Raw genomic sequence first — 72,089 nt, forward strand, 5'->3', positions numbered from 1 at the left:
AAAGGAAATGTCCTGCACGAGTAACAACAAGGGCGCCGAAACAATGTTTGACTGGGGGGGGGGGGGCAGGATTATGAAAAAGGGCACTTTTGTTGCTGAAAGGCCAATTTTTTTTAAACTTTTAAGATAAGATTTAGCGATAATGCTCATCTATCTGCTCACTATCGAGTAGTGATACAAGTGTCCGGTATACAAAGAAGGACATCATGCTATGTTATGATGATGTAACCAACTGTGTTGCAGAATTTGTGCTGTGAATATTATTTTGAGCTTTTGATTGAAAGCTTTTGATTAACGATTTCAAAAATATTTTCATTGTCGAATATCTCGAAAACTAGAGCTAATTCGAAAAAAGTAACTGCATTTTCGGAATTTGGGGCCTTGAAATGCTTTAAAATGACTCTCACCTTTATTTGTGCCAAAAAATTTTTGTTGGCTTGTGTTATAATTGGTTGGCTTGTGTTAGCGCTGGGAAGAAATGCATTTGTTGGAATGAATAGCATTTGGAAGAGCAAGGATATAAAATTAGAAACAAAAAAGAAGCTGATCAAAACTATAATATTCCCAATTGCAACTTACGGATGCGAAACATGGACAATGAACAAAACAGACAGAAGAAAGATTGACGCATTTGAATTGTGGTGTTGGAGAAGGTTACTGCGTGTTCCTTGGACAGCCAAAGTAACAAACGAGAAAATTCTTGAACAAATTAAACCGGACATATCCCTAGAAGCTAGAATCGTCAGGCAGAAACTTTCATATTTTGGCCACATAATGAGAAGCAAATCAATGGAAAAAGACATCATTCTTGGTTTGGTGAGCGGAGGAAGAGGAAGGGGGCGCCCGAAAACAAGATGGCTTGACACGATTGTAAATGACAGTGGCATGGGAGTGCATGAATTGAAGGAGGCTGCGTGGGATCGAGAGATGTGGAGAAAGATGACGTATAGAGTGACCGAGAGTCGTAAACGACTGAACGGATGATGATGATGTGTTATAATTAGGCTAAAAGCGAATAGCAGAAATTGTTATATTGCAAAATGTGCAGAGCTTACATGACTTTAAAAGGGCACCATTGCCCCCTGTCTCTCCATGATGCCCCCTGTCCCTCCATGATGCCCCCTGCCCCCCGCTCTCGGCGCCCTTGAGTAACAAGTGGAAAATAGTTCACAAACAATTGACCTATCAACTGTTTAAGAACAATTCACTGTACGAACAATTGATGTACCGTATACGAAGAAATGATTTACGAACAATTGTTTTACGAGCAACTGTTTACGAACAATTCACCTATAACTGTGATCTTGTTATGTTAGTTTTTCACTGTTATCATGCACCGCATACATTATATTTGGGCAATTTCTATAAAAGCGTGCCAATTTGGGCAAATTTACGTTCTGCCCCCCCCAAATGGTTTGGTTTCGTACGGCTATGCTTGGATCATCGGTATCGCATTGTATTAATCAGTCCGTGTTGTGCTTGGAGTGTTAAAGCAGTGCACTTGTAGCCTAATCAAGCCATGTGCCTGCTTTTCTAGGGTATTTTTTTAATTATGTCTTGTGCAGTCGATCATCTAATAGTTGATATTTATTTTTGTTTAATTAGGCCTACCAGACGGTTCTATTCCTAGTTTTTCTCAATTGCAGAGTAGTCGACCTTTTGTATTTCGTATTCACCCAGACAACTAGGCGTACTTTATTTTGTCCAGACCTTTCGTAGTGCGGTAGGCTACCGATAGGCAAGGCCTATGAGATGGGGGTATGGAGGGTACGGCGTACCCTTGAGGGCCCAAGCCTGTGTTTGTTGGGGGGCCCAAAATTGTGGTTTTATAGTTTACGCGCAAAAATGATTGGTTAAAACCATCCTAAACGACTGATTTCAAGCATAAAAGTTGTTATTCTTTAGTCCTGGGGGGCCGTAATCTAGCAAAAGGGCCCAGAAAGGCAATCGAGTGCTTTGCGAGCAAATTAGGGGCCCAAAGTGGTGATTTAATGCTTTACGTGCAAAAATGTTCTGTTAAAAGCACCCTAAATTAAATCATGAAAGTTAGTTATTCTCCTGTCCGGGGGGGCATAGTGTAGCAAAAGCTAGTTTGAGAAAAACCCGGGCAAAAAAGCCCGGGTGTTTTTTTTTGGTGTTTTTTAAAAACTATTTGACAAAGGTAGTTGCACCCTTATTTCACTTCAAAATGAACTTCGGAGTTAGAGCAGGAGCCAGAGAATAGTTTCGGAGCAGGACAGGAATAAAAAAAGTGACTTCTCTCGTTTACCTCTGCTAGTGCTGGGCATGTGGTGAACGCAAAAGTTAATTAAGAAAGGTTAGGATTGGTCAGATAATTAACTTGATTATGTTTTAACAAGATGTTATGTTTGAGCCTTGGTAGAGAGCTTGGCTTGTACCAGATACATAAAACACTCAGTAACGTTGACGGATTTAACATTAAATACACACAAAAAAACATGAAAAAACTACTAAATCCAACGTTTTCGACACCGCATAGAGTCCTCTTCAGAAATAATTATAAGCTACATCTAGGAGAAATAAAAAAATGAATTTAAAAATTTTACATTAAAGCTGTAGCCTACAAGCGACACCTCTCAACAGCACCATCAACAACTGACACACGAATTCAATGCAGGATACACAAATTGGCGAGGGACAGATCACATGATATGTACAACGCAAAACAATAGTTTTACTGCAGCCTGATACTGTTATTGCGCACAGATTTCCAATTCTGCAGTAAAATGTTGTGTGGTGTGCAATACGCCTTAGCAAACATCACACTTTTTGCCCAAGACAAAGGAGGCCCGGAGTGAGAGGGGGCCCGAAATAACTCTTTGTACCCCTAGTAAAATTTCTCTGAGGCCCTGCCGATAGGGAAATGTAGTTAAATAGGGATAAGTTTATATCATACATGGTAACATAGAGCTGTGTGGTAAATCTCTGTCTGACTGATTGAGTAGGTTGATTTACGTGGTCTTATCTGACTCCATATAATTCTTATACTATACATAGGCTGTATTGTTAAATTTGTTCATAATCAATCAAATTAATTTGATCGACGAACATCGAATGATCACGTTTTACAGTTCGTCTGATTCTCAACGCAGACAAGATGTTCACTCAGTAGAACTTATTATGTGGCCTCCACGTGGTGAACGAACATGCCCAATTTATACGAAAGCAGATTTCTGGAAGAAAATGCACAAAATAGTCATCAACTTGTTCTCCACGTGGCTACAAAATTACATTCTTTTAACCTACTTGTACAGGATTGGCTTATTAGGTATCGTCCGCCCCGTTAACTCAGTTGGTTAACGCGTGTCTTCGTGAAAGAAGGAGCTTCAACATCAAGCGGCGCTTATTCGATTCTCATGGTATCCGCTTGAGCAACGCATACTAAGGACTGCTCTCCATTCAGCGGCATCTAATAGGTGGAATGATGATCAGGCCTGCGTCAGTGGTTCAAAGCCTCCACAAGTAGCATATGCCATACTGCCAGGATTAAGTTCCCAAAGAAGCTTTCCCAGTCCGAGGATGAAAATTCAATCAATGGACTGTCTGGGCAAATTCTTTTGATCTAAGTTCGTTTTCATTACAGCGGTGCTATGCTTTACTTTCCTACTTGAAGTTGTACCATTCAAATAAACTCCTGTGTGAAAATCTGACGACCTCGTGCTCCGATCACCCTTCGCCACCATTGTACCCAGGGGTGTCGTCGTCGTCATACAGCTAGCATATGAGCGGGTGGTTTGGGCAAGAACACACCATAGCCTACCACTAAAACACACCACGCCCAAACCCATTTCTGGTAACCCCAACGTGATCTTTCGTTTGCTCTATGTAGAATATGGAAACTGAATAAGTGGACAGGTTGATTAGATAACTTGCCGACTCTAGCGGACGACCCAAGCATCTACACTGCGCCGTATCGTTGCATCTGTTGGGCTGCTGCCGTTCTCCCGAGCTGTAAGACTGCTGCTCTCACTCAAGTTAAATATTATAATTTGTTTGTTTGTGTTTGTCATATCTTTATCCTGCATTGCGGGAAAGCGGACTTGAGCGCTATGCATCGGTGTACGCCTTCCGACGTACACCTGACCCACGCTGCAGCCGACGGCAATGTCTGTTTCCGGTTGTCTACTCTACTTATGACTCAAATTTGGTACTACCCATTACTCGAGATCGGTCACTGGATAGAGGCAATTATCGTAAAGTTTCTTGGCCAGAGAAACAACAGCAAGTGCGGGTGGCTGGAATCGAACATGCAGGCTCTCGACTGCGAGCCCAACGCGCTAACCACTCGGCCACGGCTGCCGACTTGTAGCCTACTTGTAGTTGTAGGTAGCCTACCATGTTAGACTACTTTTGCATTTTTTGCTTGTGGCCCCTGTGCAAGACCATTGTGGCTGTTCTAGATATCGTTCTATTGTAGGTTTTACTTGCATATTTACTGATATAAGCCGGCATTTAACTTGCATTTTTTAGTAACAGTGCCAGAAATGTATTCTTAAACCATGAGTTGTAAATTCAGATCAAAAAGATCAGGCTGTCACTCCATAACAATGCAAAGAGAAGAGCTATTGAGTTTAACTATAAAAAACTAAAAGATCTAGCCTACATTTGTTACGAGCAAGACAAAAACTTTCCTGGTAAACAAACTTTACACTTCGAGTCTACAACAAAACGTTAAACACATGCACCATTATTGAGTTTTCATTTCAACGATCAGTCGATTGCGCAGATCTCTGTGTACCCCTGCAGACTCTCCATAAGTCATTTTTACGTTCCTTATACGGCACTCTCTTTAATTACCGCCATTTTGAGAACTTGAAATACTATCGCGTGATTAATCACATCCGTGTCATCGGGACAACAGTATCCATACTAGTCCGGCAGCCCGTGACGTATTTATAACATCATAAGGTACAAAAGGTTTGAGTGTTTTATCAACCTTGCCCCACTGTGGGATGTTCAGAAACCCACATCCGAGGGTTCACTGCTGGGGCGTTTGGGGGCTACGGCCCGGTGAAAAACCCATTTTGGGGGTCAAAAAAACACCATAAGGTACAAGAACAAAACCTATGCCAGATTTTATGCCTTCACTTGTAGACTTTGGAACAAGTCGATCTGGGTGCCCCAGGTGGGGCATTCCTGAATAATGGGCCCCCAAAGTTGGGGCAAAATACGTAAAAATAACATCATAAGGTACAAAGATGGAACTTCTTTCATCAGTTGGGGCATGTTCCACTGAGTACGAAACAACTTTTCTTATGGCCTCAAGATGGGGCTTAACCTCATTTTGGGGGTACTAACCCTAAAATTCACAAAATTAACATCATAAACATCATAAGGTACATGGATGAAACCAAGTGTAGGTGATAGTACCTCACTTACGGACTTTAGAACATTAAAATTTGTTCGCCCCAGGTGGGGCATTCCTCTTGAGAGGCATTTCTCTTGAAGATGAAAAGAGAATTCAAACGCACAAGGCTTTGCAAAACTTTCCTACGATTGATTCATTGTGGATGGTGTCCCTTGCCTTGGGTATTCCAAGGACACCTATGTGGGTCGGATGGGATGCAAAAGTATTCGAAGATAACTAGCCAAGACAGAAGATCTCGTACCTTCCGCAGATCAACCAGTCTCCCACTAGTCTGCAAGTGGTTGCTGAAACAATGAGACGATCTTTGCAGATAGCAGATGAATGCCAGCAAGAGTAGGGGAAGTGTGGGACCTATGGAACACTTTTTTTGAAATGGTCATAACTTTTGTATTTTAACTTCAAACTACCTAAATTTTGGATTATATTATGCTGGTGGGTGGTTTTAACTTATGATAAAGCGAAATAAAAATATGTTGCTTGGTTAGCTTGTTACGAGAAAAAACAAAAATTTTGCGAAATTTTCCATAGGTCCCACCCCTATGGGACCAATGGAACACCCGATGGGACCTATGAAACGCTAATGCATTAGAGCTAAAAGCACTGCTCATTGTCAAGCAAAATCTAGATTTTTAACAAAGCACCACGGAAAACATTCAACACCAATCGAAAAAAACGAATACACAGAAAAATAACAAAAAATGAAACCCACAAAATAAAGTCACGTGGTAAAGTTGATAGGCTACTAAAAATATTAAAAACCTAAAAACTCTATCCCTCCAAATTTAAACTTTCTTACTGAAGTGCAGGCGTTTCCAAGATATCACCTTTCAAAGTGAATTCCTTATTCCTTAAGTTTTCAGTAAAAACATTATGCAACGAACATTATATATTGAACAGTGTTGCCACTAACAAATTTTGGGTAATAGGGTTCACATTGAACAGTAACATTTCGGCAACGACTGCATGCAGAGCTTATTTAAAACCGCAATGTCTCTTTCTTCGGTTTTTACCATTTAAATGACAAATCCAGCCAGAATAATGATAGCGCCCCTTACCTATGTGAAACAGTGTTCCATATAGGTCCCACATAGCCATGATGTTTAGATAACTGGTTGTAAGTTTGAAATGATGCACTTCACTGTGCTGCATTCTTGTCTATATACTGTTTAAATAAATGGTTTCATCGGAGATTCTGCGCTAAGAGTCCTGCTTGCCCTAAACTCCTGAAGAATTCTTACAAAGTTAGACCTCAAAGGTACATTTTCAAGCTCAAAAACATAAAAAAGCGTTTGCGTCTTTCAAAACAGCCTTTTCCAGAATTTTCGAAGTTGATTTCTGCTTACATGTCAAAACGGTGTTTCCAAATATAAATATTTTTTTAAATCCACTTTTGGTTTGGGAGCAAATCTGGTGTTCCATAGGTCCCGGCGTTCCATAGGTCCCACACTTTCCCTACATGTGTGTATACGATCTGGCCATTGCAAAACATGCCCTCACCATTCAGGAGCAAGAAAGTCCAAAATATGACCGTTTGTTCATATTACTGGGTGGTTTCCACATTGGCATGGCGTTTTTTAAAGCTATGGGTAAGTACTTGGATGGTTCAGCTGGTCCATACATCCTAACAGAAGCTGGTATTCTTGCCGAAGGATCCCTTAACGGGTTTCTGCGTGGTAGGCCTACTCATTACAATAGGTGCAAACGAATACACGTTCTTTTCGGAGCAGCATTAGAAATCTTGCATTTTAATCAATTCTTGTTACAATGCTCCTGCTCCTGGAAATCTGGACGAAGAACTACGTCGTTTATGTATTCGTCCATCCCAGTCAACGATTGGCTTTTTGGATGACGATGTTAAAGACTTTTTGAGTTCCTACCAAGAATTTTCAAGGAAAACCGAAACAGGAGAAAATGGCAAGACTGGCCAGTACTGGTATGGATACTTAAAACTTGTCAAGACGTACCTCCTCTTTGCTCGGAGTATTCATTCTGCAAATCATCAGTTGTTTGTGCACTGCATAGGAGAGATGTCAAGCGTGTTCTTCATTTTTAACCAGCCTAATTATGTACTTTAGAGGTTAACTGTTATTTTTTTATTTACTAAATTATGCAAGATGGATTTTGCGACTGCAGGATAACATGCTAAAAATGGAAGCAACTCACCCTGGAAAAAGTGATCTGTTTGAACAAGCATCTTGTCCGTAAAAATAACTGAAAAAAACTTCTGTGGATGTGCTGTAGATCAAACTTTGGAGCAAACAATCAATGCAGAATCCGCCAATCGACTCACTGGAATTACGTCTTTCACCAATTCAATTGGTGCCAGACAGAGATGGGCACTTACCCACTTTATGCACCGATCGATCCTTCACCACTTCTATGAAGATCTGGGGATGACATCAGCAGAGGAAGCATCATTTGACTTTCGTCCTTCAAGCATCGATAGATATCGCAGACATTTGGATAAACTAATGCAAAAAATAAGCAGTAGCCTACAGTTAATCCATTTAGTGCAAGCTTCGATGTATCCTTTTTATTCAATATTAGCACAGGAAAAGCAGTCGCTCCTGCCACTTCAAATTTTCTTTTGAATGTTTTTCAAAAAGGAACTGAGGATAGAAACAAATTTATAAGTCAATGCCACCAGGACGCTAGCACCTTCAACAAGCCCATACGTAGAAACAAAATCTGCAACTTTGCTTCTGAAGCTGCCGTTGTGAAAAGCATAATCCGCGAAGGCAAATTTTCTCAGTTGAGAATGGAACGCAATTTGATGGGAAGGCTTCTATGTTTAGCAGTAGATCACAAGGTAGACATGGAAATGATGCTGTCTTACCTCCTCACACCAGTATCACTGTCTTTGTGCCATATGGATGCAACGATGAAATCAACCCAAAAGTCAATGCTTTTGAAGGCTCTTGAAAAGAAAATTGAAAGTACAGATCCACCTTTTTGTTGACTGTACGTTGATGGATGGTATGTTTCTTCTTCACACTCTTGGAGATTTGCCGATGACGTTCGGAGGTGTTGCAAAGACGACTTTGAAGAAATTGTGCAGACACAGTGGGAACACAATACACGTTGTTTTCGATAGAACTGTATCGCCGTCCATCAAAGATGCCGAGCGAGATCGCCGAGCAATTCATGGCTTCCGCGATCAGCAATACGTCATCGAAGGAGGGGCCATGAAACGACCTGTTAATTTTGCAGCCGCAATGAGGAATGACAACTTCAAGCAAGGATTGGTGCATTTTCTTGTTAATTCTTGGAAATCAGATAAGTATTCCAGCTTCCTCGACTTAAAGGTTCTTTATGCTACACTTGATGAAAAATGTTATGTTAATCGAAAAGATGGCGAAAAAATGTTGTGTGGTGAAGAGGAGTCCTTGTTATGCCACCACGAAGAACCAGATACGCGCCTAATGTACCACATCGTCACAGCATGCCAAGATGTGAGAAATGTGGTAGTCCGCTCTAATGACACGGATGTTCTGATTATACTGTTGGGAAATTTGTCGTTCGTACAAAAAGACGTAAACATATGGATGGAAGTTGGTGTACAGGCAAACAACACTCTGAGATATATTGATGTATCAAAGCTTGGCAGTAGGCTACTTTATCTCCAGACATGCTTCGGTCGCTTCCCGGTTTTCATTGCTTTACAAGGTTGTGATTATACAGCTGCTTTTTCGGGTAAAGAGAAGGCGCAACCCCTCAACATATTAGAGAAAAATGTGCATGCTCAACATGCCTTTGCTGCTTTGGGATATTCAAAATATCTTGATGAAAACATTGAAAAAGGCATTGCAAAATTTGTGTGCCAGATGTATGGATGTAAAAGTGGTCATTGCGTTAATGAATTACGATTTAAAAAATTCACTGAGACATACAAACCGAAAGGTTCCAATCCATTGTGACGACTGAAAGATTCAGATGGAAGCAACTTTTCCCGTGCAAAACTGTGCTCCATCAGAAAATACTCAGAGCGAATTACATTTGTGGAATTTGGAATCATGCTGCCGAAAAAGGCAGCTTTTTGCAGACACCAGTTGAAAGCGGCTGGCGTTTGGAAGATGGTAAACTCACTCCAGTTTGGTTTCATGGAGATCCAGTTCCGTCCACGCTGGACAACGTTCTGCAAAGTGAGAAGGGTTTGGACCAAGACGGAGCAGAATCAGATGATGAAACAACAGAAACGGATAAATGTGACTTTTCTGACGACGAACCTGCAGACCTTCAATGAATAGATGTTTTTGCCTTTCTCCACTTCAAACATAAATAAACTGTAGGCTATAGCTTACATAAGCAACTTTTTACCTTTATTCTTGTAAACATGGGGATAGAGTATGATTTGAACTTGTATTAATTTTACGGTTTACACCAGAACTCACGAAACCACATGGAACGAAGTGTTAGGATTGATCTTTTCACATGGCTGCAAACCGGGGCCAATGGTGCATAGCCTACTCAAGAGAGATTAAGCAGGAGGTATGCTTTTTCAAGAATCCTTTTGACTTGATGAACAGGGCATATGTTTTCAAATAGTTCAATGTGCATCTTTTCGTTCTAGTGTATAGTTTAACGTTTCTTTCGCACGCCGTTCCAAGTTTCGTTATTTTGTAGCGAGCAATTTTTCCATTCCTTTCAGCACAAATCACATGTTATTCGAGAAGTCCTCTCAGTTGTTTAAATGAGACCACATAGTGTGATTTGTTTCTGTTCAGTGTTTAGTCTGAGAGAAACTTAAGTGTAGGTATGCCTATGTACAATCAGGGGCGGATTAGCAAACTGAATTAGCCCGGGAATTTAAAAATAATAACGGTCCACTTCTATCAAAGTAGATTTAGCATAAAAATGCTCGTTTCACAAACAATTTATTTCATTTCAGAAAAAGTCTTTCACCGGTAATACGATGTAGGCTATAAAATTAGACGTTGTATGTATTTGTATAGCAAGCTTCGATTTGTAACTTGAATCATTGTCAGTGTTATTCCAACAAAGAATAAGGATATAGCGCTAAGACTATTATATTTCAAATAAAATTTTCATTTGTACATACAACAGGACGGTGACCCTCTGACCGGCCAACCGGGAACGTTCTCGAATTCCCAGTAAGCTAATGACTAGCCGCCAATCCACCCCTGCGTACAATAATCATTTTCATAGTGATAAATTTTAACCTAATAAGCAAAATGTTATGCTGTGTAGACATTATATCTTACATTCTTCGTTGATTTTCCAAAATATTTGCAGACGTTTTGAAATATATAGGCTACGAGAGACACTTGGTTTTATACCTTATGATGTTAATTTTGTAAATTTTAGTGGTTATACCCCCAAAATGAGGTTAAGCCCCACCTTGGAGCCATAAGAAAAGTTGTTTCAAACTCAGTGGAACATGCCCCAACTGATGAAAGAAATTCCATCTTTGCACCTTATGATGTTATTTTTACTGGTACGTATTTTGATCCAACTTTAGGGGCTCATTATTCGGGAATGCCCCACCTGGGGCGACCAAGTTTGATGTTCTGAAATCCGTAAGTGAGGTACTATCACCTACACTTGGTTTCATCCATGTACCTTATGATGTTAATTTTGTGAATTTTAGGGTTAGTACCCCCAAAATGAGGTTAAGCCCCACCTTGGGACCATAAGAAAAGTTGTTTCGAACTCAGTGGAACATACCCCAACTGATGAAAGAAGTTCCATCTTTGTACCTTATGATGTTATTTTTACGTATTTTGCCTTAACTTTGGGGGCTCATTATTCAGGAATGCCCCACCTGGGGCACCCAGATCGACTTGTTCCAAAGTCTACAAGTGAAGGCATAAAATCTGGCGTAGGTTTTGTTCTTGTACCTTATGATGTTTTTTTGACCCCCAAAATGGGTTTTTCACCGGGCCGTAGCCCCCAAACGCCCCAGCAGTGAACCCTCGGATGTGGGTTTCTGAACATCCCTCAGTGGGGCAAGGTTGATAAAACACTCAAACCTTTTGTACCTTATGATGTTACAAATACGTCACGAGCTGCCGGACTATACGTAGTTTTGCATCTCGATTGCGTCGCGCATCCGCTAGGCCACATACCCCACTGCAATAGATATATTGTGAGTAGAATGCTCTGAGCGGTACATCTATAGGCCTACTCAAAAATAGGGTTCTTTTACGCCGATGTAGGCTAACCAGGATTTAAGAGGGTAGTATGTTTTAGCAGTCTTGGTATTATTAATATTGCTATCAGTGCAAGTAGCCTATATGGTTCTGGATGTTGGTATTATTTTCTGCAGCCTTGCTCTGCGTTCTGTTGGAAATAATTGATGGCTTAATTTGGTGTTGGACCGGTCGACCTTCTCTTAGTTTACAATATTCTGGTAGTGGTGATAGTTATATGGTTTTGTCATTCTGGTTGAAGTCGTGTTACATTTGCTTGGATCTGCAATAAACTGGTATATCAAGAAACACAGGCCTCGTTCACAGATCATCTCCACCACTAACGTGCTCAGGGTGTTGCTGTCATGTTAACAGCTATATGAGCGGATTGCTACTCAACGCGCGACTACACACCCATCAGAAGTGAGATTTTCTTGGACTGTGAACTTAAAGTTGGAAATAAGTAGCCTATCGTGCGTAAATCAAATTTCATTTTCTACTTTTAAGGAGTTTCTCCTTACATTTGACAAGTATTGTAAAAGTTATGTTTTCTGTCTTTCTAAAGGAGACAGAAAACATTTGTTTTGAAAAGAATTTAAAAATATTAGCTTCGTTGTGCAAATAATATTACAATAGAAATCATCATTCGTTCAGTCGATATTGACCTGTGATGGCTTTATAGATCTTCTCCCTCCACAGCTCTCGCTTTCTCACATCCTCCACCAGCTCTTCTATGCCCATCCCGGTCATTTGTCACTGTGTCCACCCATCTCGTTTTGAGACGACCCTCTGCTTACCAAACCAAGCGTGACATCTGTTTTCAATGATCTGCTGCTCATGAGGTGGCCATGATTACAACAGAAAGGGATGATCAAAATCTCATACTTTCATAAACATGATTATTGAATATGCCCTACAGTGCTTTCATCTTCTCCATCAAGCAGACACTTTTCTTCTGCGGCAAGTTTCAGTAGGTTGCTGTTAACAGGGCCGTTTTCAGAGGATAATTTGGGTCTGGTACAAATGAAAAAGACTGTATTCAAACTTGCAGTTGTATCACACTTGAGATACAAAACCTACAAACAGGGCAAAGAATGATTGCAGTGTTTGTCTATAAAAAAATTAAGACGCTGGGGTGGATGCAAAATACGTCAATATAACAAGGTAGCTCAAACAAACCTGGCATTGTAGAGTTTCCTTCTGAATTTAAGCTTCCCTCCCCTCCCGCTAAAAAGTTTTTGAATTAATGAAGTCATTTCGAATGCAAAAGTACACCCTGGAAGGTCCCTGTCAACTCTACTGGCTGCCAATATTGACCATCTTTGACGTTTCACGAGCAATTAAGCATTTAATGATGGACAAGCCTTAGTGACTTAGTCCATCAGCCGTTGAAAGACATTTTACAAGAAAGCCAAAGGATAGTATTATTTTTTCTATAAACTCTAACAAAATAGCATAGACATACTGGTTTTACTGATTTAAAATAGTCATTCAAAATGATGACCTACAATAAAAAAAAAAAAATTTGGTGCAGCCCAAAAGAAAAAAAAGGAAAACCAAAAGTGAGATGGAGGGACGACATTGACAAACAATGCAATACAACCAATTGGTACCAACTAGCACATAATCATGTAAATTGGCATGAAAAGGGGAAGGCTTACGCTCTGCAGTGGGCTCTCACAGGCTGAAAATGATGATGATGAACTAATGAAATACCGAATCTGACCTCAGATTTATTCTATCACGTCAGGTTTGTGAAATATGATAACACCAAATTGTTACTTTTGTCAAAAGTGGAAGATTTGACGTTACGTTTATTACACATAAACATTGTGCTATTCAGGCCATCCAGAAATCCAGGCCATGAGGTGCATAAATACCGTAGCTGAAGTACACCCACAAAGTACAATTTTGATACCGATTTATTTTCGAAGCAACATTATTAACAAAGCAGTATCAACAAGTTAAAAGGCAATTAAGTTGAAAGTATAATTGACCCCTCTGTCAATGTTTTGCATGAAATCACAAAGATTGAAGCAGGCCTATGGCAATGCTTGTCCAGTAACCTTATTTAAGCTATTTTGGCCTGTCTATCACTAACCTTTAGCTGTAGCACTGCATATATTAAATATTTTTGTTAACACATTTCAAAAATCTGATGTGATAGTAAAAAGCTGAGTTCAGATTTGGATTCAGCCCTCCAAAATGACCTTAAATCAATTTTCAAAGTCCAAACAGCAGAAAAAAATTCTGTTTTTGTAGACCAGTGTTGTTATTAGTAGTAGGCTAGTATTTTTCCTAGCTACAATATAACCAAGCACAAAGCAAGTTTGAAAACTAAAGCAAAGCAACCGCATGGTTTCAGGTGAGACGTTTCTACAATTTCATACTTTACGCTACAGTTTATAGTAGGCTACTGTATTCGAAACATAAAAACATTATTCAATAATATGACTACCTGCCTAATAGCATGGCAAAACTCAGAACCATGTTGCTGTAAACCAACCAAACAACAACATGGTCCTGTGTTTTGTCATGCTAGACTGGTATAGTCATTATATGACTTAGCTCCCTGAAGATGTCAGTCGTGTCTGATTGACAAAACGTCAGAATAAAACAAATTATCACCTTATACATCTTGCACCAGTAGAACGCATCTTGTTATTTAACTAAATGACTGGAGAAGCCTCATTCAACTTTTAGCAAGGAAAAACAATTTAGAAAAAATATGCAAACCTTATGTGAAACGTCATAATAGACACTCAAACATTAACAGTTTTTAATGTCCTTGACCCTCCTCTCCAACTTTGCGTACTCCACTGATTGCCAATAAAGCGCATGATGCTGTATACAAGACATTTAATCTGAAATGTATTGTTTAGCTCAGACTACATCACAGGTCGAAAACGGCCATGACACAATATTTATTAATAGAATCCATGAGTTTAGGTGGAGCTAATAATTTGTCGAGAAATTATGAAACTTAGCTGGTATATCTTTTGTAAGTTATTGTACAGAAGAATTTTCGTTCACTTGAAAGCACTTGACGCTGTCTACATGTTGTCTAGTGTTAACGTAAATTGTTATAGCCTACACCAGTGGTTCTCAACGGGGGCGGTACCGCCCCCCGGGGGGCGTTTTGGTTTTTCAAGGGGGCAGTATGATTACTTCGGATTAAGGGGGGCGTTTTGATTATTAGGGTGCATTCTGGTTTAACCCATCTACCACCCAGCGTAACGATTTCGTCAAAGAGCTCGTATCGCCGTGGTAGCATTTCCTACCTCACACCTGGTGGAAAAGGGATTCAGCTGTGTTTTTTTGCTACATACCAACCCACTTGACATATCCATAAGAGGTGATGTTCCAATGTTTCTCACTGGCTTTACACCGGATGTGGAGAAACTGGCACTTTCTCACCAAACCCAAGGTTCACACTGACTACCAGTAGGCCTATAGTCCTACTGTTTTCATGCTCGTAAATATATATTTGCTTTTTATCAAATATAGTTACTAGTCTCTAAAACCCTTACAGCCTGTTTCACCCTAAAAGGGAATCATCAAAAGACCCTTATTCTAATAAAAATAGAATTTTATATGAATAAGGACCTTCTGATGGTCCCCTTTTTAGGGTAAAACAGGCTGTAAGGGTTTTAGAGACTGGTCACTAGCCTATATTTGATGTAATTAGCTCTGCTTGGCTTTTTGCTTGGCATAGAGCACTTTTTGTAGTATTAATAGCATTTTTTGTTTTATATTCGCTTTTCATAATTAATCGTTTTTGTTGGGGGGGGCGGTAAAATTTTGCCAATTCATGAAGGGGGCGTTGGACCAAAAAAGGTTGAGAAACACTGGCCTACACCATCGAACTTTCGTGACATCGACGACACCAGTGAAACGTTAAGAATGAAACAGAAATATTTGACGATGAATTTGATTCGTCGATACAATAACTCAATAGTGACTGAGTTGTGTTGGTTTGGAATATCGCTTTGTTAAGCACATAGGCTCCTGTGATGCTCAGATACAGCCAACTTTACAATTCGATCATTTTATTGCAATTTAGAGTTGACCGTATTTATTGTAGTTGTTGTACGATTAGTTGTCGATCAAGAACACATCAGGTCGGGTTGAAATGCATAACTTGGCATCCAGATAGTGACGCATGTATTTTTGATCTCGTTTCTCCATATTTAACGCCTGGAGCGATGCGGAGAAGTTTTATGCACTCAGCCGTTGATGGAATATTTTTTACGTTTCTGAACATGTCGCTTAAACAAATGAAGAAAGTGAGCAGATAATTTGTTGATAAGTGAGCGAAGGTGAAGTGTTGGCTTGTGGCGTCCCATGTTAGCAAGTTTCATGTCAGTGCGGAAACATAGAGAACAATATAGAAAGTTTCCAGCTGATCTAAGAGGAACGATCTTTTCGATAACTTGGTGAAGATTTATAATTTAAAATCTTATAATTTTTGAAACAGTTAGATTCGGTACAAATCAAATGGGAAGGAATCTGAAATAGTTTATTATCATAAAATAACGTTTTTTTGGTGATGAACTAAAATCATTATACATCATAAAACAAGTATATGAAGAAAATGTTTCTCTCATAAAAACATGAAGTTATCTTTAATATCAAGCGTCGTTGTTTACTCCACAAACAATTTTGTTTTTGTTTGGAGCGCGCATGGTCTTTTCTGCTCCATCTCTTTGCTTTAAAGTACAAAGTAGGGATGGTCAGAATCATTACGATGAGAAATTGAAGTAACTAATTCGCGAAAAGGGGGAAAAGGAGGTTTGGAGGTTATGTTCACCCCGATAGTTCAGTTGGTTAACGCGTGACTTCGGGAACAAAAAAGCTTCAAGATAAAGCGGCGCTGGTTCGACTCTCGGGATGTGTGCTTGAGCAACGCACGTTAAGGACAGGTAGTGTGCATACACTAGTAATAATAAAACAATGAAAACTATTAATACTACAAAAAGTGCTCAATGCTAAGCAAAAAAGCAAAGCAGAGCGAATTAAATCAAATATAGTTATTACTTATTACTATCTGAATTCTTAACAGCCTGTTTCACCTACACGGATCATGAGAAGGTTCTTATTCAAATAAAATCTTTTAATTAATTAATTTTAAATAATAATAAAAAAATAAAATTCTATTTGAATAAGAACCTTCTGATGATCCGTGTAGGTGAAACAGGCTGTTAAAGATTCAGATGGTAAATAGTATTAATATATTTTACTCTACTCTACTAATACAGTTGGAGGATGATGATGCTACTCTACTATATTTTACTCTACTAATACAGTTGGATGCTAAAAAGCGTCATATAAAGAATATAATGGTCACTGTCACTGTCAAGGGGTGATTCAGGACAAATTCAATTAACAAACTTTATTGATTTCAGAGAAACACCAATTAATTATTATTTTGGGTTCAATTTGTAATTGTAAATCGAAAATTTGTTCCACATTTACTTTTGCTGTCCTCACATATTGCAAGTAGTGACGACACAATAGGAGGCATGTTAGTGGCGGGAAAGGTGTTTATCATCTTCGCTTTGGTTTTCATCAGCGATGCTTGCATCATTCCAGGGAAGTATTTGAAGTTCGACGGTTTGGCCAAAAGGTAAAAAAAGCAGTAATTAACAACGAGAATTATGAAACAAACTACCTTAATTACCGTAAATACTGTAAAGTGTGTTCACTTCTCTTATAGTAGTAAACAACTTACGTTGTAAATACGTCTTATCGTCTTACGTCTTATTCAGGCCTGCGTGTGCTAGTTGAAGGTTTAAATTAAGTGGACGGGAAGGAAAGGAAGCCAATCTTCGTGTCCACCTTCTGGCACGTCCTTTGGTATTTTGCCAAATACGGTATTTTACCAAAGTTTCATACACATGCTCCTGAGCAGTGCCGAACTGGCGCCCTTTCGAGTGTCAAACGTAGGCTCACACCACACGGCTACGTAGCCGACATCTTGTGAATGGGATGACAGAGCGTGAAGTTGCTTTTATTTGCAGAAAATGGTGAAGGTACCACTCATTCATCGGCCCGAACATTCCAATGCAGATATTATGATAAAGTGCAATGCGATACCAAGCCTTAGTGAATGTGTTATAATGGTACGGCCAATGTGTGGTGGTTCAAAACAAGAGGGGAAGAGTTTTCTGCTGATATTTTCATTAATTGCACTTTCAGGCTATTCAAAGTGGAAATTTGCCATCAAGGCTTGAGTTTCAATAAGTTTCTGTCGCCATTTTGGGAAGCAAACCGAATAATATTAAACTAACAACCTTCATTGTAAATAGAAGCAACAAATCTGGGGAAGATGAATCGGTTTTGTTTGAACAGTTTGGAAAATGACATATGGTGCACGTTTTCATTTGTTAGTTTGCATTTACTGCAAATATATTGGGGAACTGTAGGAATTATTTTGTTGAACCTACAGTAGATCATCATCATCATTAAGTTCCTTTCTCTCGTCGAGGGTTGGAGGCAATGAGGCGCCAAGGTTCTGTGTTGTAAAATTTTTCTACTGCAGTTTTGTAAGTAAGTCCTGACCAGTCTTCAATATCATTAGTCCAAATTCTTGGTAGTCTGCCCCTATTTCGTTTGCCGTTCATTTTTCCTTTTAGTAGTTGTCTTTGAATAGAATTATTGCGAATCATGTGGCCAAAATATTTCAATTTATTTTCTTGATTTAATTGTTTGTAGTATTTCCATGTTTCCATGCAATTTCGATGTAATTCATATAATTTCCATGTAACTTCCATGTTGGTTTGTATTCTAGATAGTAGGCTACATCTTTGTTTGTGATTTTATCCTTCCATGAAATTTTAAGCATTCTTCTATAAATTCACATTTCAAATATCAAATTGTTTAACCATGTGTGATGATAGTGTCCACGTTTCTGCATTGTAAAGTAATGTAGTCCATATATAGCATTTCATAATTCATTTTCGAGTGTTAATGTTAATTTTGCGTGCGTGTTGTACAGTAGATAAGTTGGTTTAAATGCAATATCTGCTCACTGAGCAGATATTAAGCTTTCGGTCCTTGAAAGAGGTTTGGATATCACAATCGCGCTATACCTTACATGTGGTGTTCAATCTTGCTATAAATTTAGCAATTCTGTTTAATGAAAACTATTTGTAATTATGCAATTGCCTGCTACTTCAGGGGATAATGTAATGTTTTATTATTTTCTTCACGTTAGGATATTTTTACAACCGATGCTAAAGTTACATTTTTAGAAGATAAAATTTACGTAACAATGAAACACTGGAGCGAAATGGTTGGAACACCTGGTCAATCTAATCAACAAATAAAGAATCCAAAAGTTGTTGATGCTAAACTCATGATTAGCAAATGTTTCGAAAACTAAACTTCTTTATCTTCTGTTTAAAAAACACTCTTAATGGACCGGGGATTTTTTCGCAATACAACACACACACGAAGACTTATGATAATCTAGTAATTTGTTATTCTCAATGCTTTTTAAAAGATGATGATCGATGTTGTTCAAAGACCATTCTGGGCCAAGCTAGAAGCTTTTTTTTATCATTCATTTATTCGATTCCGACTGACTAGAATGTTTCACCATGTTTCAAACTTTGTTTTGGCTGTAACGTGTTTTTAATTTTTATTTTGGAAACCCTTCTGATTTTATTCAACAGTTTATTTATTGAGTAATGAAATGATTAAGCAGTTCCTGTTTGGATGCCTTTTCTCATTGCAATAAACAACAGATTCAAAAATTTCACGCTTTAGGGAACGAAAATACAAAACAACAATGAAACATCCTATAGCTTGGTTGTGTTGGCAACCTCAGGTGTTGCTTCAGTAAATAATCGTGCAGCTTAGTTTCAAAATCTGCGCTCGGTTTAGTGGTAAGATTAATGACGTGTTTCAGGTTTACCACGAGGAAACTTCTCGCGCATATAAGCCGCTAATTCTAGTTTTGGTTGGCCGAGGCATTGTATTGACATGTTTTTGGAGACTTTTTTATTTTGCACTTGAATTTGCTTAAAAAACCTGGCACAGCATTTATTGGAGCAGCATGATGCATCCCTGCTGCACTCCGCACTTATTCGAGTGTCATCATGTTATTTTAGGTTATCAGCTTTTTGAATGTTTGATCAATGTCGTCTGCCGGTAGAGGCAGCTGGTTACATGTCACGTCATACCAGAGTGATTTTTAAAATATCCCCCTTTTCTTTGACTGTTTGTTGAAATCAGTACCTTGCATCCGTTCAGTAACAAGATTCGTTTTTCTGGTATAAACAAAGCTAAACTATCATAAGATGTGTAAAGATCTCAACAGCAAAATTTCTTGCATTCGTCTTTTTCAATTTCATTTCTATAAACTTTTCCAAGAAGAAAATTGCGACACAAATTGCCACAGGCACTACATGACATCACATCCGACTATGTCGTCTCGAACGTGCTTTGTGTCCGAATGAGAGAAAAGCTACCATTAAACTTTGTACTTACTTTTGAAAGCTTTGAACAAATTCAAGTGTGAAAAAGAAAACATTTGAGTTTGCATAAATACATTTTTTCAAAAAATCCACATTAAATGTTAAAAAACTACCTGAAACGAAATAAAGCCTATAACGTCGTCGTATCGTGATTGTCCAAAGACAAAACTTATTGACCGGTGTTGCGTTTGGATCGGATTTGCTCTTACTCATATCAATGTCGTTGGCAAAGCCCAATAATTTTAATTTCAATTTTACTGCAAAATATAGAAAACAGTTTTATGTGTAAGCTTTGATACATCGTTGGAAACGTGTAACAGGGTTAGTCATATAACGAAAACAAGTCTTGTTTTATTCTGAAAAGAATCTCAAGTTTTATCAATAAAGAACTTATTGTGATGTCATTAAATTTTCAAGAATCGATCATGAAAAACAAGTTTAGTGTCGATTGAGTCAACAACTAAACTATTTCACACCTGCGCAATCTAATCACTTGAAGAGAGCCTTTGACGTCATCACGTTGGTAGACCAAATTATGAGCAATTGAAAACGTGGACTGATCTACCTCTAAAATTAATGTTTTCATTTTGATGAGCCATTTGCAATGATTTGTCAAAGGGCGCGCTTACAACGATAGAACACATGTGAAGTTTGCGGCATGAAGAATTGCGCCGTGCATTGGAGATGATGAATTTGCTTTCATTGTATGTAAAACATATCAAGTTTAAGTCATTCTGCCCAAGTTGCTGTGATTGAAGCTTCTACGTTAACGATGAATATGTTGATTGGCGGCTTTTTGAAATCTTTCATCCAAAAATATAAATAAGTTGCATACTCAACCATCGTTCTTGTGACTTCAATCGTCAAACCTTTGTGGTTTTGCGGGTTGTTGTTCAAGCGATCTATTATTTCTGACTATCTTGTCAAACGTGATTGGTATCACATTACCTCACCTTTTTCATGTGGCCACATTTTTTAACAAACCACTTCAAGTTGCATACGTGGCATAAAAATATGTTAATCACAACTTTTTAAATGTTTAGTTGTTTGTCTGGATTGTTAAATTTTAGCAGCAGTTTCAGTGCTCATCCGATGAATGAAACATTGAAAACAGAAACACATTTATGATTCAAACAATTTTCTTATTTCTTCCTTTTACTTTTCATTCCATCCGGCGGACGCTGCAAGTCAATGCAGGAATGCAGAGCTCGATGTCTTGGGTTCAAGATGGTAACCTGATCTACGGTGGATATTCCACGCAGTAGTATTTTTATTGCGGAGCGGCAAATATATCTTAAATTGTACCATACTATTGTTATTATTATTATTGTAATATTGCTAACTCGGTCTGCATTTACTCCATTAGATCAGAAATTGTACTGCAAGTGACAGCAACCTCAGTTGGCGCTGCAGGTGCAGACAAGAGATACAAGGCCAGGCTCCAAGTCATTGGAACCTTCTCAGACAAGTTTGGCCAGTTCAAAGTCAATGACTTCTTACGGTAAGTTAACTCGGTATTATCGCGCACGCTTCCATTCGATTGGCTGGAAGGTTTCTGAATGAATTACCTTGTTAACTGTAAAGGAGCGTAAAATAAAAGTTATCAAGTACAAAATTTTTTTTTTTTCTTCAGTCTTGGCCCGTTCGGGGATTCTCCTCCCTGTGCTTCCATAGAAGTTGGCAATCGCTACATAGTTTTCCTGAAGCGAAAATCTTCAGTAAGAAAAACAGCCCCTTACAAGTTCCAGTTCTCAATGAAATTCAATCCAGTTCTCCTTACTGACAATAACTTAGCCTTTTTCAGTGGAATCATTTCAGGTTTGATTTGCAAATAACTTACAATATTAAACTAATAAAACCTAACAACCAGACCGCATTTAACATAATAACATGAAAATAAACTAAAAATTACAAACGTTTCCGGCCATACTCATGTTAGCCCGTTTCAAGTAACCAACTGACTGATGTTCTGCATAAATTGAAATTAAAAAACTGATTGACATGCACAAAAATTGTAATTTTTATTTTATTTTTCATGTTATTAGGCCATGTGATTGTTAGATTTTATTTGGCTATTGTTAAAAAAATTATCTCTCTACCAAGATTGTAAATGCTATCAATGCTACAAAAAGTGCTCAATGTCAAGCAAAAAAGCCAAGCAGAGCAAATTACATAAAATGTATAGTTATTTACTTTCTGAAACCTCTACAGCCTGTTTCACCCTAAAACAGGGATCATCAGGAGGTCCTTATTCAAATAGAATCTATTTGATTTTATATTTGAATCTATTTAAGTTTTATGTGAATAGGCACCTTCTGAAAATCTTTCTTTTAGGATAAAACAGGCTGTAGAGATTTTAGAAAGTAATAACTTACAATATTAGTTTTTGTGAAGGTTGCGATGCTTGAAATATTCTTGCAATGGTCTTCCTTTTCTTTTTCAATTGCCCTGCTCATGAACCAGGTATCGACGACCTACCGTAGGATTTGGTTTGTTTTTGAATGCTTATCCTCGGACTGACAAAGCCTTGATTGGTTATTCCTGGTAGTTTCGCATACTTGTAGAGGCTCTTGACGCAGGGCCGGTTACCGAGATTGACAGAGTGAAGTTTTCCGATTATTGAAGTCTTTTTACCGGGGAATTATTCCGCGTTGAGCTCGCAGTCGAGAGCCTGCATGTTCGACTCCAGCCACCCGCACTTGCTGTTGTTTCTCTGGGCAAGAAACTTTACGATAATTGCCTCTACCCAGTGATCGATTTCGAGTAATGGGTAGTACCAAATTTAAGTCATGAGTAGAGTAGACAGCCGGAAACAGACATTGCCGTCGGCTGCAGCGTGGGTCAGGTGTACGTCGGAAAGCGTACACCGATGCATGGCGCTCAAGTCCGCTTTCCCGCAATGCAGGATAAAGATAATAAAACAAAAAAAACAAAAAAAACAAAAAATTCACTAGGTGCCTCTGAATGGAAAGCAGTCCTGAAATGCGTTGCTCAAGCGCACACCCTGAGAGCCGAACCAGCTCCGCGTGATCTTGATGCGGGCGCATATCCAATGGGCTAACAGAGCTAACGGGCCTATTTAATACAAACATATCTATAATATGATCTATACACAACTGTTTCTGCCTTGTCCTTAAATTCTTACAGATAAGTTATTTTTTTATGCCACCTGTCCGACTTTCAATTTTGCCAGTTAAGATGCTTCAGTTTTTGCTTTCTGGTGCTGTCAATGTGCTTTGGATTGTGTTAAATGATTTTATTCGAAGTTTTGCAAATGACAACTTCGATTTTCTAATAATTATATGACTTAATGTTTAGGAAAGATTAATGACGTCACAACAAAACGTTTGCTTTCATCCGGGTGCCCGAAAGTACGAAAACCATCGAACGGAACAGTAAAGTGCAGCCAGGATTGGAAGTCATGTACTATCAAATGTCGAGACGGCTTTGAATTGTCATGCGCCGACAAAGTCTTAACACGTGCTCAAAGAACCTGTAGTCCTACCACTGGATCATGGGAGCCGCTAGAAGAATGCAAATGCAGTAAACTACATGGTAGCAATATTAAAACTGGAAAGGACTCACCACAAAGCAGTGCTTCAATAAATAAAGTAAACTCAAAAGAAAAAAATGAAATAAAAACAACTAGAAAACCATGGAAACAAAGAAACACACCAAAATCAACCAGAAAACCATGGAAACAGAGAAACACACCCAAAACAACCAGAAAACCATGGAAACAAAGAAACACACCAAAATCAACCAGAAAACCATGGAAACAAAGAAACACACCCAAAACAACCAGAAAACCATGGAATCAGAGAAACACACCTAAATCAACCAGAAAACCATGGAATCAGAGAAACACACTTAAATCAACCAGAATACCATGGAAACAAAGAAGAAATTTAAAAACAAAACCCAAATCCGACACGGTGCCAACAAAGCGGCCCAAGACAAACAGGGATGGGAAAAGAACTGCAAAGACCTCAAAAGAAGTCAAACCCACCTGGATACCGTTGTGGAAGCGAAACTCTGGCAAAACAAGTGGTGGCAACAACGGTGGTGCTTCTGGAGAAAAAGTACCAAGATGGAAACGAAATAGAGCAAATAATCTGCCGAGACAAGCGTCCCCTGTAAGGAGAAGGAAAAAGTCAACCACAATTCAACCACCAACAACAACCAAAAGACCACTAACAAAAGAAGAGTGGGCAAAAAGACGTGCCGCTCGTATAAGAAGACGACAAAGACGACAAAGACGTCTTCAAGCTGCAAAATCCGGTGCAGAATCGACAGGGACACCAACCACTCCAAAGACAATACCAGAAACAACTACTATAAAGCGGGTCTTTGTCACTAGGACACCACCAATAAGTAGAATACCACGAATCACAACTCTTAGACCAATTAGACTAGGACGTCGACAACCGGGCTTCTCCGCTCTTCGCCCAACAACGGCAGAAAAAGTAACTCCCAGGTCAAATTCTAAGTCTTTTGAAAAGAAACCTTTAATGGCATTTGGAGATTCCGTGGTTGGTTGTCCAACAATCTATGGCAACTTGGAGATAGGCAAGATCTGGAAAGGAGGCTTTAATGGAATGGTTCTTTTTGAAAACTTACCCCAGCCTGTCCGAGATGGCTGGGTTTTGAGGATCTCTTTCAACATTCCGTTGCATTCACTGACTACAGTCACAGTGGATCCACTCCCTTGTGACAAGACAATGAGGTCTTATTGCTTAGTTCCAAAAGAGTACGATGAAAACATCAATGCCGGCTCGGTAAGTACGCGTTAACTACAAAGCCGACAGTGCCCGCGCTATCGAGTCATTTAAATTCGTTTAAATACTGAATGCTCAAGTTAGTAAAATTTCGTGTCATGTTTTAACATCTGGTTTAACCAGTCAGGTTGTCAAGTTTACGTCAACTTATGAAAGCATAACTGTTTTTTCAAAATTGTACTGCCTGTCTCGTGTTTGAGACCCCGCTGAGACCTAATACGCACAACAGATGCAGTCCACTGAGCATTGTAGTTAAAGCGAATTGCTTTGTTATTGGAAGTTATCGAAGCAATACTTCAATGCCAGTTTTGTTTTATTTAAGAATTTGAATGTTTCCTTTACCGGAGACATGACTGGCATCACTGTCGCAGTGATTCGAGGGGCGGTTCAACTCATGGGGGCTTGTCAAACAGATCGTAGCAAAAACAGACGATTCCGAGACCTTATACCAGCCATTTCCACTATTGGAAACATAAACGAGACACACGCTCAAAACAGGTTAGTATCACGTAGAAACTCATTAATTCTGTATGTTACTTCCCTCTGATACTTTTCTTCTTTACTTTGAGATCTCACCGTTAACTGTTATTCGAGGACCATTATCTTCGAATATTAGGAATAGCTAGCACTTCTCAATAAATTAAAAAAATGAAAACATCAGCTCAAATTGCTTGTAATCACATCAGTTCTACGTTTTCATGTCTTTATGCGGAAACTAATCGAAAAGACACAAAAACCGTTAAATGTTGCTAATATTTAGGTGTTGACTATTTGTCTGCAAAAACTGTTTAATAGTGAGCTCAGTGAGTTTGGAATAAAACGTGATTTTAATGCAGAAAAGATATTACTGAACTGCTCGAACCAATTCGTCCCACTCCTAACCCAACAGTAGCAGCCATTGAAACGCCACTGGCAACCCCGGATCGATGCGCTCCAAACGCCGATAACGGACACACGGTTAAGGATCATGAAAAGGTGGCTCCACATTGGAAAACGATGAGCAACTCGGGTAAGATGAATGTTTTTTGTTTTCTTCTGTAGAAAAATGTCCGGAAGTGTTCTGGACCTTTGTTACAGAGATTTGTAACTATTTGAACGAATAAGGAAAAAGCAGATACCTTCCGATGGAGTTCTGACTTCTTGAGTTGATAGCACCAACAAAATGGGCGACGAGTAACACTCGTCCGAATTGTAGAAAGTGTTTGTTAATCCAGCTGTCACTTTCGATCCAAACAATCATTCCCAGCCAACCTGCAAGTAATAATTTGCAAAATACGAAAAGACAATACAAAAACCAATCAAAGTTAATGCTGCTGTTTGTACTTTAGCTCTCAGTCACAGTGGTTTATTCAATCTTCGGGTGAGATTTGACCAACCACTTCAATACAAGCCTTCGATTCAGCGGCATCTAGTGGTGCACATCAAGCTGTCGATGCTGAAGTTTGTAACATTCATTGAGTTTCCACAAGCGCGCGAGCATATTCCATTGTCATTTCAGAGATAGATTATCACGAAATCCTCCACAAGTCAATCATGTTCTACGAGGCTCAGAGATCGGGAAGACTGCCGGATAACAACAGAGTGTCATGGAGAGGGGATGCTGATATGAAGGATGGATGTTCAATTAATCGTGATCTTTCCGGAGGATGGTACAATTGTGAGTGCAAAAAGTCCATGATGACTCTTCTTAGTCCCCACATACAGTAAATTAAAAACCTCAATGTAGCTCCAGCTTGATTTAGAGTGTGGGTTTTAATAATTAAATTATGGATTAAAAAAGTGGTGTGTGGTTTCGTGTTCCGAAGCATGGTAGTAAACTTTGAAGAAACTCACAGTTGCCATGAAACAAAAATAGAAAATCATTCGAACCAATTGCGTACAGCTGGTGGTAACGTTAAGACAACGTTGCTGATCGCCTATTCGACGACGATGCTGGCGTGGGGAGCGATTGATTATAAAGATGCATACCAGGAATCTGGAGAGTATGAACACGTGTTGGATCAGATACATTGGGCCGCTGACTACCTGATTAAATGTCGACCTTCACCCCATGAATTTGTTGTTCAGGTAATTGGTGTTTTGCTCTTGCTGACAAACTCAACGACCATACATAACTGCCATATGTCAGTTTATGAGCGACAAAACTTACTTAAAAGACCATGCTGTCAGCTTATCACACAGCAGCACTGCCTGTTGTTTTTTTTTTGGTAACAAAACATTGGTGAGCTTCCATACTTTCCTTTGTTATTCATCAAATGTAAGATCACATAAAAATTTGTAAATTACATGTGACAATAGCAGCGATTCTATAGTTAGGTTTTATCACTTAATGAACCGTTTTGCAGATCAGCGATTATACTCCAGCATCCGGTAGTTGGAAGAGACCTGAAGAATCAAGTCAAACTTATAGAAGAGTTTATGTTGCCCACAAAATGAAGCCGGCTGGGGATGTTGCTGCAGAAACAGCAGCTGCTTTGGCTGCTGTTTCTGTATTGTTTGCAGAATCCGGTAAGTTAACTCGATGAGGTTTTACGATGCATAGCTGCAAAATTGGAATGAAAAGTTTGGTAAAGTTTGGCTTTATATATCTTCTAGAATGTTCTGTTAAACCACCTTGCATAAAAAAATGCAGCCACAAGCAATAATTTAACAGTTGCTTCTCGTATAACGCGGCACGAAGTTCGACTTTTTCTCGTACTTTTGTTTTCTTTATCATTTCCACTTACAAATTGGTTGATTGGTTGGTTTATTTTGTTGCAAGTAAAGCAACACAGAGCTTAGAAAAAGACGGTACATATGAAAAAAAAGCCACATTTTTAAAGCAAAATCAAATAAAACGGACTGCCTTGTAAAATATGTGTATACTGCAACGGGGGCTGCGAAGTGACCTGGGACTCCTGGGAGGTCTTCGAGTCAAGTAGCCACCTTAGCTATGTTGATGAAAAACAACAAAGACATAGGTAGTGCCTCACTTGCTCAGGAGCAATCAGCTCAAGTTCATAACTATTTGTAGCTTAAGAGAAAAATTTATAATTAATGAACATTATTCATACTGATACAACTTCCCAAACAGTCACTTTATCTGGTCCAGATACTTACCAGGTCAGGTACGGATCTGACCAGATCTGAACCAGGTAAAGTGGCTGTTTGGGTTGTTACATGTGGTCACAGCGGTAAACCATAATCTCTTCGTGGGAAAATTGTAACATAAGATTCCCGAATCCGTTCGTCTGCATGTAATGACCGAAAAAGAAACACTCCTTCGAAACGTCTATTCAAACTTGTATTTCTGTAAAATTAGCCACCTGGCTGTCGAAACTGGAATGCAACGCCGTACACCACTAAACCTTGTCACTACAGAACAGATTACTTGGATAAAAGACGGAAATTTTATCCAGCTGGCAAGCACTAAGCAAACAGTTAAATATGCCTCCAACTTTAAAGCAACAACCTTTTACGAATGACTAGAATAATTTGCGATATCTCATACTCACGTACGCAGTACTGTGACGCAATAGTGAAAAGCATTGTCACGCAATTCAAACCGGTGTTCAAAGGTAGTGATGCAATATTTCATCAGGCCTTACGAACGATGGTGCAATATTTGGACATTTTCTAGCAATTTCCATGACGTAAGATGCCAGCTAGGTTAAGTAGACCATAACGGTTTTATATGACGTTTGATTTGGTGAAAATTGTCGGGAACAACATGACGAAGCCTGCTTTCAGCCGTAAGTTTCTGCGCTTTTATCAATCTCTAATCAGCTCATCCAATCGCTTCTTTTGCAATCAAGCTGCATTGCAACAGTTTCAGGATTACTTAAATAAAAGTTTTTCTTTCGTGTGTTTTCTAACAAAGTTTGTTGGAGAGATGCATTTATAAACAACTAATGTAAAAAGTAACAAATAGTAGTCTTTGGCAGTATCGTAAAATAATGATATTTCTATACGAACTCATGATACCAACAAGTAAAAAAAACAAAACAATAAAAGCAAGATAAGTATGGATATCTGCATTGAATCATTTATCATATCTGATTTTGATCTTAAACTTTGAGCTAAAAAAAAACAAAAAACAGACCACACTACCTTCGAGAAAGTGCAAACGCTGTTCGCAGTAAAAGCATAAAATTCGATATTTTTTATTGTAAGCTCATTCGCTTTAAGAAAGGCTATCAAGCAAATCATCAGATAGAATTGTTCGGTATTTTACAAAATTTTCTTGGAAGTTTCGCCACCAAGCTAATTTCGTGGTTTAAATGTTATGAAAATATCAAAAGGAATCGGTAAATATCGCCAACGCTCAAAACCAGGTGATTGTTATCGCAAATGAATCTAGTCGGCTATCGAGGGATTAATCTGGATCGGCATATACCGAAGTAAACACAAAACTTTTGGACTGTATTGACAATTATGACTACAACAAAGATTGGATTTGGTGTGCCATGTAAAAAAATTAAGTTACAAAAATTACCGTGATTTGATGACTGAATGGAAAAGGTTAAACTTAAATTAGTCCACCTCACAAGCATCCCGCATGACGAAGGTTTGGCGCACCTTCGAATTATTTTGCGATTTTGATGTCGTCACGCATGCGGGAGAAAGGTTATTTCGCAGCATCGGCCGTGCTCAAACAAACACAAGGTATGCGACATAGCAGTTTAAAACCATAAACCAGATAAACCTCTGGTCACATTGTCGTGGGTGTATGCTAACTTTTGATTGACTTTAATGAAAAGAAAATTGTCCAGAAATAAAAACAGCCGTTGACATCGCAACCAACTCCAGAAACGTCACTGAGGTGCACATTTTTGAGGAGAGTCAAAATCCTTTCTTGGTGGCTTGAACAGCGAGCTGCTATGATAGTTATCACTGTGGCATATTCATCCTGACGATTTCACGATGTACCACAAATAATTGTATGTCGAATTTCTAAGACAACAGAAAATGCAAATACGTTTTGTATAAACGGCAAATGAAAATACCTCATCAAGGTGTGGAACTAAATGATCGCCGTTTCTTAATGTTAGGTCTGCTTTGTTACTATATAACTTACAGTTATTTAGTAAATTTGAATCAACACTTGATTCAAGTTCTAGGTAAAGTTTTGATTTTTTGCATTTTAGTGTGAAAACGCTTTGAACAATTCCACGAAAATTTGAAACCACATAAAACAAAAGCTGTTTTCGATTCTTTATCTTCACAAAAACGGAAAAATCTGCATTTTAATCTTGCAAATTAATTTTATTCCTGGCGTGCTACGTCAGCCTAAGAATGTTAAGAAATAAACTGATCTCATATTGATGCAGAACCAGCCTTCGCCGAAAGGTGCCTCAAGTACGCTAAAGACCTTTACACTTTCGCGAAGGAAAATCCCGAGCACTTTCCTTATAATCCAAGGAGTGGTGTGTTTTGGTACAATTCCATGCACGGATCTCACGATGAGCTGGTACGGCAGCGGTTTCTTACTTTAACACGTTCGTTTATTTTGATATAAAGTTCGTTTGTCAAAATTTACTGAAGTTGTGGAAATCTGTTAAATAAATTTAAATGGAATTTTGATCTAATTTTAAAGATAATATATCTAATCCATCATCTTTACTAGACATTATAATAAAACAAGAGATTAGTTTAACCTTTAAATTGAGTTTAAACACAAGCTTTTCTAGAAATCCAATCGTGTTTTCAAAAACGCGAGACCAAAGCCTTTGCAAAAATAGTTGGTCTTAAATTGAATGTAGACGAAGCGTTTCATTGGTTGAATTTTAGTTTTCTGCATCCGCATGATTAAACTTGACTCCTCACTTTCGCGGATGCCCCCAACAAGTAGTGAGGGATGAGCTACTGGACATTCGTTGTGAAGGAAGTTCTGAAAGAAAGATTTTATTTGGAGACACAATTTATTTGGAGACACAATTATTTGTAGATACAACCTTTTGCCATCTGAGATATAGGTGCAAGTGGTGGTTGTGAAGCGGCAGTGACTGTAAGAGTAAAGTTTGGTTGGGTGAAACTCAGGGAGTGTCGAGAGTTGTTATGTGGTAGAAGATTTCCGTTGAAATTGAGAGGAAGAGTTTATTTTAGTTGCGTGAGATCTGCAATGTTGTACGGAAGTGAGACATTGTGCTTACGGGAAAACGAGTTGGCGATTTTAAAAAGAACTCAGAAAGCAATGGTGACTGGTGAGGGCAATGTGTGGGGTGAAGCTGATGGACAAAAGGAATATTGAGAAACTTATAAACTTGCTTGGGTTGAAGGAGAATGTTGATAAGTTGACGAAGGCGAATGGAGTGATGTGGTATGGGCATGTTGTGAGAAGGGATGAAGATGATGTTTTGAGAAGAGCGCTGGAGTTGCGAGTGGAGGGTCGTAGAAAACAAGGAAGACCCAAGAAAACGTGGAAATAGAAAGGTGAGGAGGAAAGCATCAAGGTGGGTTTGACAAGAGAGGACGCGTTAGTCAGATCGATGTGGAGGCAGGGTGTGAAGTCGATTGCGACACGTCGAAGCGGTTCCGGCCTCCCTCGGTAACCGGAACGTCACCGGAATAAAATTGGACTGCTCATACTACTATGCTACTACATACATACTACTAGGCTACTATTAACATTTGATGTTGATTGTCGTAATAATTTGCTTTGTGCTTCAGATTCCTCCCAACAAAATTAATACTTAACAATTTATTCATTGACTTGTTTTCGTGCCTGAAGTAATTGCCAAACATTTTACGCTTGGTCCCCTTAGTAAACTTACGACAAAACAAAACTGTTTTTCGTTTGTAACGAAATCAGGAGAAAGAAGTTAAAGTCAAAACGATCAAAATATTTTCGAAATGTTTATGCTTTAGCTTTCAACCAATCTCACTGATTATGACCTTGAGATGGCGTGTCAAATGATTTAGACAATTTGTCAGACTCCAAGCAAAGATCACTGACTTCTCAAAGAAATTACGAATATTTAAATTAGAGAGGTTTCATAAACCATTTGTTGCAGGCTTGGGCGGGAGCATGGTTGAGCAGGGCGACACAAGAGGAGCCGTATCTGAACGATGCGGAAAACATGTTCAAGAAGATTGTCTACAGTAATGCCAGCCGCTTCCAATTCTCGTGGAATCATAAAGCTACTGGGATTGCGGTGAGAGTTGTCAAAGCAATTGTTGCGATTTAGTGATAAAACATTGAATTGTTTGAAACATTAAGTTTGTCATCATTCAAATGATAATTTATTGTTGGCTAAATGACATAATAAAGGGATGAATATGAAGAGAAAGCCAATTTGAAGCAATACGGAGAGATAGCTGTATGCCGCTGCTACGTAATCTTAACATTAAGTGTTAGCTTAAGAAACAGCTTAATCTCCGTTGATATGAAGTATGTTGGCAGTATTGCTTAAAATTTATTTGAAAGAAATTCCAACTTGACCAAATAAAGACATCGTCTCAACCAATCCATTAATGATTGAAAGAGCTGACGATAAAATAATCTTTATCGTCAGGATGCTGTTTTGAGACTTCCCAAGTTCTTTCAATGAGCTCATTGACTTAGTGATCAACCGAGTGATGTTTACAAGTTTCCCCTGTTTTAATGAAAGTTTGTTTTTGTTTATTATCCAAACCCCAAAAACAAAACAAAAACTATTTTTGATCATTGTTGCTGAAAGTTTTAATCCTCAAATGAATAAATTAAAGTTTAAAAAAAATTTTAATATTAAAAAAAATGTCAACAGTTTTGCAACTTTTTCAACGAGATTTTTAAAACTTGAACTTGTTCCAAATGTGTTCGTTGCCGCCCGAGCTTTTCAAAGAAGTCATTGCCTTCCGGCTACGCTTCAAGCGACAAACCAGAAAATCAATAAATATTTTTAAACTGAAGAAACGCATAAGTTATTGCTCAATCACGTTATCACGCTGTCGATCAGCGTTTTCTTTCAAAGTATTCATTTCCATGTTGGTTCGTTTGAAAGGTTTCATCATCGTTAAATGATCACAAGAGAAATTTCAGTTGGGTTCTCGGTAAGTTTTTGGCTTGGGTATTCTGACTCGTACTTCTGTGTAGCCTATGAACTCAGCCAAACAAGAGAGCCACTACAAGTGAAAATACGTGCCAGGTGAGGATAATGCTCTCGATAAACACGAATACTTTTAGTCTTATGATTGAAGATTCAGATGAAGTATACAAGGAAACGTCGCAGCCACTTTCAAGCATGACTTTAAGTGTAGGCTACTAGCAAAGGCACACCGCATGTTCTTGAGCGGTATCCGATCGCGTCGTTCCGAGTGTAATGCCAGGGTTCTCATCACCCCTTTACGCAGCCGACATGCAACTATTTTTTTCCTGGTGGAAATTTCGTTCTTGGTAACTGCATTGGTCATTTTCGCAGCCAAATGAGTGGATTTGATGCGAGATTGCTGAGAAGTAAGTTGAAAAGACAAAATGATGGTGCGAGCAGAGTTCAGTGGGTTCACTTCTTTCTTTTCTTTTCTTCTCATAAACTTTTGAATGTTTGGGATGGTAACAAAACCGTTTTTGCTTCGTTTTGAAAATACAATCGCTGACGTTTCCAGATAAATATACAAACAAGAGCAAACCAGGGCAGAGCATGTGACGCCAATTGAATACAATACACAGCATGTAAACCATGCTTTGAGGACAAGTCATGCATCTCCAATAATAGTGAGAAAAGTAAAATTCAAGATGGCAATTTGTCTTTTAACGCTTTATTTATTTTAACAATACTATCAATTTCAATAAAAAAATTGAAAATAAGTTTTTTTAGTTTCTACTGCAAAAAAAAAACATAACTTACTTCACAATCACCGTTTGCAATTGCGTTTGGGTCCGAGGGGTAAGATTAATCAACATTGATTTAAGTTTGAACCGATTACCACTTTGTTAAGCCGGCAAGGTACAATGTAAGTCTAGCCTGCTCATTGAAACTTGTCAGGGCTTTCAGACAACCAAGATTTCTCAGAGGACTTTCTTGCCTCCCATTGGTCGGTTTTGTAGCAAATGGTAATCGTTTATTTCCAAGCTGCTTGCGCCTTTACTTTTAAACATAATATCTTTACAGACTTTGCTGGCGACCCTTAGTGCCACACCGGCCAGGTACAGAAGAGCACTTCGGCAATTCACCGCCTGGACAATCAATGAGGGACCAAGAACACCCCAAGGATTGCTCTATCTCAACTCAAGAACTCCAAACATGCATGCATGTAAGCACGTGACTGTAGCAAGTTTGTTCTAGGTTAGCATGACATAATTTAGCCTACTTTAAAATCGAACGAAGCTGTTCGCCAGCCATCTAACTTAAAGAATAGGGCGTTGTTTTGCTGGTAATATACTTAACCAGAGGTTCCCGAAGTGTGCACCGCAACGACTTGTAACTTTTCCCAGGTGTAGGGAATTAGAATGATTACTAAATATTTCAACAAAATTAGACTAAAAGCTGCCGCAGCTGACAGAACACAGACATTGACTCAATATAAGCTACATAGCACTGACCCCATGAGTATGACTTAGTTGTAAGGACATGTTGTCATAGTCTTATCAAACTTTCTGTTCGTCTTCGCCACAGACTGTTAGATGTGCACCGATTACTTAAATCAATGCAAAGGAACATGTTTAATTTTGTTGATCTTATTTGAAAAAAACGAACAAATACGTTCACCGCATACGCATGTTGAACACAACTTGGGAAACCAAAACTAGGTGGAATGGATCGAACTTTTACAACAATTCACCTTTTGATTTCGGAGCAATAACCAATTTTGATGCTTGATTTTCATCATCAAAGTCAAAAAGCCAAACAATTTTATACATTATCAAGCCAAAGCAGTGGGTAATTTGAAATCCCTTGTTGCCAGAGTTTGTTAGTGCTTAGTCTTAAATAAAGGGCCACTTTTACGTTTAATAGGTTGAAGGTCACATTATGCATTCACCGAGCACATGTTTATTATAAAGAAACAACATTTATGTTGCACCTTGCAGCCAACTCAGCTTTCCTCTGCCTCCAGGCGGCGAACATTCTTCGTCCTTCGAAGTTGACACGTAACGCAACTTCATTCGCCAAGCAACAAATGAAAATACTAATCGGAGTAAATGGGCAAGGATATGTTGTGGGGGTCGGCCTCAATGGCCCCAAACGCCCTCATCACAGAGGAAGGTAAAACTTGTGATATTACACTCTTGACGTTGATTCTAATGTTTTACTTGGACGACGTAATAATTAGCTTACTCAACCCAATGAACATTCAGTAGCGTACACAGGATTTTCTTACTGGGAGAGGGGAGCGTTCGATATAACTTGACATTTTTTTGTATCAAGAGTAGCCTAATGCAACTTTATAGTCTTACCAAAGTTAAGGAAGCCAAAGTTATATGTTGATGAAATATAAACTTTCACTGTCTTTGCGTATGTCACTGTACTTTTGAATTGAATTCTGAGATTTGTAAATATGAAAAGCATGATAGTATAGGCCTAAATGCATCAGTAAAACTGTAACAGTTCGCTTAACAGACAATGTCCTTAGATTAAAGTATAAATCGAACCTCTTTGTGAAACTTTAACTATCAAATGCTATTTATTACGGTACTTTTAACAAAAAAGTATCGCACTCTGAATACATAATATATAACGAAACAAAAGGCCTACTCTACAGAGCCACGTGAGCTCCATCTCCTTCCTCCTTCCGAAATTTGGCAGTTGGCCTTTACTTTTTAGTAAAGGTGCCTAAAATGTTTTTCTAACCATAGGTTGTGAATTTGGAACAAAAACATCAGACTTACTCCATAATCTGTTGAGACTCCACCTTTGTCTACATAACAATGCAAAGAGCTATAATGTTTAATTAAAATAACTAAAACAAAAATTTTCATCATCATTTTCAGCCTGTGGTAGCCTACTGCTGGGCGAAGGCCTTCCTTTCCCCTGATCATTCCAATCTAGTCGATCGTGTATACGAATTTTTTGTACCGCATTCCACAAAACTAATATCCAGGGAAATAAATGACGCAGTGTTTGTCTTGAAAAAAGAATGAAGACCCTGGGTTGAATGCAAAACAGTCCACTTCAACAAGGTAGTTACAAAAAAATTAGCGACGTGGAGTTTTCTTCTATATGCAAGACCCCCTCTACCCACTCACTTCTAAAAGGGTTTTTTAATTAAAACAATCATCTCGAATGTAAAAGTATACACTGGATAATCCTTGTCAATGCGTCTGGATGCCATCATTGAACATCTTCGTCGTTTCACGAGCATTTAATTTTTGACAAGTCTTATGACAGGGGTGTCCGAAATTTGGCCTGCACCGGCCAAATCCGGCCCATTATACGGTTTTGTGTGGCCCGCGCCTGTTGTTTCACAATGTGTTACGTTTGGCCCGCAGACACACAGAAATCATACCAATTCAATTTTCATTTGTTTAAAAGTGAATGAAGACAGTATTTTCTCACAGAGAAGTGAAAAGTCGACAAAAAAGCTTAGCATCATTATTGCTATAGCGTCATAATTGCGAAATCAGCTACTATTGTTCTGAAGAGTAAAGAATGAATGATAGGCGAGCATTTATGGATGAAATCTGAATGGAAGTACAACGACTCTATTCGTTCATCGCCAACAACCGTCCCGTTGGCCTGACTCTACAGAGACAGGCGTGGGTGCGTCTTAACTGACTTCGAACCGTCGTCGGACGTTTCTGCTCAAATATGCACCAACGGGGAATGGTCTCCTGTGAATGTGGTGCCAAGGAACAGACGGTAGACCACATCAACCATTGTACCGTCTTTGAGCCACCTAACGGAGTGGAAGGTCTGCGCGTCCTAGATGATGAAACCAAAGACTGGCTTCTCTCTAGTAACCTTCCAGTGTAGCCCGGGAACTTCATAAATCTGAAATGCTAAAAGGATAAACTCTCGGCCACAGAGGCTCATACGACGACCACCATTAATTTCTTTGCTAGCGAATTCAACCTCTGCTTTCAGGATTGTGTTGCAATTGAAAAATACTATTGCTATTCCAAAACAAGCCAATTCTGCATGAACCTGATGAGGCTACAGCTCACCTGCAGCTAATTGAGCTTCACTGTTACATCGAAGTCGACAACAACATCAACCAACTGACCTATAGCTACAGTATGTGATTCACAGTGGATGAAGAAATGAAATAGAATGGTCATACTTTGTATGCTGTAGTACTAAGCGATAGCCACTGTAATGTAGGCTAACAATTTTTGTAAGAGCTTGTAACACCTGAACCAACCAGAACATGGTTTAAATGGCTACCGTCCAATTGTGACCCTTGTGGCTACGGCGGAATGTCTATCTCTAACTTCCATTTACGTAAACACGTCACAAGCAACCCAGCTTCTGATTGGTTCATGCTTTACAGGCGCTTGCAAAAGTTATTATGTTAAAGTGGCTACCATAGTAAGCAGTATTTCAGGAGTTACAGGACGTAATTGAATACCAAAACATGTTCATGTTTTTTTATAATATATACAAGTTAATTACAATATAATTTATTTGCTTTCAGCTCATGTCCACCAGCACCAGAGAAGTGTTACAAAACAGTGATTTTCCAAAACAAGCCAAACGCCAATACATTGTATGGGGCTCTCATTGGCGGCCCCAGCAAGGGGGGAAGGTGAGCTGTCGTTGAATGTTCCACAATAGATAAAGCCGCCTACAGACAAGAAACAAACATATCAAAAGCCGTTGCTTTTATTCATCTGATAAATTCCACTTTAACTTGTGGATTCATGAGCAGGCTTCAAGCAAATACGATAGACTGGTTTCCAATGAACTTCTATTTTCTGTCTGGGATTGTTAGCCTACCAGGTGACTGATGGGAAATCTTGTCCTTTGTACCTGCTTTCCCTGTTTAGTCAGTGTTTCTGTAGTTGTCCTTTTTCTTGCAAAATGTTTAGCAGACGGTATCATTCTATTCCTTCAGAGACCGTCGTCATAGATTGACCATTCAAAGCAGCAGTAATGTTGAGGTTATGTAACATTGTATACAATAATGTTAAGGAAACAAAAGAAATCAATGCATAATTCCTTGTGGGATAAGATGTACTGAGCTGTTGGAACAATTGAACCGCACATATTATTATAAATTGATGACGCGTTGAACTGTAATGTTTCAGATACTTCGACCGAGCCAGCGATTACATTCGAAACAACGTGCGGATCGACTTTAACGCCGGATTCCAATCGCTAGCTGCAGGTTTACTGGAGATAAAATTGCAAGAGAAAGAATAAGAATGCTTCGGTTGTCCAGCGAAGTTGAAGACTCTGGAAACTTAAAAGATCTGACATCGTTTCAGCTGGAGGCGCTGTGGCTGTACTTATTTCTTAATTGTTTTGGTGGTTTACAATTCGTATCGTCGTTTGTATATATTCTTTTAAATTAATAATAGCATGCGCTAAACGCTTTCATAAAAAATAATTCTTTCACATGAACACAGAACAATATAACTGTGTTTGGGAAATACTTCTCCAACATTGAAGTTGTTTGTAAAACGTGGAATATCGTGTGTGGCAAGGAAGCATCGCCACACACTTTGCATGAGGGAAACTGATCATTTTAACATTGAGAATATTATTATTGGCTGTAATCTTGACGATGACTTGTTAGTTGTATTGTAACTAAGCAGTCAGAAGATACGAAATAGTTGAAGAAAAGCTGTGAACTTACGCGACCCGAACTTGTATGGTTTTGTCAAGCACAGTGTTGCCATTGTGGCTTTCAGCGTTTTAAAGTGCGCAGGATTGTATTAGTTGCCTCGGCGTGCTGGAAGTGAATCTATTACTCAGCGATGAGATCGCTGACAACTGTGACTTCGATGAAACAATAACACTTTAACAAGTTCTTGTAATTGATTGTAAAGGTATATTGCTTCTCGAAAAAGAGTGTGTCTTTTGTGTTTATGACATTTCCTCCAACATCAAATTATCGCCATCGATAAAGTTAACTAGTTGCATTGAAGTTTATTAAGTCATCAAGTGCGTTGACGTCATCAAGTGTATTGACGTCATCACGTGTGTTGACGTCATCAAGTGTATTAAAGTTTATTAAGTCATCAAGTGTGTTGACGTCATCAAGTGTGTTGACGTCATCGTGTGTATTGACGTCATCAAGTGTGTTGACGTCATCAAGTGTGTTGACGAATATATATCGGCAGCACCTCCTTACACATTGGGGCTGTTTGAAGCCAAACGATTGCAAAAAATACTCTGTCGATAAAACAATCTATCTTGCTTTTCCTCGTCCGTTTCATATGAAAAGCGATTTGTTTTTGTTACAAGTCGAAAAGAAGCGATCCTGCAATGTTTGAGGCAAACGAGTGTAGGCTATAGCGCAAAAATATTTAGGCAAACACGCACAAACTTCGAAATATTTGCATTAAATTTACATTGTTTGTTTGTGAGAATTTTGTTTTGATAAAAGTAAGTTCGTTACGAACAGCATTAAAATGTAAAACGAGAAGTTCTTTGTCCTCCGTTTAACTTATGGATAAACATCAGCAGCCATGTCAAACCCTTACATGCAACTTTTTATATCTTCCAATCATATGTTGTAAATTGCAGAAAATTGTTCCTTGAAAAATTGTCTAAAAAATTCAATGCGTAAACAAACGAGAGTCTAACATGCGACACATTTGTAGACAGCACACCAGCTCAAAGTACGCGCTGTAGCAAGCTAAAGTGAGAACACGGATCAGTATGTTGTTCATTCACCATATAAGGCTTGTTTGTAGTCATCATGTTTCAGCATTGCTTGAAATTCCAAAATATGTTGAAATTCCAAAATATGTTGAAATTTCAAAAAGAAGTTTTTAATGAAACACTTTGTGTTTCTCGGCAGTCGAGTGTAGCAAGAACTCAGCGATAGACACGTGTTTCGCCCATGAGGCTGGATTCATCAATACCGCACCACTAGTTCTTACCACAATACCACATAGTTCTCAACCGCTGCGTTTGCCAGTCATTGAATTCTCGCTGTTCTATAGTGAGTAGTCACTAGTCAGGTAGTGCTGACGCCAGGAAGATCGCTCTTTCTCAACTGAAACACTTTGTTTCATTTCATTGCGTCAGAAGTTATGTCTTTATGGTGATGAGATCAGTAGCGGCTGGTGAGTTGCAAAACTAGGGATATTACGGGTTCGCCGAAGGCGAACTCAACAACGGGGGGGGGGGGGGGGGTGTAGCAATCATCGTCGGGGAATTTCACAACGCAACACTTGCCGTTCAATTTGGGATAGCATCCTGGTCAATTGTGTTGTATGTATTGGCTATTCGTTTGCATTTGCAATTCAAGAAAACTTGCGGCTGTTTGACGTCACAATCGAGTGTTTCTTTTATTGTAACCTTGTGCAAAATATTTCACAGCACGCAGTGTTTCCAAATATAATTTACAGTTATACCAGTCGCCAGCTCTGTAAACAGAGTAGGCTACATTAATATATTTTGGGCAGAAGAAACGCTAAGATAGTTGAGAAACTTTTCGTGAAAACTTTTGTGAGAGTGCTGCAGCACCGCAGCACACACTAGCGAGTCGCTTCTGGATGAGATTATATCGAAAATGACGGAAAGTTAAAGTATTGCTTCTCTGTTGTTCAAGTAAGGTTTAGAAACAGTGGATATCTTTGATAGGCCACTTGGTTTTAATAGAAGTCGCTTGGGCATCGTGTGTCCCGAATGGGTTTAGATATTCCTCTTTACTCTAACAGCTGTATCTCTACCCAGCAAGAACAGATCATGTATCAAGGAACAATTAAATGATTATAAGCAGGTAATATCGGTTACATGACCACTGCACAAATCTGTTAATCAGCTCTTCAGCCTAAACCATACTAATAAATGTTTTGTCGGCCCCTTATTATGGTGCCACTTAATTTTGTATGGCAAGGTGACCAAATATTTTTAATGCTTAGAACGCTTATCAAAGCATCTGTTGATGTAAAAGGTAACGACTAGAACATCACACAACTCAGGCGAAAGAGAAAATTGAAAAAAGAAAACTAATCGGGAAAAATGATGGTTTGCGAAAATGAGAGAATTGAAAGTAGTTACTTTTAGCGCCAAAAAACTCGAGAGTGCGATGTTTTAACTATTTCCCGATTAGTTTTCCTTTTTCAATTTTCTCTTTCGCCTTAGTTGTGTGATGTTCTAGTCGTTACCGATGCAAAACGTAGTTTTCTACTCGCAATGATATAACAATTATAGCGATAATGTGGGACTCCATCCATTCTCCATTGTGATGCATGTACGAGCCGGAGGCGGACGAGGTATTTGCCGCGCTCTCTCTTTTGAGGACCCCTAGTCACCTTAGCTGCTATTAATTGAATCTTTATCCTCGGATTGGGAAAGCTTTTTGCAGAACTTAATCCTGATAGTTTCGCATACTTGTAGAGGTTTTTGACGCAGACCCGGTCACCGAGATTGACAGAGTAAAGTTTCCAATTGTTGAAGTCTTGTTGCAGGGGAATTATTCCATCCACTAGTTGCCGCTGATGGGAGAGCAGTCCTGAAATGCGGTAACGCCTAGAACATCACACAACTAAGGCGAAAGAGCCATGTCCATTGAGTCCTGTCTTTGTCATGAGTTACCAAGGGGGTTGGGGGGAGACTTATATACCAGTCCCAGGTATACAAGCTCTCTCATTTTCGCAAACCATGATTTTTTCCCGATTAGTTTTCTTTTTTAATTTTCTTTTTCGCCTGAGTTGTATGATGTTCTAGTCGTTACCCTGAAATGCGTTGCTCAAGCGCACACCCCGACACTCCGAGAATCATACCAGCGCCGCGTGATCTTAAAGCTTCCTCGTTCCAGAAGTCACGCGCTAACTAACTGAGCAATATTCAGTGGTTCTGAAACCTCGTCTCCAATTTGTTGCATTCTTACAATGAAATAAATAAAGCTACAATAAGCTTTCTCATTTGGGAAACTGTAATAAGAATGACCAGGGTCTGTTCCACTTGTATTACTGCAAATCAGATAAAATCTGGTACGATAAAGCCACAGTAATGCGGATGAATATATTGCTCCTGTGCAGACGATCAGGGTTTCTAACTGGGTGTCGTAAACACCACAGCAAAGATTATACCAATACAATCAACACTTCTCACAAGAACGGTTAAAAATGTATTTGTCTATGTAGAGGAAAGCCATTAGAAAAACATAATAGATTTACTTACATTACTAAAGTGCACGCTTAGGCTATAGCTATCAAGGACTATGAGAGGGGGGTACGGAGGGTACGGCGTACCCTTGAGGTCTCAGGCCTGTGTTTGTTGGGGGGCCCGAAATTGTGGTTTTATAGTTTACGCGCAAAATTGTTTGGTTACATCCATCTTAAACGACTGATTTCAAGCATAAAAGTTGTTATTCTTTAGTCCTGGGGGGGGGGGGGGGCCCGTAATCTAGCAAAAGGGCCCAGAAAGGTAATCGAGTGCTTTGCGAGCAAATTAGGGGCCCAAATGGTAATTTATTGCTTCACGTGCAAAAATGTTCTGTTAAAAGCACCCTAAATTAATTTATAAAAGTTAGTTATTCTCCTGTCCGGGGAGGGGGGGGGAGGGGAGGGGCATAGTGTAGCAAAAACAGGTTTGAGAAAAACCCGGGCAAAAAGCCCGGGTGTTTTTTTGTGTTTTTTAAAAACTATTTGACTAAGGTAGTTTCACACTTATTTCACTTCAAAATGAATTTCGGAGTTAGAGCAGGAGCCGGAGAATATGACTTCTCTCGTTCAATTCTGCTAGTGCTGGGCAATGGGCATGTGGTGAATGCAAAAGTTCATGAAGAAAGGTTAGGATTGGTCGGATGATTAACTTGATTATGTTTGAGCCTTGGTAGAGAGCTTGGCTTGTACCAGATACATATAGCCTAACACTCAGTAACGTTAACGGATTTAACATTAAACTCACAAAAAAACATGAAAAAACTACTAAATCCAACGTTTTCGACACAACATAGTGTCCTCTTCAGAAATAATTATAAGCTATACATCCAAGAGAAATAAAAAAAATTAATTTAAAAATTTTACATTAAAGATGTACAAGCGACACCTCTCAACAACAGCACACGAATTCAATGCAGGATACACAAATTGGCGAGGGACAGATCACATGATATACACAACACAAAATAATAGTTTTATTGCAGCCTGATACTATTATTGCGCACAGATATCCAATTCTGCAGTAAAATGTTCTGTGGTGTGTAATACGCCTAAGCAAACATCACACTTTTTGCCCTAGACAAAGGGGCCCGGAGTGAGAGGGGGCCCGGAATGACTCTTCGTACCCCTAGTGAAAATTTCTCTCAGAGGCCCTGATAGCTATATAGAACTGTTCCTTTCCCATTCAGACATAATTGGCTTCATCTGGTTAAAAGAAGCGGATATGATGTCAGAGCCGGATTTAGCTGATTGGGGGCCCAAGGCACTTTTAGATCGGGGAGCCCCCGTGAAAAATTTTTTTTTCGAAAAACCACCTCCACGTCTACACTAGCGTTAATCCAGCACTGCGTTGTGCAGAAACTTCAAAGGCTGAAAAAAAAACACAAAATCACACTTTTTCTACGTCGAGGGCCCTTCAAAGGGGGGCCTAGGGCACCTGCGCCCTCTGCCCCCCCTAAATCCGGGCCTGTATGATGTGAAAGCTTTTGGTGTTCATTAATGAAAAGCGCCCTGTGCTTTACAAACTTTATTACGGAACAAAATGATTCGTAAAAGTTCGTTGTGCTGATGATCATAAAATGTAGCATGAGCAGAATGCTAGTTTCGATTATTTAATTTCAGGAAGCTCATCTCAACTGTTGCCTACTCAACATTTTTTAGCCTTTTTTTCAGCGAAGTCTTCTTGTAATTCTAAAAGTTTCAGTTTTACCACATATTCTTTAGATACCAAAGTTTCAAAGATAGGACACCGATTGACAGTCAAGATGTTTCGATCACGACTAGAAAGTCTGATATTCCTACCATGAATTAAGAAATCCAGTTGCAATAATTTTTCGTAACTATCTGCAGTTTGGCTTTTTGATTGTTCATGCTTGGGACGTCATACACGACTGCTCTCAAATTTTTTACAAACGTCGAAATTTTTGATTCAACAACGCTCTTTGTTAACTCACAATAAGCGATTTTGTTGTTGAAACAACATATTGTCATGACAACAATTTGTATTGAACCACAAACAAACACGGTTTCACACTTGGCTTGTGTTTATTTAGGCGACAAAATCACAAAACGCTTTTCCTGCTTTCTCATAAAGTAATGTAACATTTTCTACAAAGTTAGAAGTGAGATTTATTCGATCGACTTCGCTAGAACGACTTTGCTAGATACGAATCTTTAGTATCGTAGCTATAGTTAGAGACGAAGACAGGAGAAACTGATCACACAAAGTAATAATCACTTTTTTTGCGGCAATATAAAAGTCTAGAAACTCTAGATAGAGTAGTTGAAGGGTACAATTAATGTGCACACTGCACAGGACATTTTCTTAAGGGTGAGGGTAAATTTCATATGGTTGCTGTCCCGTTGATAGGGATATTTTAATACTTCAGTCATAGTGACAGCTTTTAGTTTACTGAAGAAATAGAAGTAGCCTTATAATAACAAAAATCAATTACAATTGTCGTGAATTATTCAAGCTATTGTTAACACAGCGCCTCGGCTCTGTATCACGAAACAGTGCCGGTCTTTGGGGTGTGCAAACCGTGCGATCGCACAGGGCCCGCAAATAGGGGGCCCGCAATTTACTCAGAAAATGCAGTAATTTTGTCATTTCCAATCGAAAAATTCAACAAGTGAAGTCAACGGGTGCAACCTAATTCGTACCATGAACAGTTCGTACCGTCAGTTCGTACCTTGAAAAGATCGAAAGAAAAAATTAAAAAAAGGCGAAGTCGCTGATCGCAGCTTCCGCAAACATTTTAAAATTAAAGCCGGAGTCGCTGATCGCAGTTTCCGCAAACAAACTGAACTGAAAAGTTAGTGAAAGCGGAAACTGCGGTTAGCGGAAACTGCGGAAAAATGTTTGCAGAAACTGCGATCAGCGAGGGTTAGGGTTAGAGCATAGATTACTCTATGGTTGGAGTTAGGGTTAGGGTAAAGGTTAGCGGAAACTGCGATCAGCGAGGGTTAGGGTTAGAGCATAGATTACTCTGTGGTTAGAGTTAGGGTTAGGGTAAAGGTTAGTAGAAACTGCGGTTAGCGGAAACTGAGGAAAAATGTTTGCGGTAGCTCCGATCAGCGAGGGGTAGGGTTAGAAGAGCATAGATTACTCTATGGTTAGAGTTAGGGTTAGGGTAAAGGTTAGCGGAAACTGCGATCAGCGAGGGTTAGAGCATAGATTACTCTGTGGTTAGAGTTAGGGTGAAGGTTAGTAGAAACTGCGGTTAGCGGAAACTGCGGAAAAATGTTTGCGGAAGCTCCGATCAGCGAGCGGTAGAGCATAGATTGCTCTATGAGTCTATGGTTTGGGTTAGCGCAAACTGCGGGAAAATGTTTGCGGAAACTGCAATCAGCAACTTCGGCTTTGTGCTATCTTTTCTCTCGATCTTTTCAGGGTGAAAATTTTAAAATGTTTGCGGAAACTGCGATCAGCGACTTCCGCTTTTTTTAATTTTTTCGGTTAGACTAGAGCATAGATTACTCTCATGGTTAGGGTTAGCGGAAACTGCGGAAAAATTTTTGCGGAAACTGCGATCAGCGACTTCCGCTTTTTTGAACTTTTTTTCTCGATCTTTTCAAGGTACGAACTGACGGTACGAACTGTTCATGGTACGAATTAGGTTGCATCCGAAGTCAACAAAGGAATTAGCAACAAGAAAACATAGAGACTCAACAAGTGCAACCTATTTTGTCCCCTGAACATTTCGTACCCTGAAAAGATCGAGAAAAAAAACAACAGAGCCGAAGTCGCTGTTCGGATGCCGCAAATATTTCAAATTTCTCTCGATCTTTTCAGGGGACGAAATATTTCGAAGTTTGATTTTGTTATTCCGATTTCAGGGTAAGAAATTGAGGTACGAATTTTTCAGGAGACGAAATAGGTTGATCCAGACTCAACATAGAGCCATACGGTAGCTTTATTTCCGAAAAATGCTGAAGAAAGCATGATCTTATCCTTTTGCTATGCCACCAGACAGCACCATTTTACAGTAATATTCATATCCAAATATTTGTTGAACATGCTCTCAGAATGTCCCAAATTCAAAGTAATTTTTCAAATTTTTCTGGGGAGGCCCCCAGACTCCCTACCACTGGGTGTCGTCAGGCTTCGCCCGCTGACCGTCAAACCACCCCTCCCCTTTCAAAATACCTAGCTACGCTACTGAATTGGATCATTTTCATTGGGGCCCGCAAAGCATATTCCGCACAGGGCCCGAAATGCCCTAAGACCGGCACTGCACGAAATGATCAGAATTATAAGAATATTAAAAATAAATTTATGTTTTTTCCTTTTTCAAAATTTTTGGTTAATTATCTCAAGTATTTTGGTTTCAATATGGCATACAAGCAACCACAGCATGGTAAAAAGGAATTCGTAAGACATAAAACATTTGGTAGTAACAGAAAGCTGAAAACCTGCAGACGTATGTCGACAGATAAGTCGACCAGATAAGGCTTTTACAATGCGACGAAGACAATTTTGGGTCTGTCAAGTCATCAGTGGGTATTCTAAAAGACACAGATAGCTAAACTATTATCACACTAACGAAATGATTGATCCCTGGAAGCCAATCTCACGCTGACTGCCATGTATAACAATAACATGGGTTATACACCTATTTGTTCATTACAGTAGCGTAGCGTCTAAGAGGCATGGGAGAGCAGGTGCACCCCTAATCATTTTGGTGTTACAGTTTTTTTTTTAATTTTCTTGTTGAAAAAATGTTTTTGTAAGGTGGGTTTGAAAATTTGTGTGGGAGAAGGGGAGTGTGGGGGTCACCAGTCAGTTAAATTGCCCAATTCATGCACTTGAAACTTCTTGTTTTGAAACTCGAATGCAAGACAAAAAATAGCAGTGACATTCCAAGAATACGCCATTCATAAAGTTTGTGTTGTTTAAAACATTGTGTAGGCCTATTAACAAACGCACTTATGACATCATTATCGTCTTTCGGCCACAATCCGAGTTTGGATTGTTTTTGTATATCGTTGTCAGCTGAGGAAGGAGTTGCGGTTTTGCTACGTGCAGAAACAAATTTTAAGGAAAAAAGCATTTTGTGCGTTTCTGCATTGCTAAATTGTTTGATTTCGATGGAAACGGGTCAATCGGATACATTGAGGGGTGTATCCGAACTTTTGTATCGTTTTATTGCCATGGTGGCATTCTTGCATGAGGTATCACCAGCGAATCATTAAACCTAATCATTTCGTCTGCATTGAGGTAAAGAAGGACATAAATTTTTGTTCTGATAGTAACAGAAATTACCTATGGTCAAGAAATTTTCTGTGACAGAATTTAAGTAAAGGGTTAAGTAAAGTTAAAATGAGATAAAATGGGTCTATCCATTGTAAAGGCCACCGTCTTCATCACGTCATGACCTACATTTTTATTTTATGCTATTATTTCTTATATCATAATAGAACGTGATGAATTTAGCAACCAAGCTACAAAAGATTTTGCTCTAAACGTGAATAGCTCTGGTAAATTTGCAATTACGCCACGGTTTAGTACATTCGCAATTGTAAATGAAAAAAATAAAAATGTAATCATAATCAAGTAAGTTATGCTTCCGATCTGTGGTGACATCTGTTTGTGATCGAAAAAACTGTAAAGCTAGCAATCCTCCCACTGGGATGGCGAATAGATCTATTTGCAGAAGGTTAGTTAATGAAACACAAGAGAGAGACATTATTGGATCAGGCTGAGCTTTAAATCGTCCAAGTTATTGTTAAAAGCTCCTAAAATATTTTCAAATTTTAACGAAACAAATAACTATAATTGTTCGTTGCAAACTTTTTTACAAACCAGCATAACTAAATGAGCCAGATTCAAGAATTAAGAAATCCAAAGAATTTTGCGCATTCCACGTGGAATCCTTATTTATTGAACTTTCTGATTTGTTGCCGAACGTTCACTCAAAGAGATTCTGTGATCGTCAGTAATTAACAAAAGGTCAAATGCTAGGTTCATGAAAGATTGCAGTGACGAGTTGGCGGCTTCGTTTTTCGTCAATGAAATCACTTTGTATTTTATTCCTTATCGTGGTTTGTAGTGGCAGTGTATTGTGGGCAATGTTGGAAAGTATTAAAACTGCTATAAGCATCCCAACCAAACTATCTAGTTAAACAATAAAATGGATGAAAAATCTGAAAATGAAGATGAGCCCGCTGAACCCCTTCCAACCCTTCCGTCACAATTGCGCCAGAGAGAAGATGTTAGGATTAGAGTTGACAAAAGAAGTGGCCCCCTCCCCATCATAAACCGGTCGAAACTTTGTTGTGGAAACATTCCCAATATCAAACGACACTATACATCACAACGGTAAGCAGTGCATGATTGTAAGTGCAAACTTCATATGGCGCAGCATGCCCGTTTGATGCATTTGCGTTCCCATCGTGGATATTGTTTTATGACGCTATAGATACCAAAGATGATTAAATCTATCTTTTGTAAGATCCTGATCCGACCAGTACAAGTCCAGATCCGAAGATTTTGGAAATTTGAAAGATCTGGCCAGATTCTGATACCACCAATTTTCAATGATCCTGTAATCTTCTCTGCTACCTGGCAACTCTGATACACACTCCTTAATCCTTTGAAAAATAACGTGACTAAATTCTAAATGACATGTCAATGTGATATAGAATCCATGTCAAAGTCATTTAGAATTATGGTGCACAACAAAACTAAAAGTTCACTTCATGTCATGCATAGGCTGCATGTGAAGAATGAAACTTGGTGAATAAATTTATCTTTTGTTTTCAATCTTTCATTTGCTGTAAAAACTTTTAAATCCTGTCCTGATCCTCATCCTGCCAATTTTTAGTGATCCTTCAGGACCAGGAACCTGCGAACTTTTCTGATAGATACTAGACTGAATGTAACAATGCCAGCTATATATTCGTTTTTGTTTTTCAGGCATCTACCTGATTGTACTATGTGAGTGGATCTTGTTGTATTTGACACTTGTACCCCAAACAATCTTTCATGAGATAGAAATTTACCCGCAACTGGGCAACTACACAATCAAATCTGCATTTTTATATTGTAGTTAAAAAAATGTTTAAAAATGTGATCTTCGTAAACAAAAAGGCAAAGCTGTAATTGGAAACCATCTTCAAAGGAAACTTTAAACTTAAAGTAATAATCTGCAATAACAAAAATTGAAATCGGTATTTGTTTGTTGTAAGCTGCATAAATTTCGCGCTGGGTAAATTTCTGGAATTAACACTGAAGTAACGGAAACTTCAATGCATATTTTCTTGGAAGTTGGAAAAAAGCCTTCACTCCGTCCTTATTCTAAAATTGAAGCAAACACAATCTAATATCACTTTAATAAAAAAGATGCTCCTCCAGCGAAAAACTGCTTGTTGAGCTGAGGATTGCGTTGTTTTATTTGAAGTGCCTGGTGAATTTGGGTTTCAAAGTCTGATTGACAGTTTTGAATTATTTCAAGTGAATTTGTGATGAATGAATCAATGCAAAATTGCGGTCACAACAAGTACTCTGGTCATATATGCTTCAAAACCAAACTAAACCATTTAAGCTTTAATTACACTGTGTTTGTTGATATCTGTCAAATTAAGGTGTTTCTTTTGTAGCCCAATTGTCTTGTGGACATATGTGTCACACGAACAAGTAGGCTAAATTTATAGACAATGTTGAAACGAAGAGACTGGGAACGGGGGATTTCAGCGAAAAATATTTCCTAATCTTAAAGGTTGTATAGAGGGACAATGTCGATGTTGAATTTGAACTGTAGTAGAAGAACTCTTCTGGAGTGAAATCTCCAGAGATTTTTTTCTGTTTGTGGTGTTTCCGCTGCGACAAGACGGAATGCCTTGAGGTTTGAGGTCTTTTGTCTTGTAGACCTGTTCTGGACAAAGTAGGTTAGGATCAGCATTTGCAGAAACGGGGCGCTGGCGAGGGAAAATTGCTTAGCGCCAGTGAGGTTGTTGATGCTGCTCCATGCTTTGCGGTTTGGACGGCTTCGTTTCATCGCTCAAGCTTCTTTACGTTTAGCAATTCAAGTAATCTGATGGTGCGGTGTTAAAAGCAGTATCAGACGTGGCGTTTAGGTAGGAACGATAGAGAGCCTTACACTTATTAAATTTACTTGTTAAATTATTTTATCTGTATGTAACCTCATATTTGTGTAATTTGTGTTCTCTCCCGATATGATTCATTGTATGCAGAGATGTACGTATACGCCGCAGATTCTACGCCGAATACTTGCGGCGTAGACTTTTTGTTTACGCTAACGCTTGCGGCCACATTTTTTGAATAGTTTGCGCTTGAATCTACGCCGTAAAGTTTTCGCGGTTTTTATAGCGCATAGCGTCAACGCATACTTTTTATGTCTTTTTTCGCTACAACACGCCGATACCTTCCAGCGCTGCAGTTGAAAGAATATTTTCAATGGGCAAAGACATGGAACCAAAATACAGCAAAATGTCAGATGAACACTTTCAGATGCTTGTGTATCTTCGTGGAAATTCAAAATAAAACTTGTTTGTTTTGAGTGGTTTATACCGTGTGAATGTTTGGCATCTAGCAAACAAAATTAGTTTACGCTAGTGTATGCGCTGACGCCGCCAACGTTTTTTACAAGTTACGTTGACGCATACGGCGTATAGTTTTTCGAACGTTTGCGTTTACGCTGACGGCGTCAATATTTTTTGTATGCGCGTACATCACTGATTATATGGTCATGTTTTCCTAGCTGGTCTTGATTCAATTTCCTACAAAACCTCATATGTTCCATTTCGATTTCGAAGCTACTGTTCAATCATGCTGTTTATTAATTCAGCTGATGTAAAATTTGTAATGTCTGACGCTGAAATGTACGATGCCTGATGTCAGGCAGCACCTTGACTGGTTAACCGCAAGGTTGTTCGGTGCTGCCAGACCTTTCTATTGCTATATTTTGACTTTTATGTAATTGTGTTTCTTTTTCTCGACTCGTATTAGAAAAGCAAATAAACAAACATCTCTCTCTCTCTCACACGCAGAGTCCCACCATAGTGCATAGCTGGTTCGATGGCCATGTGATATTGTGGCTTTTGCCGCAGTTATGATGGCATTGCAGAAGTCCTGGTATGCCTCGTCTGCGTTGCATGTTTCAGGTGATGGTAACTTTGTAGTAGACTCATTGGTCAGGAGACTGTATTGATTCCAATCGGCGTTTTTGAAGCTCCATCGCTTCACCAGTGAACTCGGCACAGGTGCCACAAGTTTTGGCGCGATGATGAGGGACGGCCGGTGTTGGGACCGCGGGAACTTTTCAAGCACAGGTCTGTCTAGAAGAAAGCTGTCGAGATTCGCGAAAGCCAAGTCAGGGTTTGTCCCTGTTCCCCAGCAACCGGAGTATAAATTGGCTGGTTCCTTTGGGTTGAATAGGCGGGTAAAATGGTTTGTAGAGTCAGTCAGCAATTCTCCGTTGATGTAGCCCCAGTCGGTGTGCTGGCAGTTGAAATCGCCAGCGTAGAGACTGGAGGAGGGGAACATTGGATGAGATGGTGGCAACAATTGCGAGAGTGGGGGCTTGTAGATGTTGACGATGCTGTAGTCTGAGCTACATTTGAACACACACTCAATCTCGGCATCAGCAAGAAATTGGTCGACAAAGGTCCACTTCAGGCTCTCATGCACAAACGTGACAATGTAGTTGGGAATAGCTAGCCTATCTGCAGAGGTGCAGTGGGTCTCTTGGAGGAAGATGACGAGTGCCCGGTTGGTATGGGCAAGCTGCTCCACAACTTTGTTCATTGCTTGTTGTGTAGTCTTCCATGTTGAGCTGTAAAATGGTGGGGCATCTGATCTTATCCATTACCCCTTACAGCTGTGTTGTACCGATGGAGGCTCTTCAATTTTCAATATTAATTTTTACTTCCTCGTCTAGAAACGGTATAGTTTCCTTAGCTATTTTTAAAAATGAATATTGGACAAAAGAGTTAAAACCCACTCACTTAAGAAACCCAAGATAGGCCTGTTTACGCACTTTTTGATATAAGTTGGTTGTTTTTATCTTTTAGGCCGCGTTGGGATTTCAAGATGGACTTTCGCAATGAGCGGTCAATAAGAGGAAAACATGAAGATCTTTTTATAAAACCAAGAGCGGTTGGAAGCGTTGATACGACCAAAGCAGTTAATGTCTTTGCAACTGAAAATTCCATATCAAAGCATTCCACTGAGGAATACGATGAGGGTAAACGTGCGAACATGAAAAACACTTACGCCATAAAACGATACATTAGCGCACAAAACAAAGATGCAACATCGCCTATCAATCGAAATGATTACGTCACACTACAAGATGCTACAAAACAATGGAGTGGTGGTCTTTTAAGCAACAAGTTTCACAAAAATTGCAAAAAAAAAGAAAGAACACTCGCGATCAATCGAGAAAATTCTCACAACTCTACAGTGTCACATGGTCTCACCCACACCCAATTAAATCGCAAGGCTCGAACAGATCTCTTCTCTAGAACCAAGATAGACGTCAATGGAACGTGGCAGCCGCCACCAAACATGTCACGTGCGCAAGTCTCTGCATTACAACAAACAAACATGATGAACCATGTAAGTGCAGTAGCAACAATGTAGTTACGCTTTTTTTTTGTAACTTCAACAGCCTTTCCATACTTTTGCTTAGTCTCCAGCAAAATGTATGAATATGTTAATTATGGATTGTAATCCCCAAGTAAAAATATTTTTGATAAAATCTCCATGAGAAAGATCTCACAACGCGTGTAGCTCTTAGCAAATATCTCCAGTAATACAAATCATCATCATCGTCACGTGCCGTCTCCGATCCGAAGGTTGGCTGTCATTTTCTTCCACAAGTCATGTTCTTCCGCTACTCTTTTTGTTTCTCCAATGCTTGACAAATCAACGTACTGTATGACGTCTTCTCCCCATGTTCGTCTCCTTCTTCCCCTGCACCTCTTTCCTTCCACCATACCTTCAATAACCAATTGATGTAGCTGTCCTGCCGATCCTCTAAAAATATGTCCCGTAATACAAATACTTTGGTAAAAAATTTCAGCATGATCACGCTACATTTTGTTGCATCAGAAATTTACAACTAAACTTGAATTTGTCATGAAAATCTGTCGCACTTACTCAGGGGTGTAGTCAGTGTTGTATTTTTCGATTGTGATCGTTCATTTGCAGTTTGATAGCATCGTGAGAGTGTACCTGGATCTCAAGTGGAGCCACATCAGAAGGGAACGAATGAAGAAATCAACTGAAGTGATCAAACGAAAGCAAGAAGTGAACACAATGAACGAAAGCAAAAAGAAAATGAAACAGACTCTCGACTCGATCAAAAGGTGCAGAAGATACCTTTGCGTAATGAGCATAATGTAAGAGAGCTTATCTGCTTAGCCGCTTAGCAGTTGATGAATCTACATATTTGAATATGATTTGTAGCCTTTTGAATATGATTTGCAGCCTATAGCAAGCAATAACGAATTGTTTTGGTTACTGTTTAATTCTCATTTCACATGTTTTAGCCTACGTAATGCCCACTGAGCCAAAAGGTTATCGAATTTTTTAACCTAACAACGTAACGTCAGTTGAATTTACTGGACAAACTTATAGCTCTGAACATGATTATAATTACAAACTTAGATTTGGTAATCTTCAATAAGCTCAGTTGCGTTTCAGCCGTAGAGTAAAATTTAGATACCATGGTTCTGTTTAATCAATGTACCTTCTGTTCCCGACAATGGTTCACCTAATCAAACGTCATATAAAAACCGTTATGGTCTACTTAACCTAGCTGGCATCTAGTAAGGAAGTTGTCGTTCTGCTGAACGGACGTGTTTTTTTTTCTTTCTTCTCTCTGGCTTCGGACGTAATGCCAAGTGAAAAATCAAGAAAGTCTGGTACTTCTGTAAGAGAGGGCGACTCGGACAGCTCTAATCAAAACAGTTTGGATAAAATGGTTGAAAAATGTATGCCTAGAATGGAAGAATTGATAAACAAAGCAATGGAAAGACTGGTAAAAAAGCACGAGGAAGAGGTTTTACTACTTAAAACTGAAATTGAGCAGCTAAAAGACAGCCAAAACTTTATATGCAACAAATATGAAGAGTTGAAGAAACAATACGAGACCGTGGTGAAATCAAACAAGGTACAGGAAACTGAAATTGAAAAGCTAAATACTAGTGCAAAGAAATTAGAAACCAAAACAAACGAAGAATGTATCAAATTAGATAATCTAGAACAATACGAAAGACGACAAAATCTTGAGTTTGTCGGAATACCAGTGAAGAAAAATGAAGATATTTGCAAAATTGTTATTCAACTGGCCAGCAAGCTCGATGTTGAAGTAAAAGAAGATGAAATTATAGCAGCACATCGACTACAACAGAAGGATGATGCGAAACCACCTGCGGTCATCGTGCGCTTCAGCAATCGCAACGTGCGCAACCGCATCTATAAAAAACGCAAAGCTGCTCGAGACCAAGTATTCCCAATAGAAGGAATGAGAGAACTGTACATCAACGAAAATTTAACACAGCAACGAAAGAGGCTTTTCTGGCTATGCAAACAAAAAGCAAAAAGCAAAGAATGCCGATATGTTTGGACTACAAATGGACGGATATATGTGAGAAAGAGTGATGGTTTCGATTCAATTATAATTAACAAAGAAGATGATCTAAAAAAGCTGTGATGGTGGGTGTATTTGTCGTTCCTCTTGTCTTTTCTTTACTTATTACTTTTACCTGTTTTTAACTGTTTTGGAAATACCACAACGGTATGCTTATGGAATTAACAGATGAAGACTTTAGTAGTAACCATCGAAATGTATGTGAAAAACACACAACCACCAGTGTCATAAAAGAATTACTTACTAACACGACATCAGATCTAACTGTTTGTCATGTTAACATAGTGAGTCTAAATAAAAACATAGAAAAACTAGATCAACTCCTTTCTGACATTTTAAAACCAATAGATATCCTCTGTTTGACTGAAACACGACTAACCACTAGCACTGAAAGTCTCGTTCGGCTTCCTGGGTACGAATTAATTAACGTGAATTCCAGCACAAAAGCAGGAGGAGCTGGTATCTACTTATCAAATAAATTAACTTTCAATAACTTAGACACTCTCCGCCTTAATTTAAAAAACTGCGAAGACGTCTGGGCTGAAATCTCGTTGCCTAACAATGAGTTCCTTATCATCGGATAGATTTACCGCCATCCTTCTAGCGACATAAGCTGCTTTCAGGAAAGCTTTATTAATTTGATTAAATCATTCAAACCTAAGCAGAAGTATCTGATCCTAGGTGACTTCAACATCGACTTTGGAAAGTATAATGAAAACAATAAATTCAAACTTTACTTTGATAAAGTTACCGCTGCGGGTGCGTTACAACTAATAAACATACCAACTAGAATAACTACAACTACCAGCACAATTATTGATCACATTTACACCAACTGTTTACACGCCCATAAAATGAAACCCTTTGTAATTTCAAGTGACGTAGGCTATCGGATCACGTGCCCATTATGGTCAAAACAAACTTTACGGCATCACATAAAGAGCAGTCAAGGCCATTGATTAGAAAAATCACCGCACAAAGGCTTGAAAAATATCTAGCTGATCTTGACTCTATCCTTCAAACTCCAACCGCAATAAGCAGTAATAGTATTGAATGGCTTATTGCTGAAATGATCTTCTTAACAAACCTACATTTTCCTAAAGTTAAACAAACACGTAAACAACATTCCTCATCAGGTAAACCTTGGATTTCTAATCGTATCTTGAAGCATATCAAAAAACAAAATAAACTTTTTCAAAAATTTCTCAAAAATAAGGATCCCACAATACACAGTGAATATAAGCAATTTCGTAACAAACTAACTCGCATAAAAACTAAAGCGAAAAAGGCTTACTACAAAGAAATATTCAAATTGGGTAGGAGTTCCTCAGATACTTGGAAAACTATCAACAAGATAACTCGTAAACAAAACAAAACTAATGAATTACCATCCAAAATCTCTCTTAACAATCACACAACTACAGAAAAACCAGAAGAAATCTGCGAGGAAATGAATAACTATTTTGTGAATATTGGTCATAAATTAGCCAAAAGTAAACAAATAAGCACAAATTACAGAAATACTCTAAAAAATGGACGGTCTAGCCCTGTTACTTCCGTCAGCCTGCAACCAACAGATAATAACGAAGTAATAAATATAATTGATGACCTCAAGCATAACAAGTCCCCAGGATACGATGACATTCCCTTGACTATTATAAAGAGCTCCAAGTTCTTAATAGCTTCTTATCTTACCCAAGTCTTTAATAACTGTATGATCAGTGGACACTATCCTGAAGCTTTGAAAATAGCCAAAGTCATACCTATCTATGAATCAGGCTCCAAGCAGGAACCTCAGAATTACAGACCGATATCGATTTTATCGCCTTTTAACAAAATATTTGAGACAATCATTCACAAACGCTTGGCTAATTTCTGGGAAAAATATAAACTCTTCTCCCCTTTGCAATTTGGATTTCGGAAAAACTACTCAACCAATTTAGCAATTACTCACTTCCATGAAAATATCATAAATGAACTAAACAATCACATTGTGTGCTCAGTGTTTATAGATCTCAAAAAAGCATTCGATACAGTTAATCACGAAATCTTAATTGACAAGTTGAATCATTATGGCGTAAGGGGAAACGTTAAAAACCTTATTCATTCCTATCTAACCAATAGGCAGCAATATGTACATGGCGGGGAAATCAACTCTTCTCGCTCAAATATTACTATTGGAGTTCCTCAGGGCAGTGTACTTGACCCCTTTTTGTTTTCAGTTTACATAAACGATCTTCCCGATGCAACTAATTTGAAAACTCTACTCTATGCTGATGACACAGTTCTCTATTTGGCTCAAAAAACTACCAGCAACCTCCAGCCGATAATGAATAAAGAATTACGCAAACTCTATACACTTGGCTTGATAACAATCAGTTGACACTCAACTTGAGTAAAACTAACTATATACTCTTTAACAATAAAAAGACTACACTCTCCGATATGCAAATTAAATTAAATGGTACACTAATTAAGGAAGTTGACAACACACGCTACGAATCACAATCGATAACAAACTCAACTGGAATAAACACATTGATAGCCTCTCGAAAAAACTATCCTCTTCTTCAGGCGTACCGTACTGAGTAAACTTAGAAAATTTACTTCTAGAAAAGTTCTCATCAATATTTATTATAGCATTGTACACTCGCACCTACAATATGGAATTATCAACTGGGGATGCGCACCCACAAAATACTTGAATAGAATTCAAGTTAGACAAAATAAGATAATTAAAATCGTTACAGGAGCATTTGAAATGAAAACTAAATTACTGCCACTCTATCAAGAAAATAAAATACTAACTGTTAATTCTACTTATAAACTAGAAATAAGCAAATTTATGTACAAATTTTATAATAATAAACTACCGGAAAACTTCAAAACTTTCTTTACACATGTATCAGCTATTCATTCGTATAACACCCGACGTTCAAGCTCCAATTCACTTTATACTAAACAGGCAAATACCCAACTATTTCAAAAAAGTTTAAAATGTATGGGAATCAAGGTATGGGACAGTTTACCTCAATATATGAAAAAAAACATGAAAAAAGGCTTCAAGTTTTTCAATAAAATGTGCAAAAAACACTTTTTCAATAATCCAGAGCTATAAAAACGACATCCACTACCTGAATATGTTAATTGTTATTATTTTTTGTAGTATCTGTATTTTTTTTGTTTTTTTTTTGTTTTTTTCTGTTCTTCCTTCCTTCTTCTTTTTTGTGTCAATTTGCTACAATATTTAAAAACGCAATACTTTCTTTCGTATAACTATTTGAATGAGAGAGTGCAGACTCGACGACCTCCTACGCCTTCAGGGCTACGGTCTTTCGCACTCTCTCATTGGATGCACACTATCAGTTTTTTTGTTTTATGTATGTTTCGGCGTTTCGCATCCAAACAAAAATAAAATGACCATCCATCCATCTTACGTCATGGAAGTTGCTAGAAAATGAGCCAAAATTGCACCATCGTTCGTAAGACTTGTGTCAAACCTGTTTAAACATGAAACATTGGATCACCAGCTTTGAACACCTGTTTGAATTGCGTGACAATGTCTTTCATTATTACGTCACAGTACTGCGTACGTGAGTTTGAGATATTGATATCTATTCTGGTCATTCGTGAAATGGTTGCATGAGAGTTAGTCGCACATTTAACTGTTGGCTTAGTGCTTGCTAGCTGGACAAAAATTCCGTCTTTATCTAAGTAGTTTGTATTGTAGTGACAGTTTTTAGAGGCGTACGGTGTTGCGTTCCATTTTCGATAGCCGCGGGCTAATTTTACAGGAATACACTTTTTGAAAAGACGTTTCAAAAGAGTGTTTGTTTTTCGGTCATTACTAGGGCAACCAATTTTTTGACCTAAAAACTTGAAATTTTGACTTTATAAGTTACAAATTTTGACCTAATTTTGACCAATAGCTTTCTGCGTTTGCAACCCAAATGCGAAATACAAAGCATATTAGAAATCAAACCGCTATAGGTAAGGATATCTTCTTTACTAATGAAATATGAGAAAAATGTGGAAGACTCAAGGACACCACATCTAACGAATAGCGAACAGGTATAATGAAAGTCACTCGAAAAACTGCAAAAGATATATATGGAGAGTCTTTAAATGTCCCGAAATTACTGAGAGGGTTCTGCACTATTATACTTCAACATCAAGTAATGTTTCACATTATCGCCTTTGAAGTTCCTGTCTCTCGCCAAATTTTTTCCTAAAATAGAGAAATACAGAAGTTGCTTGGGAGTTCTTCAGCAGGCTATAAAAATGTGGTGAAATATCATCTCGTCCCATTTTTACAATGCACTTGATGTCATTCCTTGAGATTCTTGCTTGAATATATTTTCCAATTCGGCAGCCATCAACACCAAAGTTAAGGGACCTCATTTTCTGGTAAGCTTCTTGAATGGTGTATCGGCTGTCTTCCATCTTCTGAATTGAATCAAACAGTGCGCTGTACTGCTCCTCTATTTCTACAAGGTGAGTAGCTAAATTGGGAGCTTTTACAGCATCTTGAGCACGCCGCAGCAAGACACCACCATCATGGAAGCCTTCCATAATATTTCTTACTTCCGGTAGACTTCTTGAATAATAGAAAGCAGCTTTCAACCAAGGGCCCATCTAGTTACATTTGGCTGTGGAGGTTGGCCAATGGAAGTAAAACTAGCTCTTCTTGACCTGTTTTTAATGGTCACTGCTTTAACCCTGGCAACCAATTCATCAACAGCAGAGTAGTTGGCTCATATTCAATCGTCAGTAGCGGGCGAAACAAGATTATTACCTCAGAAATTGCAACAAATCGATTATTACGTCAGAATAGCAACAGAAATTGCAACAAAAAATCAGTATCTGTGTAGCTTTAATAAAATATCAATAGAGAGAAGAAAAACTACATTAGAAGAAAATTTTGACCTAACCATGAATTTTGACTTTTTTTTTACTTAATAACTTTGAAACCTCTCTTCGTGTCAGCCTGAAATTTAGTTTGTGGACGTTTTATAAACTTTGAACAAGGCAGAAAAATTTTGACTTTATTGACTTTTGGTTGCCCTAGTCATTACATACAGACGAACGGATTCGGGAATCTTACGTTACAATTTTCCCACGAAGAGATTATGGTTTACCGCTGTGACCACCTTCATACAATTTTTTTTTTCAATTTCCCCATGAATATTTTTTGCCCCCACCACTGATTCAAAAAAAAAATTTCTCAAGATTTATGGCGGCAGGGGTGGCCAACACGTCGATTGCGGTCGACCGGTCGATCGTGTCGGCTTGTCGATCAATTCAGATAACTAACTTTGGGTAAGTTTAATCAGGGTGTCAGTAGGCATAAAAACAAAATACTTGTTATACACGCCTATTGAAGCAATATCTCATGTAACAAGGATAAAAAAACAGATGCCTTGACAAAGAAATATAATTAAGTTTCCAGTTTGATTTCTGCTTGCGTCAAAAAAGAGGCTAGTTATTTTCACAAAAGTTGGTACGTGCATTTATTTCCGCCTAATTTTTTCTACTAAATTGATTGAAATATAAATACATCAGTATAGCCTACTGCTCAGTACTGATGATGTTCTGAAGCAAGAAGGTTACCGGGCATTCGTTGGAAGAATCGTCTCACCAACGATGCAATTCTCGATTGAGCTGGGTTGCCCAGACTAGAAGCCACCCTATTGCAACACCGCCTCCGCTGGACAGGTCATTTCGTGCGGATGGACCCAACCAGGCTTCCTTGAATAATGTTCTATGATGAGGAACTGGAGGCAAGGAAAACACTTCTTGCAATACCAAAAATTCGATAACTGCAAAGATCATCTAAAAGTATCTTTGAACCAAATTAACATTGACCTGGAATCGTGGGAATAACTTACCAGCGACAGATCAATCTGGAGAAAGAAAACCAGGAATGGCGCGGAATTTTCCGAAAACAAACAGGAAAGAAAAGCTAAGGACAAACGAAACATTAGAACAGAAAAGCTAAAAAACCACGTTCCCCATCCTCCATGACTTTTTCTCAAGTCTATTCCCTCACAGACTGCTGGGCATCCAAAGCCTCAGCCGACAGTTTGAAGACATAACCAATGATCGAGCTTAAGCAGAGGACAACAACTGACGATGGTAAATGTGCGATGAATGTACAGGGTGCGGCAAAAGTCCTTGGACATATTTTGTAAATTAATTTAAAGTAGGTTTTAATCTGTTTACCTCGTTGCTATTGTTCGATATGGAATGTAATAAACCCTATCTTTCAGATTTCATTACTTGGGTGATAAAATTTAATTGAACTTAATAGTATGAAGGTTAAACGTGAAGCCATTATTGAACTCCAACGCGCTGGAAAGACAAACTCTGAGATTGTAAAGCTGATTAAAGCTGCCAGATCAACAGTTTATCACACTGCGAAGAGTTGAGGAATGTGGAAATGCTGCAGATCGACCTTGAAATGAAAGACCACGAACTGCTAGCATTCCAAAGCTGTCAAAGCCCGTGTTAGGCGCAACCCAAAGAGATCCATGAGGGGAATGGCTCATGACATGGATGTGAGTGAAAAAACCATGAGAAAAATTGTTAAAACTGAGTTGAAGTTATCGCCTCTCAAAATGCAAACCTGCCAGTACCTCATGGATCTCCAAAAAGAAAAACGATTGACTCGAGCGAAGATTCTCTTCAACAAACTGAAAGATGGTACGCACACAGATGAAACAGTGAACACAAATTCTTGCATCGAGTTGATTTTGACTCTGGCACTTCAAGAGGCCAAGAAACACTTCAAGGAGAGGCCATTCACATTCCAGAAAGATGGAGCACCATCACACACGTCAAACAAAACCCAGAAATGGTGTCAGGACAATTCCCCAAGTTTCTGGAGCAAGCAACTTTGGCCCCCCCTTATCACCAGATCTGAACCCCATGGATTTTTCTGTTTGGTCCATTTTGGAGGCAAATTCTTGTGCTTTGTCTCATGGGTCTGTGGATGCTCTGAAACGCTCCTTGGAACAAGCATGGCTCAAAATACTCCAGGAAACCCTGTGTAACGCTGCTAAGAGTTTCCGTAAGAGACTTGAACTTGTTATTCAGGCGAGAGGGTGTCATATTGAATGAAATTTTGTGAATATGTTGCAAACTGTCTTCTCTAATACATGTTAAAATTTTATCTTGTTTCATTAACTTTTAAAAGAATTATTCAATTTTTAAGTTGTCCAAGAACATTTGCCGCACCCTGTAAATCCATTAAACTCATTAAAGTAAAGGTGTTGCAGGAAAAAAGTTGCTTAGTGTCTTTATTACCGTCCGGGTGATCGATAGTAGTTAAAGAAATTTTGTTTTGTCGATCGCAATCGATGAAAAGTTGTGTTTGTTATGAATGTTTTTGTGTTGTGTGTATCAGGTAAGTTGGCAAATTGGCCAAATTAGAAAGATAAAAAATGGCCAGGTTTTATTGCAAATGCGTTTATTGGATAATGTGTAATGTTTCAAATTTTGCAGATTAAAAATTGCCAATTTGCATGTCAATTTAATATTTGTGCTTCTGGAGTGCCCTCCTCCCAACCAAATGAGCCGCGTTACACCACTGTGGTAGGCTGTGGCAGCAGCTGGGCTGATGAATACTTACACCAGCATTTAAAGGATCGGGGTTTATTAAGTTTTAGATGCCCTAACCTTCTTAGTGCGGTGCAAAACTGTTTATTAGTAATTGTCCAATGCTTGCAATTTTTTTTTAACGCTTCGGAGACCTGAAGTAGGCTACATTTAGAAATGACGTAAGTTATTTATTAGGCAACCCTCGTGTCCCTAAACCCCTATAAGCTACACAGGTTGCGAAGTGGTTTAAATATTGGTTTGTATGTTGCTAGGCAACAAGAACAGTTACAGTACGTCAGAAGCAAACATTGGATCGCCATGCAGAAACGAATGGCGACGCAACACGTGAAGTGGAAGTTTATTTCACGACTACGCGATGACGACAGAACAATCTATGGCTTGCCCAGTGCGAGAGTGAAGGTAACTTTGTCAAAGGAGATCTTTATTCGACAATCCACCTCAATCTTATCACAAAATTTGTTATTTGAAAGAATGATTTTAATGCTCTGCTAAGGCTGCCATTCGTTTGCACAAGTCGTAAATGTTCGCCCCTGTAGCTCAGTTAGTTGAGCGCACAGCTTTGTACACAAAGAAACCGCAAGATCAAGCAGCGCTGGTTCGACTCTCTGGGTGTGCGCTTGCAACTCAGGACTGCTTTCCATTCAGAGCCACTTAGTAGATAATTTCACAGACAACTCTGAACTCGGTCGCTCCATCCTTAGTTGATGTTGCGTCACTTTCTTTGCAGGTCTTCCACTCCAACAAATTTTGAGATGTTGTTCCTATCGAATCTTAGCCTCGAGAGTAGATTTCAAAACATGGCAGTCCAAGGACAATTGTTGAGGAGAAGACAAAAAGAACCAACGAAATAGCAAAATAACAACACTCGACTAAGATAAAGAATGCGCCAGTGCAAAGCTGTTTGAAGAATCACAAAACGGATCTGCCTCAACTGATAGAGCACCGAAGAAACAAGGAATGCTCAAAACTTGGATTTATTTGGCCGAAACGAATTTCCTCAAAACAAAACTTAGTTTAAAACAATAATAATTGTATTTTACTTTGCGACCATTGGTTTGTTTTCAAAGATATAAGTTATAAAGATATAACTGCATGACAGTTCAAATTATGCCCAGATATGCAGTCCGGGTATACGACCGAGGTGGTCAAAACTAACTCTCGGTCTTGGGCGTGATGTTTCGAAATCCTACTCAAACTACGACAACAATTGATAATGGCAATAGTCAATAACTTACCACGATTCCTAAGCCAGCGCTCGAATAGTTAAAAGCAAAAGATGCATAGCAATTCACTTTAACCGGTTGCTTACTGTAAAATTTATTTTTTGCAGCTTCATTGATCAAAAACGGCATTTGTTCAAAAAACATGCTCAAAAGTAATCTAGAAAGTGATCTTCAAGATTACTAAAACTGAATATCTTGCCAGTCTCTGGTTGTTTACATGATCACTAGGTAGCCCATTGACTGCACCAGTTGTTGGGCCACCGAGAATTTATATAGCGTTTGTTTATATTTTGTTAGAGGAAACAACCTGACTCCATTTTTTAACTAAATAGTATTAAGAATGAACTCACTGTGTTGTTTTGAATTGCAACCAACTGTTCTATTTGCTATAAGTAAATTTTTATGAATATTTCCGCTAGGTGATGTACAAGCGCTGCCACGTTTACTTGACTCCAGTGAAGTAGCCTATTATGACATAACAGAAGGCCCTTTGTATTACAGTATTTCTGGTTTTTGGTACTGTCTTTGACTTCGTAACGAATAACCACTCAAAGAATTATGAAGTCAAGTGTAAAAAAATATAAGAGGTACTTCTGCAATTGAACACGCCAAAATTTTTCATACTCAACAGCCATGCTTTGGGTGGAAAGTCATACGATAATACGTTACTCAGGCACAATCAGTGAGTTTCATGTCCATCTTTTCAAAGCGGTATACACGGCCTTGCACGGTATGTAAGCAGTGGCGTAACCAGAAAATTTTTTTGGGAGGGCCAAATATTTGATGAATTGAAGAGAACGACAAAGTGTTTGATTAAAGACATCGCCACCTGATGTGCAGTGGCGTATCCTGATGGGTCGAGCAAGGGAACCAATAAAAGTGGTGGGGGGTTAGAGCGTGCCGAAGGCACGCGTATTCTAGGGGGGTCCGGAGGCATGCTTCCCCGGAAAATTTTCGCAAAATTACACTCAAATATTGGATTATAGCGCTTTCTGGAAACACTTTTAGGGTAATATTTGTATGAAATATATTAGCAGATAAACAGCTATTAACTTATTAAAGGTAGCTATTACACACAAACGGGCAAAAACTGCGGCTAAAATTAGAGAACACCAAAAACTCAGCTACTCATAAACCACACAAAAACCCAACAGAGTAAGCGATTCTGAAATTGCTTCCACAGATTAGTTAAAAGAAGCGTAAATCGCGTAAACTTTGCGCGATTTACGCCTTGCAAAATTTATTGGTGTCTTTCTGTGTGTCTAAAACAAGTCCTGGGAGGTGTTAATAGCCAGATGTCTTGGAAAACGATATAAATTTATACAAATTTTATTATATTTTCAACAAAGGGCTCAACTTCGGAATCCAAACTTTGAAAATTTGGGGGGACCATGGCCCCTTTCGCCCCCCCCCCCTGGCTACGCCTATGTATGTAAGCTATTGAATATTGCTTCTGTAGCACTATTGCCATATTCTTTTCAAATAGTTGAACAGACTGAAAATGAGTGGCCGAAAACGGTAGACGGACAACTCAGCATGCGAAAACTCAGGAAGTCCGTCCCGATAGCTCAGCTGGTTAGCGCGTGACTTCTGAAACAAAGAAGCTTCAAGATCAATCGGCGCTGGATCGACTCTTGGGGCGTGCGCTTGAGCAACGCACGTTAAGGACTGCTCTCCATTCAGCGGCACCTAATGGAGGGAATAATTCCCCGGCAAAAACACTTCAACAATTGGAAACTTTGCTCTGTCAATCTGGGTGACCGGCCCTGCGTCAGTGATTCAAAGTCTCTACAAGTATGCGAAACTACCAGGAATAAACTCTGCAAGAAGCTTTCCCAGTCCGAGGATAAACATTCAATCAATCAATCAAGTGCTTTTACTCAGCAATTACATTTCAGCTACTGCCAAGTCAGCAAATGAGATTTACGTGCTCATGTCGAACTTGCTTGGTCATCGTTTGTCAAAATCATTTTGGTGAAATTCCAAGTCAAGGCTTGCTCAGTAGTCAGTTGTTACTTTTTCAGTTTCATCATTTACCAACTTTAGCCACTTGCTGAAATGTTGCCTGCTCAGTTTACAACTGCTGACTTGTAGAAGACTCGCCGAAAACGACCCCTAAACAGCCGTGGCATTGTCCGGTCGGGGGTGCAGAGGACAGCTAACTCGCTCCTAATTAGCATTTGCAAAAGAACTTTTAAATAACATCTTCCTTTTGATATCAGCTTTTTATTTTATTTGGAGGCTGGAGGGCATTACAACTTTCTGCATTGATAAGATAGAAAGCAAATGACTTTGGTGACGTAACAATCAGATCAAAGCCTCTAGAGTAGAATGCAGAGCATCATCAATTAGGGTTTTTTTCAATTTATAATTATGAGGTAATAGTTACTAGTTAGACCGTTTGATCCTTTATTATCTACCTCACAGTACATGTAGTTTTCTTGTCGCGGCTTCTTTGAGGATAAGTGCGGTTTGCTTTGATTTTATGGATTAGCGCGCTTTGGAAAGCCGAAACCAGGGTTAGGATCTCACGCTGGCAACCTGGGATGAGGTTCGGGAACGCTAGGGAGTGTTTACCCCATAAACACGAGCCGGACATTGTTCCTTCGCGAGTCGTCATTGTCTTTGATAAGTGGATTGACTAAATCGCGTTTGATCGCTGTAAGGTGACACCGCGGCAGCAAAACGATACAGATTTTTCTCGGGCGCCCGCGTGATATCGCGCTGCTTGGTTGAATAGCTGAATCCAATAAGTTTTCGTCGTTTTGATATCCGAAGATGCAAACTAGCAGTCAACAATTGACCTGAAATGTTTCCAATCCATCCTTGTTGCTCGTCGCCAGACAGCAACCCAGCTTACTGTTTGGGGTATAAACTTGGTGACAATGAACTGTTGTGATGAAATAATGAAAAGGATGAAATTGCACCAAGAAAAGAAAAGCTCCGAAAATATTTCATTTGTCTTCACATAATTATTCGAAAATTCTTCCGTTGGTCGCAAGCTGCCTGACAAGCTAGGTCATGAAAAACAATTCTTTTGAGAGAAATGTACAAACACCTTCTCTCGCACATTTCTTTCAGATGAAATCCTCTTTTTTATTCAATCTTTTAGTTTGCCCTAAACACTGGAAGGCCAATTTACCGATAAACAGTTGGAACTGATGAACCAACAGCGAGCTATTATGCGTTCACAACACACACAAACGACACTGCAAGTTAATCTTGGAACGGTAATTTGTTCTTTGCTGTTGCCGTCAACTCTGCTTCAATCAACCTACATGTAACGCAAAGTGTACAAGCCACACAAAATTGCTATGTAAATTTGCCAGAAGTGTTTTGGTAGCTAGTTAATGATATTTTTATTATTTGGCTTCTTGTGGCAACAACAAACATATCGAAAATAATCCTCAGCGACTTGATAACAAAGTGGTACAACAATAACTTTCTGATTAACGCACTTGACTTGGTCAGAACCTCGCCATGTTTAGTGTTGTAAATTCAATTGACGAAATACATATTCCCGGTCCGACTCATGCCAATGTTTCGATAAACAAACTGCTTCGTGGACACTCATAGCTCTGAATTTATAAAACAGTTTTGAGAAGTCCAGTAAGCTGTGTTGTCACATATGCGTGTTGTGGTTTACTCCTGTTGCTATCCAACTGCTGCGGTTTTTACGGCACTGTACCTTTTCAATTTTGTATCATACTGACACCTCAGTCAACTATTATTTGTAACCAATATCATTTTAACATCTTTGTTTTGTCCAGACCTGGTATCGCAGCCTGGCCTATCCAGACTCAAGCCCATCACACTCTACCCTGAGCTGACGCCAGAGGTTTGCAACCAGTGGAGTGATTTGAATAGGCCTAATCATCGCATTTTTTTAAATTGTTGGTTTTATTGCGTCACACTGATGAATGTAAAAAAGTCTTTTTAAATGATTGTGGAAAACGACGAAACGTAGATGATTGATTCCTTCACACACCTGCCTGCATAGAACACCGATTAGCTTCGAACAAATTGCAAGGTAGCCGCCACCATGCATGCGTTGTTGTATTCTTATTAAAACGGTGTTTTTCCCATATTTATTTTTTTGTGAAGACTTGTAGACTATTGCTTACAATTCTGTTATTTTGTCAAGAAAATTGCAACTTTTCAATCGTTAATTTTTATAAAACCAACTTCAAGCCTTCATAGACAGAAACATTATGTTGATTCGCTTTATGAACAAAAGATCGCCTCCTTCTTTGTCATGGTTTGTTTATGTTGATCAGCAGAGCTCCATTTCTACGAATCTTGTTTTGTTTCTTTCAAATTGTGGACTTCAGAATTTTAGTCTAATTTGCATTTGAAACCGAGACAGACCAAACGAAAGTATGGGCAAAAACAGGGGTGTCCAAAATATTTTCAAGAGGGTCAGATTTGATGATGCAAAAATACCGAAAAGACAACAATTCCTGATGATCTATTTTACACATTAAAAAATGCATGTTCATATTGCGTTATTTAACGTTATCATTTCCATAGAACAAACAAGATGGTAGTTTAAGCATTTTATGATATTGGCTCTAAGATTTCTGCATCGATCAAAATTTGTTTGGCCCAAAATCTGTGATAGTTTTTTTTTTCAGCCATCAAGAAAAAGTCCGAAGCTAAAAGGCCAAGGGAGAAAAGGCAGGAGTCGCAGCCCCAGTTCGTACAACTGAAGAACAGATACCAAAGGTATAAATTTCGTAGGAAAGATGCCCCTCCAGCGGATAACTGCTTGTTGACATTTTTAGGTTCTGTGCAGCGTTCCGGTGCTGGTGCTCCTGTTGCGATGTTTCAGCGTTCCGGGTTCGGTACTGTGCTGCTGTGAAACGCAATCGCGGCGTTTCCGGATATGCTATAAATAAAATTTACTCGTAGTCAATTCAGATTTTGTACGTTGGTGTTAAAATAAATCATAAATCCAGATAATAAATCTTTTTACATATGGTTCCTTGTCCCATAGTGTTCGGCCATCAATTGCCAGGATATTGGAAAGATAACAAAGTTTTTATGCCAACCCGTTCAACTGTGACTTTGCTTTTAGGCAACACTGTTATCAATGTCAACCTTTCAACAAATTTCCAATTCCTACATGGACAGTTTGTATTCAGTTTGACTGCTGCAAGAGAACAGATAGTGACGTAAGAAACGCATTTCTCAAGAGTATTCCTATTTTCTATCTATCAATAACTGAGCGCGATTGCATCGATATGATATCGTTTTAGTTGTGATAGAGAATGGTAGTGGTCTCCATCTCTGGTGACATGGCCGTACTTATTCTACGTTCACCCACACGAGCGAACCGCGCAATGAGCCGTTTGCGTGAGTTATGACTGTAGATGATTTTTAAACCGGCAGCCGCGCATTGAAACAGCTGAACGTTTCCTCTCCATAAAAGGATTCTCACTCAACTCTCTCAGGACAGTTCTCTAATTTAAGAATCCTCTTGTAAGCGGTAGCTGGCTTCACTTCACTTGTCAGAATCGGGCCAGGCGTTGCAATACATTAATTTTGTCGTCATAGCAGAGCTTCTTTTCACCAAATCAAAACTTATTATCAGCAATATGGTAAGAAATTTTGTAGTTAAGATTCTGTTGAATATCACGTTAACAATAGTTTCATAGCAAAAAATGATTAAATAAACTTGTAGCAATCTGCAACATTACAGTACTTGGCAGTTTTTAAAGAAATGGCATAGCCAACTGGTGAACAGCAGTCTTGTGTCATAACAAAAAGTAATTATGTTGCATAAGACGCTAAAGCTTGAGGCAGGCGGTAAAGTGACATTCATGATCACGTTTGCTATTTTATCCGTGGTTTGTTTCATGTTATTTGATTTGTAGTCACAGAAATGTGGTAAAGTAAATCATAATGTGTAAAAACACAATAATAATCTGGTCACCTTTCAATGGGCGGCTGTGATCTCGAAGAGAAGCGACAGCCGTGGGATAAATAATATAATTAAAATCTTGTTGTAAAATCTGGATAATTGTTCAGGCAAGCAGGAAAACCAAGAAGAAGGAAGGATCAAAGCAGAGATCACAGAGAGCAACTTCCAATGTCTTCTCTATGTTCGACCAATCCCAGATACAAGAGTTTAAGGAGGTGGTGTGGAGAACATGAGTTGTTGAAGTGATTACATTCAGAAATGAAAATTAGTAAACTTGAACCTGAAAGAGAAGGATCCTGCTAACAGACGCTGGATGTGTTGATCATAATAAACCTTGATAATAACACGGCAGCTTCATGAAACGACACCAATCGCTCAAATTACTGTTAAAAAAACATGTATCTTCTTAAAAAATTTAAAAGTGTAACGGAAAAATATTTAATTTCTGAATATTGAGTCAGTTTGTGTTCTAGATAGATAATGTTTTCAATCAAAGTGTTCCCAAAACCTAGATACTTGCAGTTTTGAATTACACGGAACCACGGTATTTAAACCCGAAAACTATAGGGTGTCGAAATTTTGTGTCGAAATCTAAGTACTACAGTAGCCCACCATTGAAATACTAACTTTGACAGAAAATATGTAAAGTGCTTACAGAATACTGTCAATAACTTAAATTACATTTAAATTTATTTGCACGTTCAAAGTTATAAAACGGTTATTTCTCAGAGTTATAAATTGGATTTTATTACAGGCATTTACTATGATTGACGCAAATCGAGATGGATTCATCGACAAGGAAGATCTTAAAGACACTTATGCATCCCTAGGTTGGTTGGATCCATACTTTCGTATTGCATAAATGAAGAACAAACACGAGTGTACCATGTTTTCACATCAAAGTCCACAAGAAATGTATTTAACTTTAACTTTTATCGTGGGAACGGATCGAAATAGACAATTTTGAAAGATCATCAATTTTTTACTTTTTTGTCACAGATCCTTTTTGGAAAATTTACCTTTGTATGAATTTTACTGCTGGAATTTAAATACCTTAAATCAATGCAATAAAACGTTTCACATTCGCAGGAGTGCCCGAACCCCGGGTTGGAAATGACTGCTATGTGCCTCCAAGACAAATTAACTTTGTGTATTTCACAAGTATAGATACAAACGATCTGTTTTAGCCTGATGCTGTGGGTTGGCTGTGGTAATAGCAAATTGCACTAGCTTTCTGAACACTGTTCCCTAGTTATATGCTATGACGAATAATGATAATGTTATGGTTTATTTATTGTCACTCTACAACTGCTGAGGTCTTTTAGCGACAGGGCACGATGTCATACACATTATTAACCCATTTATCCTCAGTGCGTTATGCAAGAAACAACACAGTTGGTATGGTATAGGCCTACCATTTTAAAGTCTTTGGTATGACCGATCTGGAATTGATCTTTAAGATCTACATGCTCCAGAGCCGAAGGCGATAACCACTCGGCCACTGAGCTGGTGTAATGACGAGTGGCGTTGGAGTCACAATGTCTTTGTTTTATAAGGTTCTTTTCTGCTTGTTGAGGCTGCTGCCGCGATTGCTGTGTGTTGAGCATCAGGCTATCGGTGCATCAGGCTGAAACATATAGTTTGTGTCTACCCTTGTGAAATAAACAACGCTCATGCCGCTACACGCGAAAATCAATCTATAACTTTGTGTAGTTGAGCAATTGAATGTTTCTTCGCATCTTTTCGTCAGTTTTTGCGTGGGTGTGGGAGCTTACTTGTCCTAACCACTCTCGCTGCTGTTGCTGTAATGAGACAGATCGTACTGTGGCATTATAACTAAACAAAATGTATCTTGTCATAAGCAAATAATGTTAACTGTCTTAAATCATGTTATTCAAAGGTCGAGTGTTGTCTGAAGAGCAAATCGCAGCTATGCTCGCTGAGGGAAAAGGACCAGTCAATTTTCAAGTCTTTTTAGGAATGTTTGGAGACAAAATATCAGGTAAGAAAAAATCTATTGTAACTTCTTATTCGGGTTAACACTTCATCATTAACAAAAACAGTTTCGGACTGTGTTTGCTTTTGAATCTTTATCCTCGGACTGACAAAGGTTATTCCCGGTAGTTTCGCATACTTGTAGACTTGTAGAGGCTCTTGACACAGGGCCGGTTACCAAGACTGACAGAGTGAAGTTTCCGATTAAATGTTGTTGCCGGGAATTATTCCATTCATTAGGTGCCGCTAAATAGTGAGCAGTCCTGAAATGTGTTGCTCAAGCGCACACCCCGAGTTGAACCAGCGCTGGGTGATCGAGTAGGGCGCTTAACCACTGAGCTAACGAAGCGTGTGAATAGGCTAGATCAGTGGTCGGCAACCTTTTTTAACAAAAGAGCGATTCTGTTTCATATTTTGGCGGAAATGACCAGCTGAGAGCCACAAAACGTAATATATGTGTTTCAAGTAGATCAGACCACAGTTTCTTTGCTACCGAACAATTCTTTTTTATGCCGTCATCTCTATCTGTGTAGACTACGGCTGTCCTCGCTTACAATCTATTGAGCTGCCACAAAACTAGCAGCATTGGTGTGGCATTGGGCTGTTTTCCATTTATTGAAAGCTTCCTTACTCTGCTCCGATCTTTGCATAAGTTCCAATACTGCCTACTTTATCTAATCTCCAAAAGGGGATAACGTGCAGCAAAATTAGTGCTCTATGACTGTTCTGGCAGTGC

The 72,089-nt window shown here is 38.8% G+C and overlaps 2 protein-coding genes across 3 annotated transcripts in view; both read left to right on the forward strand.

The window, feature by feature from the left end:
- The first annotated feature begins 16,950 nt into the window (after window positions 1-16,950).
- On the forward strand, window positions 16,951-38,873 carry LOC145777994 (uncharacterized). Of its 2 annotated transcripts, XM_082589374.1 has the most exons (16): window positions 16,951-17,164; window positions 21,385-21,519; window positions 21,652-21,836; window positions 23,337-24,796; window positions 25,119-25,294; window positions 25,633-25,805; window positions 26,295-26,453; window positions 26,679-26,863; window positions 27,142-27,245; window positions 27,279-27,304; window positions 30,106-30,245; window positions 31,789-31,929; window positions 33,865-34,006; window positions 34,782-34,956; window positions 37,325-37,435; window positions 37,938-38,873. In XM_082589374.1, exons 1-16 carry the CDS (start codon window positions 17,061-17,063, stop codon window positions 38,050-38,052), a joined length of 3,531 nt encoding a protein of 1,176 aa, XP_082445500.1. In that variant the 5' UTR covers window positions 16,951-17,060; the 3' UTR covers window positions 38,053-38,873. The 2 variants fall into 2 exon arrangements, with proteins under 2 accessions (XP_082445500.1, XP_082445499.1); XM_082589373.1 differs by having other exon boundaries at window positions 27,142-27,304.
- Window positions 38,874-68,893: 30,020 nt separating this feature from the next.
- Window positions 68,894-72,089, forward strand: part of LOC145777984 (myosin regulatory light chain, smooth muscle-like) — a 6,422-nt gene continuing 3,226 nt past the window's right edge. Inside the window, exons 1-4 of the mRNA XM_082589361.1 lie at window positions 68,894-69,035; window positions 69,466-69,573; window positions 70,113-70,188; window positions 71,259-71,360. Of these exons, the coding sequence (XP_082445487.1) occupies window positions 69,033-69,035; window positions 69,466-69,573; window positions 70,113-70,188; window positions 71,259-71,360 (289 nt within the window). The 5' untranslated portion in view covers window positions 68,894-69,032. The remainder of the gene's footprint in view (window positions 69,036-69,465; window positions 69,574-70,112; window positions 70,189-71,258; window positions 71,361-72,089) is intronic.

This window comes from Aplidium turbinatum, chromosome 10 (genome assembly GCF_918807975.1).
Source record: "Aplidium turbinatum chromosome 10, kaAplTurb1.1, whole genome shotgun sequence".
Lineage (NCBI taxonomy): Eukaryota > Metazoa > Chordata > Ascidiacea > Aplousobranchia > Polyclinidae > Aplidium > Aplidium turbinatum.

What these genes read in the sequence shown, in the direction of transcription:
- LOC145777994 (XM_082589373.1), top strand. Translation starts at nt 17,061, where the DNA reads ATGTTAGTGGCGGGAAAGGTGTTTATCATCTTCGCTTTGGTTTTCATC. An exon ending in CCCATGAATTTGTTGTTCAG is followed by an intron (nt 26,864 to 27,141) that starts GTAATTGGTGTT and finishes ACCGTTTTGCAG; the next exon opens with ATCAGCGATTATACTCCAGC. An exon ending in ATAAAGCTACTGGGATTGCG is followed by an intron (nt 31,930 to 33,864) that starts GTGAGAGTTGTC and finishes ATATCTTTACAG; the next exon opens with ACTTTGCTGGCGACCCTTAG.